This window comes from Dreissena polymorpha, chromosome 5 (assembly GCF_020536995.1).
Source record: "Dreissena polymorpha isolate Duluth1 chromosome 5, UMN_Dpol_1.0, whole genome shotgun sequence".
Lineage (NCBI taxonomy): Eukaryota > Metazoa > Mollusca > Bivalvia > Myida > Dreissenidae > Dreissena > Dreissena polymorpha.
In genome coordinates this window covers 99,316,513-99,388,601 of record NC_068359.1, presented here as the reverse complement: position 1 = coordinate 99,388,601, position 72,089 = coordinate 99,316,513, and the positions used below count along the sequence as shown (strand labels likewise).

The 72,089-nt window shown below is 34.1% G+C and overlaps 3 protein-coding genes and 3 long non-coding RNA genes across 6 annotated transcripts; 5 read left to right on the top strand and 1 right to left on the bottom strand.

Moving 5' to 3' along the window:
• The first annotated feature begins 24,014 nt into the window (after window positions 1-24,014).
• Window positions 24,015-28,363, top strand: LOC127832033 (uncharacterized). The gene is made up of 4 exons (XR_008026636.1): window positions 24,015-24,144; window positions 26,361-26,708; window positions 26,810-26,985; window positions 28,241-28,363. It is a non-coding gene; the product is annotated as an uncharacterized LOC127832033 (long non-coding RNA).
• Window positions 28,364-32,711: 4,348 nt separating this feature from the next.
• Window positions 32,712-33,656, top strand: LOC127880973 (uncharacterized). The gene is made up of 3 exons (XR_008049836.1): window positions 32,712-32,774; window positions 32,860-33,174; window positions 33,331-33,656. It is a non-coding gene; the product is annotated as an uncharacterized LOC127880973 (long non-coding RNA).
• Window positions 33,657-34,123: 467 nt separating this feature from the next.
• On the top strand, window positions 34,124-35,639 carry LOC127880746 (uncharacterized). The gene is made up of 3 exons (XR_008049723.1): window positions 34,124-34,398; window positions 34,570-34,678; window positions 34,837-35,639. It is a non-coding gene; the product is annotated as an uncharacterized LOC127880746 (long non-coding RNA).
• A 13,084-nt stretch (window positions 35,640-48,723) lies between these two features.
• LOC127832130 (uncharacterized) lies at window positions 48,724-52,587 on the top strand. The gene is made up of 4 exons (XM_052357365.1): window positions 48,724-48,856; window positions 50,183-50,623; window positions 50,789-50,897; window positions 51,035-52,587. The coding sequence occupies exons 1-4, from the start codon at window positions 48,805-48,807 to the stop codon at window positions 51,759-51,761; spliced, it is 1,329 nt and encodes a 442-aa protein (XP_052213325.1). The 5' UTR covers window positions 48,724-48,804; the 3' UTR covers window positions 51,762-52,587.
• Window positions 52,588-59,610: 7,023 nt separating this feature from the next.
• Window positions 59,611-63,479, top strand: LOC127831921 (uncharacterized). Its single transcript, XM_052357004.1, has 6 exons — window positions 59,611-59,664; window positions 60,456-60,791; window positions 60,900-61,232; window positions 61,366-61,605; window positions 61,777-61,882; window positions 62,338-63,479. Exons 1-6 carry the CDS (start codon window positions 59,625-59,627, stop codon window positions 63,059-63,061), a joined length of 1,779 nt encoding a protein of 592 aa, XP_052212964.1. The 5' UTR covers window positions 59,611-59,624; the 3' UTR covers window positions 63,062-63,479.
• Window positions 63,480-64,369: 890 nt separating this feature from the next.
• On the bottom strand, window positions 64,370-71,724 carry LOC127831922 (probable inactive peptidyl-prolyl cis-trans isomerase-like 6). Its single transcript, XM_052357005.1, has 8 exons — window positions 71,603-71,724; window positions 71,042-71,137; window positions 70,671-70,859; window positions 68,650-68,712; window positions 68,123-68,273; window positions 67,673-67,729; window positions 65,336-65,471; window positions 64,370-64,813 (listed from the first exon to the last, which is right to left on the bottom strand). The coding sequence occupies exons 1-8, from the start codon at window positions 71,678-71,680 to the stop codon at window positions 64,696-64,698; spliced, it is 888 nt and encodes a 295-aa protein (XP_052212965.1). The 5' UTR covers window positions 71,681-71,724; the 3' UTR covers window positions 64,370-64,695.
• Between the last annotated feature and the right edge of the window lie 365 nt (window positions 71,725-72,089).

Here is a 72,089-nt window from a genome sequence, read left to right as displayed (position 1 = left end):
ACAATACTACAGTTCTATAGTGCGATAATACGATGACGACAGTGCGAAAATACGATGACGACAGTGCGACAATACGATGGCGATAGCCGACAGTGCGATAGTACGATGGTGCCAATGCGATAACGCGATAGTATGATGGCGGCAATTCGAAAATGAGATGGCGACAGTGCGACAATACGATGGCGACAATGCGATAGAACGATGGCGACATTGCGATGATACCACGGCGACAGTACGATATGACTATCGCATTGTCGCCCCCGTACTATCGCACTGCCGCCATTGTATTGTCGCACTGTCGCATTGTCGTCATCGTACTAGCGCGTTTTCGCAATCGTACGAACGCATTGTCGCCATCGTATTGTCGCACTGTCGTCATCGTACTTTCGCGTTCTCGCATTCTCGCCCTCTGGATTTTAATGAGTAACCACGGTGGCCCTAACGGTATTTTGTACAGTAAAGTGCGTAAAATCTGGTTTGGAATAACAATTTTTATGCCGAAAACCCGACTTTGTTTTATAAGTAGTAGTCTAAATATACAATGAGTTTTCCGAGCATTAAATAAACATATTAAAATAAAATTCATGTTCGTATCAGTTGAAGTTCTTGTTAATAGTAGAAGCAAAAAACACAATAAAACGCTGATTGGGCTTACTAATTTGAGGCAAGAAAAAACACATCGCGCTATTATATATAACATATAACGCGCATCCGCAAAGTTCGAGCGCCCGTCTCGGTGCCGTCGTTTCCGGTGAAAGTTTCGCACAGGAGCTACCGAGTTAGGATATGAGACCACGAATCATGGCTTGACTTTATATATCAGTCAGCGTAGTACCTGACCAGACTGCGCGGTTGGACAAGCTAGGATGGACCAACTTCGGCCGCATATGACATAATACCCATTTTCGCATGACGCGGGTCATCTGACCTTTATAATGTGTATATAGCTTTGAATGGAATTTGCACATAGTTTTTGGCATGGACTTATTGTTATGTTAATGTGTTGCACGCTTTCAAAAGCAGAGGGCATATATAAGATCAATTATACTACGGAGTTCATTTTCTGTTGCAAAATGAAATGCAATAAAGATTGTTACTCAGCGGTGTGTACAGTATGACAGCGTTGTCTGTCTGCGATGCATTTATACTGGTTCTAAGCTGGCATACTCACCAATTGGACTCAACCATCTGCTCGAACAAGAAATGATAAGTTCTACTAGCATAAACCTTTAATTGTAACTCATTTTAAAAATATTCATGTTATTTATATTATTCAATTTATTATTCAAAATTATAATTATTATTTCCTTTATTGTTGTTATTCGCATTAAGAAACTTATTCGGCTTACGAAACTGAAAAATCCCATTGGAAAAAAATCCCATGGGAGAAAAAATCCCATGGGATTTAAAAATCCCATGGGATTTAAAAATCCCATGGGATTTTTTGTTTTTTTTTAAACACGACTAAACGCATTAAAATATCGTAGTTGTTCATCATTTCATAAAATATGATGTTTCTGAAAGTTTCATGAATAAATCTCTCAAAATAAGAAAAAAATCCCATGGGATTTTTTTCTCCCATTTTAAAATGGGATTTTTTTATTACTAAATATTTTTATATATAATTGGCATAAAACCAATATACAGTCCTTAAATAACGTTAAAATACTTGCAAACGCAAATAAAACACGTTTTTTTAAATGTTCAAAATCCCATGGGATTTTTCTCCCATTTGCAAATTATTGGAGAAAAAAAATCCCATGGGAGAAAAAATCCCATGGGAAAATCGAAAATCCCATGGGAAAATGCAAAAATCCCATGGGAACCCCAACTTTGCTTATAAATTTCATAGTGAAGAAAACGCGTTTTTTGAGTGAAAATAACCAATTATTAATCAACGATAAGACTTTTATCGCATACTATGTCTCAAAGTAGCAAATCTTTAAGAAAAAGGGTACTTAAGTTTGCGAAATTTCGGTTTCGCAAAGTTTTTCCGGTGGCCGTTTTATCTGATTTCCTGTTTATTATGAAGTTAATAAATCGGCTGTTTTTTGTTGTTCCGTGATAAATGTTTTATACGCCAGTACAAAACCAGCATTTTAACAGATAATAAAAAAGGCTGCTTATAAGATTTTTTTTTTCAAACAATTTTCATAATATGATGACTTATACTTGTGTTTCATAAAGGCATTGGATTGTTTATGATACATTTGTCATTAATTACACAGATGTTCAAAAGGTTACATCAGTTGAAAGAATGTAAATATTCTTTTAAGGTGACGACAGTGATTTACTATTAATTAATGTTGTAATATTCTTTTACGCGCAAATACATGCTGTGAAGTGTTTTTATGCTCGCCATACATTATCATATACGTTTGTATATATGTACTGAATAAACTAAAATCATTTACATTATTCTGCTTGTGGCTAAGCCTAGAAAGACGATGATTGACAGATACATGAGCTGATATGATAACCAATATATTTATTTACGTTTTGTTGTTTACTTTCGGGGAATTAACAAATACAGAAATATGGCTCGTTTTTAGTGTCGACAGAATTTGAAATTAAGCGACAATAGTTTGCCAAAGACAATTAATATCCTTCGAGATACCTGTATTTATAAATAGTTTGGTGTCCGTCTTTATAATTATAAATTGACAATCCTAATAATCCTATCAATCAACATTTATTTGACACATCACATTATTTTATGTTACATCAGTTTATGCTACAATCAACAGCATTAACCAGCTTTAGTTTAATTCAGACATTTTATGAGAATTTCATTGGTATACCAGTACTTGATTATTTAGGATGATCTAATACTTGGTGGATTTTCATCAAATAAAAGTTGTTTTATCATAGATGGACGCTTCTTGCTGGCAACCACAACGATATATGTGTGCATTGTTTGATCTTTATTGCTTTTGCATTGTGTTATTCAATACATGTGTGAATAATCGTTGGATACCTTTACTTTAATTATATATATAAGGACCAACTTTTTTTTCAAGTACCTTTGCATTGAACCGACATACTTAAAGAATGCGTATTATACTAAAACATTGAACATGTATATGTAAATATAAAAAAACATTCACCTATTGCATTGGTTATCTTCTTCTTTTTCAATGGTCTGGATACAATCTCATCTATGAAAAAATTAACATTTGCATCAACATCAGTTTTTTACCTAAACAACTGAGAACATATCAATAGCAAGTGTTTTCCTAGCCATTTTGAGAAAAGGAGTCAGGTTGAATTGGGAATTTTTGGGAAATGACTTCATATTGATGCGACATACTTAAACAATGATTTACAAAATATCATACGTTCATATGTATAAAGAGATGAGTCATATTATCTTGCATTACATGTAAGCAAACAAACGTGAACTGCTCAGTACCTTCATCTTGCACAGTGGAGATATGGTTTCACTGTTTTATTTCATTTTCAGAAGTTTCTGCAAAATAGAAATGATAATGAAAATAACAATTCAAGTTCTTATCACCAACATACAATTCCTCTGCTGTAATGCCCATTCTAACTGCAAAAATGTAAGCTAGAAACTGACATTATTTCAAATTAAAAATAAATTTATTATAATGAAGCAATCAATTTAAACAAAAAAAATATGTACCCATTTGACCAGTTTCGTTTCCTTGTAGTCCATCAATGACAATGTTAGGAACACAAGAGAGTACCTGTTTCAAAATAAAGGCAAAAATATATTTAAAGAATATTATGCAAACAATGGTAACATACAATTGCAAAAAAGCAGATTTAAAATACATGTAGGTTTTAATTATGAAAAAATATTTAATATAAAACTAATTTGATGTAAAATGAAAACTAAATGTATTAGTTTATTAAAGCTTGTCTTTAAGAACATGACATCTATTGCTTTTTGTAACGTTATCACAATAACGAGCAGACATGTATTGTCTTTTTGATGTGATACATTTTAGGTATCTTAAGAATAAGTCAACATCGGTAGTTTAATCTTAATGTTTTAATAAACAAAGATTAATACTTTATTTTGCATTAGTACGCTTGCACGAAAGTATGCTTAAGAACATTTTCGTTTACATTTTATTATTTCCTCCGACCGCATTAATCCTACATGAACAAAAACGAAAAGTAAAGAGGGTTCGTGCAAAACCAGTATATCAATTATCGCGGATGCATATACGAAAAAATCCTTCACATAGATTTTCATTAATTTACCGTACCATTTATTCTTCTAAGCAAACAAACTTATCATACACTGTACTCAAAGCAACCCAAACTGCGCACATCACTTAAACAAATGACAGAAAATAAACATTTCGAACACAGAATCTCCGCAGTGGCCCACTGACAGCATAGGCGCTCGATGGCAATGTTTTATTTATTTATTTATTTATATTTGTTTGTTTAGTTATCCGTTCTTTATAATAATGCATACACACACTCAATCAATAAAAATCTTCCGACAATACGTGTTCTTAAAAAAAAAGTGTACATAGATATTGACAAGGTAAATCACTCGCATTTTTAAAAGCAACGGAAGTGCGTCATTACCAATAATTAAATCGCTGTCAACCGCGATTGACGAAAAAAGAAAAGTTCTAAAAGACCGTATTTTTTTACAATTATTAGTTTATATTGATTACAATATCACGACTGGTATATTACATTACTTGAAATAATAAGAGCGCCCAGTTTGTATGACGTTCGCTGGGAAACTCTAAGTTTCGGAAGCATCGGAGAATCCTTCCGCTGGAAAGAAAAACCCCGTCTCGTATATCCTTTAAATCCGAACACACGCAGTTCTTAATCTTTTCAGCCCACCTTTTAAACAATACAATAGTGAAGTGTAGCCACAACAAAATTGTACATCATTTTGACATTATAATCTTTATGTTATTATAGTTAAGCAATGAATTAACACAATGTATCAAATGAAAGTATAGTTGCAAATCACCCCATCAATTAAAATATTATTTAATGATATCTCGATCGTATTCTTGTCCATAAAAGTTTACTTTTTCATTTATTTTAAATAATAACAATATAATTATTGATTTTACCTGATTTCAGTTCATTTTAATCGAATACTTGATAGTTATACATAAAGATATTAGACTTTGCCCCCAAAGTTGGAGCATTTTTTTCGCTGATTTTCAGTAAAATATGCACAGAAGTGTAATCAATCACATGGTAACAGGTAAATAAAGTCTTTAAGATACACTTTCATTTAATGTTGATTAAGAAGGTGGATAGCAATTTTCCCCATATCAAATGAAAAATGTAATGTATACCATGAGTAAGACCATTTTTGCGGCCATCTTGGACGCCATCTTGGATTTTGAAGCCCTCCAGCACTTTTCGAAAAAATGAAATCTCATGCCATAATCTACAGACCCAGACGAACATTTTTGTATATAAAACTTTTGTTTATGATCAGTGGCCAGTTTAACCCCTAAATAAGCGACTAACGTGCTGTTTTCAGCACTAATATATAGATACATTGAATAGTTTCAAGCGACAGTGGGCGCCGATAGAAAAACCTATATCAAATCATGTAGGATTTACAAATTAAAAATGCAATTCATAATCACAATAAGTAAGTTCTCCATCCTTATTGTCTTTCTGAGTTGTAATAAAAACAACGGTAGTGGATCTAGTGTGGCTTTTATATAAGACAAGTATATGTTGCATAATTAAGCGACCTGTTAAATTGTGTTTCATAAATCTTAAAAAAATACATTGTTGAGTTGTCAAGTGCCAATCAGACAATCCCATGCAAAGTGGGAAACGACTGGCAAAGCATATGCTAATTTTGTACCCATCATTATAAAGTATTAGCGCAGTTTAAATCAACCATGGTCGTTCAGATGATAATCATTGATACACATGTAAATATATTTTACTAGGTATTTAAATGCTTTTTACAGTCTCAATTTCTGGTTGCAAACCCATGTCAGCATTTAATATGTTGAAATCTATCACTTGTATATATATTATACCGTAGTATAGAGTGGATGGAAATCCATATGCATTGCTATCAAATTACGTGAATTGAGATGATCAGAAACATTAGAATTGGATCATTCAAGTGAAGTAATATTTTACTCTTGCAGGGTCTATTAACAGTTAGAGCAAGTGCCTCTCTTATTATGACATATCAGGTCTACATCCAACTCTGTACAAAAATGTTGTTATATAAATTTATCAGTACATCTAAACTCTTACTGTTTATATTACAGACACATTTACATTAACAGAAAGTTCGCTACTTGTATATGTGTCATTTGTAAATACACTCCGCTTGTACCTAGAACAGCGCTTTTTAACATAAGCCCATCAACGCCCACCCATATTTGTGCAAGGGTTACACGAAGGACCCATTATGCGATGCATCTTTAAACATTGAACACCAAAAAACATACTTGATTTACTAGAAGTTGCACGCAATATCTCTTTAGTAATGGGTTCACTGGATATCTTTTAAAATACTAGATAAGGTACAATCCATTGAAGTACCTAATACCGAGAGGTAAAAAACAGGTAATTGCACACTTCCATATCATGCTAAGATTATGTTTGAACTCCACTGACAATCTCGTGATGCTATCCTTAATTGCAATTTTGCATTAGTCTGTTAAGTGATAAGACATACAAAAAAATTAGTCCGTTAATTGATTAGATGAAGAAGGCTAATGGTGTGATGACAGTTTTCGTGCAGAGTATGAAATATTCCACATGAACATCATATCATGTCATGAGCTGTCATTTCATTAATGTGAACAAGACAGTCTGGTTAAATAACCAAATACCGACTCAAACTACTCATGATATGGTTTTGGTTTAACTTATGGTTGAATAAAACGTAAACATTAAATACTTAGCAGAAAGTGCGCATTTTAAAGCATGCACAATATATCATTGTATCCACTGTAACTTTTTCCAATTTTATAATATCAACATTAAACATAAAACATAAATAGGCATACATGTATTGATAAGTTTGCATTAAAAGGCAGTGGATTGTAGGGTTTCCACAATTGAAAATCAGGCAATAATCATTTTGGCATTGGTAAAATACTGTTTCTATTTTCATCGAGTCAATTGTAAATATACCGGCTTTGTACTAGTACACATACATCGGCTATTGAAAACAATCTGTTTAATACAAATTTGATTATTTACCAATAATATTTGTTTTTTAGCTCACCTGAGCACAATGTGCTCATGGTGATCATTTGTGATCGCCTTATGTCCGTCGTCCGTTGTGCGTCGTTTTGCGTCAACGTTTGCCTTGTTAACACTCTAGAGGCCACATATATTGTCCAATCTTCATGACATTTGGTCAGACGATTGGTATCAATGATATATTGGATGAGTTTGGAAATGGTTACATTTGCTTGAAAAACATGGCTACCAATTGGGCGGGGAATTTTTCCCTATATGGCTATATATGGCTATAGAAATACCTTGTTAACACTATAGAGGCCACAATTATTGTCCGATCTTCATGAAACTTAGTCAGACGATTCATCCCAATAATATCTTGGACGAGTTTGAAAATGATGCCAGTTGGTTGAAAAACATGGCCACCAAAGGGCGGGGCATTTTTCCTTATAAGGCTGTAGTTAAACCTTGTTAACACTCTAGAGGCCACATTTATTGCCCGATCATAATGAAACTTGGTCAGAAGATTGGTCTTAATGATATATTGAATAACTTTGAAAATGGTTCTGGTTACTTAAAATAACATGGCCACTAGTGGATGGGGCATTTTTCCTGATAAAGCTATATATGGCTTTAGTAAAACCGTGTTAACACTCTAGATACCACGTTAATTGTCCGATCTTCATGAAACTTGGTCAGAAGATTTGTCCCAATGATATCTTGGACGAGTTTGAAAATAGTTCTGGTTGGTGGAAAAACATGGCCGCCAAGGGGGAGGGGCATTTGTCCTATATATCTATAGTAAAACCTTGTTAACACTATAGAGGCCACATTTATTGTCCGATCATCATGAAACTTGTTCAGAAGATTTGTCCCAATGATATCTTGGACAAGTATTAAAATGGTTCCGGTTGCTTGAAAGACATGGGCACCAGGGGGCGGGGCATTTTTCCTAATATTGATATATATGGCTGTAGTAAAATCTTGTTAACACACTAGAGGCACATTTATTGTCCGATCTTCATGAACCTCGGTCAGAAGATTTATCCTAATGATATCTTGGATGAAGTCCAAAATGGTTCTGGTTGGTTGAGAAACCTTGCCACCAGGGGGCGGGGCATTTTTTCTTATATGGCTATAGTAAAACCTTGTTAACACTCTAGAGGCCACATTTTTTGTTCGATTATCATGAAACTGGATCAGAAAATTTGTCCCAATGATATCTTAGATAAATTGAAAAAAAGTTCCGGTTGGTTGAAAAACATGGGCATCAGGGGGGCGGGTCATTTTTGCTTATATGGCTATATTGCTTTAGTAAAATCTTGTTAACACTCTAGATGCCACATTTATTGTCTGATTTATTGACTGATCTTCTTGAAAGAAGATTTGTCCCAATGTAACCTTGGACGAGTTCAAAAAATGTTCCAGTTGGTTGAAAAACATGGCCACCAGTCGGCGGTGTATTCTTCCTTATATGGCTATTGTAAAAACTTGTTAACACTCTTTTTAAGTCACATTTATTTCCAATCTTTATAAAACTTGGTCAAAAAATTTGGTTAAATGATATCTTGGATGTGTACGAAAATGGTTCTGGTCTGTTGAAAATAATTACCGCCAGGGTGTTCACTATTCATGAAAGTTGGTTAGAACATTTGTTCTAATGACATCTTGTGCTGCACAGAACAGGTCAGTTCCTTTGAATCTCAGGTGAGCGACTTTAGGCCTTTCAGGCCCTTTTGTTTAGCTTAGATTAGCACAAAGTGAGCTTTTATGATCACCCTATGTCGGTCATCGACAGATGTGCTGTGTGAGATGTGTGGCGTCAACTCTAGAGGCAACTTTGTTTATCCAATTTTGATAAAACTTGGTAAGCATTTTTATCTGCACAAGAAATCTGCCAGGTTTGAATCTGGGTACATGCATTGAAAATCGAAGTCACTGTAATATCCTAAACATTGTTACCACTGAAGAAACCATATTACTTACACAATTGACATAAAACTTGGTCAGAATGTTCATTTGAAAAATATTAAGAAGAGTCCAAATCTGGTTCCTTTGCATACAAAACTTAGGTCAACAGATCAAATCAAGTTAAAAAAAATATTTATTTCGTTATTTTTATGACATGATTTTGATGAAACTTTGCATATGTTTCTCTTGGACATATCTAAAACATGGTCGAATCTGAGTCTAGAACGTTCTCAAACTAGATCACCGGGTCAAATAGTTTTTCAATTAAGTGCTTGTAACATGTGAGTCAACTCTTACTGAATATATCATTGAAGCAGTGCCTCCCGTTTGACTGTAATGCTGTTGGCTCAAGTGCAGTTTACTTGTGAGAAGCATGTGTGTTCTATTGTTATTTAAGATTTGATTAATGATGTATCCCCATTGAAAAGGGGACATATAAAAGTTGTAAGCTTTTAAATCTCTAGGTACTTTCAACATGTTCTGTCACAGCCATACTTCATGTCTAAAACCAAAGGCCATTAATGTATTGTGAAATATCTTTGCTAGAATGTGATCATAAGATGACAAGTCGCGTTTAAAACTTGTCTTCATACATACAAGAACAAGGTCACCATAAATATTTCAAAAGTATCAAAATTGACCATTACACAGCTTGTTTAGACTGTGATTGTGTCGATCATCAAGCTATTTTAAAAAATGTTACCCTTAACGACAGGCATGAAGAGACGGAATTCAGGTGTAACCACCGTAACCTCAAAGATCAAGGTCAACTGTCAAATTTAGCCATAAAAATCTTGGAACTGTTCTGTGCCGGCCATACATTTGCTATATATTGATTACGACAGTCGTCTCAGTAGCGCATATGCCAAGTCACTCCTCAAAGATCAGATTTGTTTTTAAAATAAATTTTGGGACTGTAACTTTGTTTGACTAATCATGCTACTTTAAGCTAGCTTACCACTTACGACAAAAATGATGACACCACAAATATCTGTGTAAAACCTATCTCCCCGGAGTTCAAGGGGCCTTTTCACAGATTTTGGCATGTATTGTAGTTTTTTTGTCATTTAATGCTTGATATTGATAAATGTTAACAATGTATCTAAAAAGGTCCAGTTAAAATAAAGGATACAATTACAGAAATAAAAAAAAAAAACTCAAATGGGCTCGAACCATTGACCAAAAGTCTATCACTGACCACACGGCCATCCGTGTTCATACTGTAAGTGTTGTACTAAGTATTTTATACTTAATATATGCAATCCTCGTAGCGTAACACAATTTAACGACAACAAAAATACTCTCCAAATTAATAAATTGTTTCGCGTTACAACGCTTGAAGGCGCTTTATATTTTTCAGTTTTTTAAGTCGTCAAAATATGCATATAATTGATATTTTAGAGCATGGTAAATGTTAAGTATTACTGTTTCCTCACAAATATCATAACTACAACACACATTTGCGATTCTGAAACATTTGTTTTTGTTTTGTCAGTTAACCAAAACGTGAAAAGATCCCTTGAAGGGTCACACATAAAAGTCTATTGTAGACTATACTGGCCATTGGCTATAAAATATCTTGTCCAACTATAAAGTAATTAGCTATAGGTTCATTACCGAAAGAACTCTGAGTGTAATTTATATTTCCTGTTCAAATTTGTGAAGAACGTAATGCAGCACATTTTCAAAGACATGTACACCGGACGACTTCAAATCGTCTTTAACCATATTGGCATGTGTAATATACAACCAAAAGTAAATATCTTATCAACTCATATAAATACAGACCAGATTCTAAACGCTTCTGTCTCTATATTTTTGTCGGTGTTTGGTACCACGCGCCTGCTTCCAGAAAACATACAGAAGAGGGACATTAATAATGCTTCACACAATCGAACATTACAAGAAAGACACACGCTTATTGCATTCTTTTACCGAGGATCATGTTTGGGTGATTGGTCGCCGAAGGTGGTTGATAAATTGGCAGGTAATGAATACATAACGAAATGAAAAAGGAAAATGTTCATGTAACGCTGTTGAATATGAATAAAATTTTAACGATGTAATGTGTTTACAATGTAATATTAGACAAATATGTACTAATATATCATGGCCTTTTAAAATTATGTTCATTAACCTATCGTCATCTAAGGCAACCATAAATGGGAGATATTTATTACACACACAAAAATATTGAAGACATTTTTACGTTATGGATAGCTCTCGAACATATCTACTTAATATATTTTAATGTTTATTTTATTATTTATTATGTTTAATAAGGTATACATTTTTTCCAGTCGGTTTCATCTTAGAGTTAACAAAGCGTTTTATTAGATTTGAGTTTAATGTTTTAATTAGACAAATGTTTAGGAAACTTTGATGGCGTAGCAAACGTTCGTTATTTTTGTTGTGATACTTGTTCAATATATGTGTTGCACTTGCTGCATTAGCTTGTGTTTAATTACATCGCGGTTTTACCAATCGTCTGAGTGCAAACACACGCTTATTAGTTAAATATTAGATCAAGCATGTTTTTTTCTATCACATTGTCCTAAGGAAACAATAATGTGCAAAATAAGAGTGTTCGCATACTTATCAAGTCGTGTCCGAGTATAATAGACGAATGATTTTTGTTCGACCATGTCAAGCATGCTCTCAAACAACAATGTTCGAAATTTAAGTTTGATATCTTGAGTCGTTGTAGAGAAATAAGAATTATAAAGGTGTTGCTTTAGGAATGCTTAAGAGAATAGACGAAACGTTCAGCTGTCGATTTAATTGCTTATTCAAATCCTTAGAATGCTACCTGTTTGAGACTTTCAGAGCATACATAGATTTACTAATGAACAATAAGTCTCTGAATGATGCGTTTGCAGCTCCAAATTCTCACTTGTTAAGCACATATTACTGTTTACCAGTTCCGCCATTGGCAATATGGTGAAATCGTGCTAGCCGAGATCTCGTAGTTGTGTGAACATTGTGTATTTTAGTCAGTATCATTCAGTTTGAAATTGAACAGGTATAAATCAACGATCATTATTCAGGTTTTTCATAATTTGAACATGTCAAATTAAAATCGCCACCCTAAAGATATGATAACTTATATAACTGGTTGGAAATGTTCTTCACACAGGCGAAATCATCGATGCGCCGTTAAAAAAAATCCACAGTATATCAACATAAAATCGTCTATAAGCCTCCAAAGTCGCGGTGATTGTTATTTCTGTACATTTGTACACGAATCCGTCTTTGCTGAATCACAGGACATAACATTAGTTTTGCAATTTGAATAATATTGCAAATACATGTTACAATACAATCGATTGATTCGAGCAATAATGACGAAACATTGTTCAAGGTATAAGACTGTTCTAAACTGTTCAGTTAGAAATTTAATATGCACACAGTTAAAATGCAATTTGTGCATGCATTGTCAGTCAATGTAAGGGTCTAAATTTCAACAGATTTCGCGACCATTAAAAAATGTTCAATTATTAGCCTAAAACAATGAAAGCCTTTATCTGCAACTTACAAGATAATTGCTTGCAACTGAGGAACTATGGGTTAACTGTTAAGTTTTTCAATCAGATTAAAATGTTTGGACACATTAAATATCAAGCCAAATAGCGTTCAGAGCGAGGAATGATCATGTACTCATTATATATGAAGAGTGAAATAATACTTGGCGTTAAAGCCCATGCTTCTTAGCAGTACCAGCGCTGTTTAAAATTGGAACTTACAAGTCCTTAATAAGGTCCTTAATAAGTTAAAATAATGCTCACTTTCAGTAGATTACTATCTATTACAAATTTCGGCAGAAACTGTATATTTCTACCTGTATTCCATCCAACTATTTGCGCTTCATGACGTGTGGTACTGCACTTGTCAACACCATCGTCATCTTTATAGTATCCTTAATAATTATAATCATCCTTATCAGCATCATTCTAGTCATCATCATCATCAGATTATCTACATCATAATCGGCATAGTACACGCATCGCAACTAATAATACAGATGCTCATGTCTTTTTTATATGGTGTAAATAAATGATGTTGATGATAATGACATTGTACCAGTTTCTAAGTTTAGGTTCTTGATTTATTTTTCAGTGTTTTGCATGATGTCCTATAGAAATTCGTACATATCTTTCTTAAATTATCATTCAAACCCACTTGCGTATTAGTCAGGTCAATAAATACAATTTTATTTAAAACAACCTGTTAAGAAAGGTATTTTCACTGATCCCGGTAGGGTAGCACGTTCTTTATAACATATGAAAAGTTTACCAAAATCAGACCTCCGGAAAATTGTTTTTGTTTCAAGATGGCCGCCGAGATGGTCACCAAAACCTATTTATGATCATAACTATGTAACTTTCCACTTAAATGTGATGTTTTTGGTGTCTTTAACCATGTTTCGGGAACCAAAGAACACTTAAATATCATCAGGCATAGTGTAAGTTTATTATGATACAAATAAATCCAACATGTCCTGAAAAAATAGCCACCGCCACAATGAAAACACTTTGAAATGATTGAATAGTTGATATCACTTAGCAGTTGATTTATCATAAAATCCAATTTATGACATTCAGCTGTCCACTATCACCTGATACACTATCTGTATTCTCACCAATTAGCGTTGTGGGGCTATGGACGGGGTCATTCCACTGTTGCTTTAACAATATCAACTTCTGCATCCCCTGGTGACACAAGGACATTACATCACCTTTTATTCAAAGCGGAGCTGATAAGAGCAATCATGCCTGGCTTGTTTTTGTCACGAGACAAAAAACATCGTTTAAACTCGGGTTCACGTATTTGTCCTCGTCTCTTGTGTGTAATATCTTTGATAAAAGGACCGTCTTCGTAACCATCGAACACAACTGTTGCTTGTCCGTGAAATCTGAATAAGACTCGGCTATTGCATTTTTTATTTTACCTTTTTTCATGGTAAACGATGAAGCAAAGAGACACTATCAAGCACGTAACAATCTTATTCAAGAATACAGTTCATCACAACCTCGCTAGGTACGTTTACAGCTTGTCCTGAGGCTTGTCAGCTTTAAGAAATATGTTCTTGGCTTTAAACAGGGCAGGAGAATGGGGACTCAGTTCATACGACAATTTTGTCTTCAAGGCAAAAATCTAAAGATTATGACACCAGCAGGACATGATGAAACAGAAGGACAGGATAGATTTATAAAACAAATGTCGAATTTCCTATGATTTTCTTATAATCTTGTTTCAAACCTCCTGAAATGCATGAACATTCACATCTGATCCAACCGCTATCCAATTGACAATGTTTTTTTCAAAGATGATAAGCTGTGTATGGTGAGCAGATTGCAATTTTTGTCTGCATTTTATCGAAATGCATCATCCAACAACCAGAACGACCCGCCTTGATCAACATCCTTGCATTGCTTACCATAAGCAATTTAACAGGGAACTGTTCCTGACGATCTTTAAAATGAAAGGATTATATATGATCAAATTGAAGGTAATTTAAACAAGAAAAAGTATTTTATACAGTTTTCAGTCTGGTTTCAGGCGCGGGTTTTCAGCAGATACTTGTCTCATCCATCTTTCAGATTTCATAAAATTAAATGGATAAAGGCGATATGGTTTGAATGGTTTTTCTTGATCTGCAGAAGGCTTTCGACGCCGTAAATCACAGTATTTTGAAAATTACATTACAAGCCATTGTTTTCAGTTCAGATGATGTCCTTTGGTTCCAGTCTTACCTCTCTCATCAACATCAATTAGTTGATGTATCAGGTATTCATTCCAACATGACTTCTGTCACATGTGGCGTTCCCCAAGGTTGAATTTTAGGCCCCCTGCTAGTTTTGATCTACATTAACGACATGTCGGCAGCGGTAAAAAACAAACTTGTATTATATGATGATTACTCAGGGATCCTTTTTTATGGTGAAAATATGGCCGTCATTCTTCTTTTATATTGGATTGTTGGATTGTGTAAGTGAATGTCTTATAGATAACAAGCTATCACTTCATCTTGGTAAGACAGAATTCATACCGTTTGGTTCAAAGCCTAAGTTAAGGTCACAAAGTACTTTAAATATTTCATGTAATGGTACAAATATTCAAGCCAAAAGTTCAGTTAAGTATCTTGGTATAGTTGTGGATCAAAATCTTTCATGCAATGATATTGCAAGGTCTGTGGTTACAGAGTCAACTGCCCGGTTAAAGTACTTATATAGAAAGAGTAAATATTTGGCTCTGCACACAAGGAAAACTTTGGTCATGCCCCTGGTACAACGTCATTTGTTCTTTTTGTTATCCTAGTTTGACTCAATATTGGAAAACTAGGCTTAAGACCCAAAATAAATTGATCAGATTTGGCCTTAATATGCATAGCAGGTCTCATGTTTGTTTTAAACAATTTAAGTTATTGAACTGGTAACCTGTTTCTAAGAGAGTAGATCCATTAACTCTATGTCATATTCATAAGACAAAGCCACGCACATGTCCTGAACATCATAAGGAGCATGTTGTACCCCTGAATTTGGCCAATGACCGATGTACCAGATCTAGAGTGTCTGCATTCCTTGTGACCGGTTCACTTGATATAAGTTCTAGTTTTGGTGACACTGGGGGATTTTCTTAAGCAAAAGTTGGAAGTTTTGGTAAGAAATATTGTGCTTGGTATTGTTCTTTGCAATAGTCTCCCACAATCACTAATCTATCGATTTTTCGCACTCGTTTAAGCAAGCCATCATTACCCCCTTAATGTCCAGTTGAGTTTATCACAGTCATTTTATCTTAGCCTGAATTAGTGTACCTGTTTATTCCAATTTTAGTTAAACATTGACTTAGTTTTACTTTACTACATATGGATCTTAAATCATTGTATTTAAAAAAAAATATGTAATGTCTTTAAATTTGTTGGATTAAAGTATGACTGACAAATATATGATGCAACATTGAATGTGATACTCTTAAACATGTGATATATATCTAATGTGATCTCATTAAGCATTCCTAACTGAACTAGTATTTTTGTGATTACACGTTAATTACCATTGATACAAGTAACATGACTTTCTGTGGCAGGCTGTCAATATCAGGGACTACAATGGAAATAAGTGAAATCATTTTCACTTTTTTGTATTATCCCTGGTAATCGTTAGACGTTCATGGTAATATTTATTTATTTGAACTTATATTTGTTATATTATGCCATGTATTACTTGACTAGTCATTCATCAGTATTTGTTATTATGTATTTATTTGTTTGTATCTTACCATGATTTGTGTATCAGTACCAAAATAAAACTGAGGTGATAATTCAGCAATAATTGGCCTGTCTTTGTAGCAAGTTCATGTTTCTTCTTCTCTATAGCCGTCTCGAGTTTGATCTAAATGTTAGAACATGAAACATCTGCGTCGTCTCGACCCTAAGAATGGAGGAGTACAACTCCTCTGAATGATCAAGCAGTATCTGAATCTCGGGATCTTCCTGATATGAACTGGCTGTGTAGGCACTTGTCAATACGAAAATGGCGCCGAAAAGCCGTAGACCTGTACAGCTTTCCCTCTCATAATACGCGCAATGGCATTTTCGCAATAGACAGTCTCAAGTATGTTTAGACCGGTTCCTTCAATGATGAACTCTTTTTAATTCATTTGAAAGCATATATTGTATTCATACATGTCTTTCATTTGCAATCAATGATGAATCCTATGGCCCAGAGCAAGTGAATGAGTGTATAAAAACAACCCAACATTAAAACAATACTTTTCAGGCAACTACTTTGTGGCACATCAATGATGATTTCGGCAGTATTCAAATACTAGGGTTTGTCAAAGGGTGGGAGGGTTGTGCTTCATGGCAAGGTTTCAAACATAGACTAATGTTGACATAATGCACGTCTTATCCCGAGAGTACAAATGATTATAAACAAGATTTTGACTGACGACTGCTCATGTTGCTGGCTTTCCTGATGCAACATATGCATCATTACCTGCCAATATATTGTCGCCTGGCTGAAGCCGAATGAGACTTGCACAATTGGGATTTGTGTCCCCAATAAATTATGTAAATTTACATCCTTGTGATAACAGTGAACAAATAAGACATGTTATTCTATATCCAATAAATTCATCCAATCGGCATTCTTCATATGTACCACGTGACCGTCCAATATATTCCGGTATTGGATCCCAAAAGTCCGTATTTTTTCCATATTGGACAGTTGAGTACAAGTGCACTAAGCAATTGTTTTATAACGATAAAAGCCGTTACCGAGAAAAAGTATCTGAATGTACTATAATCGACTCACATGGGCGCTTGTCTTGAAAATAGCATAGATGCAATTAAAGCATTTTAAAATCAACATGAAAATGATACAAAGAGCTGAAGAAAGGGATATAGAATAAAAAGCTTATTAGACGTTTAATCTGTACAATACGGGATATATTTGGACTCGCACACAGTTTGAAGTCATATTGGACTCGCCTAACGGCTCGTCCAATATGACGTCAAACTGTATGCTCGTCCAAATATATCTCCGTATTGTACAGTAAAACGTCTTATAACCTATAATTATCGTAACACGAAAACATGTTTTATACATAATAGAAGTAAAGTGTATTATATAAGATGGAAATGTAGTGGAAGAATGTTTTGTTCGTGTATTTTTTTCGTTTGGTTTACTTCTCTGTGGTAAGAATGATCTGCAAATATTATCATGAACAATTTTTGGAATACTCTAATGACAGTGAAATAACATTAGTTTGATAACACTTTGAATAAAAGTCTTTGAGATAGAGCATGTGTCTCTTATATACGTTTTGTTTCCTTCACATTTTAGTTCACAGCTCGAATATATACGAAGCCAGCGATGCATGTTTGACCTTTTCATAGAAGGACTCATGTTGGGATTCCAATACTAATATCACATTTGGAGATGGACTTGTAATAATAACACGAATTGTTTTTGGAAAAACAAACACTAACACACGTAAACAATGCGACAATTGCTTGGACACGCGGGAAGATGCCATAATGGATGTATCTGGTGAACAATTCGATAGTGTCATCAACTACATACTTCAGACTTGTTTATTTCGACATTCATGTTCATTACCACTGTTTAAAGGACCTGACAATTAAATAAGCATTAGCTACAGATGTATCCCAGGTAAGCTTATAAGCTCAGAAATCGTTTTGCTTTGTAATAAATCAGCTACATATGCATAATATTAAATAGATATTAAATAAAAATATTAGTAAATACTTACTTATTGCAGAGGACCGTAGATAAGACCCATGTGAAACCAATTCATCTTTCCTGAGCATCAGCGATACACATACTTTCTTTATGCTGCGATCTAATTAATCCGGAGCATGCAGCTGTGTGATCAACGGGTCGACCAAAATGACAATTCAAGACTTCTTCACATTTTTTGACAAAATTAGTATACATAAATCCAAGCGTGTATCGAGTTTGGATGGCAATGTCATTTATATTGTTCATACGAACGTCTCCATTGTCAGCATCATCTTCGACGGGATATTCCGGCGTCTGTGGTTAAGTGTAAACATAAAAGGTAACATTTTGTTTTCAACGTATCAACATAGTTAATAAACATGTGCATCTAAAAAATGTACGATCAACATTATGTGTGTTGTCTCAGTCATTAAATATATATTTCAATTCTGTTCTGAAGCAGAGAACGCAACTCAAATCTGGTGTAGTGGGTCAGCCACTTCACTGCCCCACTCACAAATATAACCAAATCAACAAATGGCGCATTAACGCTTGTACATTCAACAAGCCACAGTATATTCTACTATTACCAATAATGAAACAGTAATAATATTTACATCTGTAGAAAACAAAACCCTCTCTTTGACCGGACACTGCAACTTTGATTAAGTGATACTTTATTTACATAAATGTTTAATATGACAATTTAATTTACTTATGTATTTATGTATTTATTTATCAATTCCTGTGTTTATTTATTTTCGTAATTGTATTTAGAGTGTGTTTGAGTCTCTCTTTCAACCACTTTAATATGAACAAGAAATATATTTAAAAAGATATACGGCGTTGATGTTGTAATGTTTGCGACCAGTGAAAAGAGATGGAATGAAGCGACCATGTATTTTAATGAAGGTAGTGAGTGATAATGAGATTATATATTTTAATGTATTAACAAATAAAAATGAAGAACAAGAAGAGGTGAAATTGTATGTTTTATTGTCAATAAGTATTGTAATGACTAGGTTTTCATAATTGAACGAGTAATACATTAGTTTCAATAGGAAAAGAAAACATATTCGCCACTGAAAAACTATGAACATAATGTTGGAATGAAATGAAAGATAATGTGTTATAATGTGTATAGATGTTAGTAGAATTTGAACATATAATACTCAATATTGCAAGCATCATAGTGATATGAATTTTTTGCAGAAAAACAGAACTTTATATAAAAAATGAACGAAACAAAGCACAAAGAAACATATTTACACTAATAAACGCAAATATGGGTTATCATAAATCAAAACAGATATATTTCCAACACCTATATATTTCCTTAGTATCGCGGGCTACCGCCCCAAACCCCCGCTTTGTCGATAGTGATAAACAACTGCGTACCGGTGCAATCTACCCTGTTTTTGTAGTGTTTAGTGTGGCCGCTACGGCATGTAAACAATAGATTATTTTAATTGTACAGACATGTGATTAATGCTAAACTGCTTCGTAAACTAAGGAGAAACGTTTCGATGTAATGTTTAGAGGATGTGTTGTATCATTACCGTTTTTAATTTATTGTAATTTACATGTAATTTACAATATATTCATATTTCATTTTCAGTTCAAATGATATGCATCCAATGTTTCAGTCTGGGAACCAGACTACCAATGTTTACGGTGATTTGTGTATTATTAGCCAATGAACAATGCGGGTTTATTCATTTCGGATCTATCATGATGAAGGTCATCTAAGGTCAAAAGTGACGTTAAACAGCTACGCCGAAAAATACAATGCCCTTTTTTCAAATTCAGCGAATGCAAGTACATTGGTACTTATGTATGTGGTTTCTTGGTCTGTCGCAGGCGTCATCGTCGTGGTGATTGTGGTCGTAGGTATAGTTTTCCTTAGGAACATAAGTTAAGGTCATAATACCAGCATTTAGAGTCATTGACTGCCAGTTTTTCTTCCTCTAGCATAGGGCTACATTTAACGATGTGTTTAACCTTATAATAATAACATTATTACTAAAATGACTTTTTTACAAAACATATGCATATGAAATTGATTTAATGTAAAATATATTGTTTCTGATCTAATATTTTTTCTGGTATTAATGTGTATGTAATCCTGATGTCATTTTCTGGTCCTACTTAAAGTGGTAATGAACATTATTGTTAAAATAAACAAAGCCAAAGTATGTTGTCGATGAAACCATCGTATAGACAACAAGATGCATTGATTGTGGTATATTCCCATGTGTCAAGCAATTTAGATAAAAAGTTTATAATCTCCCATGATCAGACGTTTGTCGAGAGGAATACTATTCCGTCAAAGGTCAATGTCAACGTTCAGAGTCACATGTCATAAATTTTGGTTTCCGCTCCGTAACTTTTGCATCCGTGTGAGTGGAGGAGGGATTATTATATTACTTCAGATTATAATTCCCCATGACAAGACAATACTTTGCATTCAAATGCCCCTTTGCAAGATTAACATCAATCCAATATCAACCGTAATTATTTTTCATTTCTTCTTCGTGTTTTTACATTCTGAGGAAAAATTTTAATAACCTCGTAGTATTAATCATAAATAACCACACATTGTCGCCGTATAGCTCCATAACAAATAACAACGTTTACTCTTGATAATTCGTATTTGATTTTACATAACAAAACGTTTTAACTTTTTTAATATCTAATGCTGTTAACATGCCAAGACAGGTTTGCGGTACTATTGATCGTTATATATATCAAATTCCTGCTGAATCAGCAAGGTACAAGACCTGTGTTTGTGAAACACGATGCGCCCCACTTCAGATTGAAGCCGCACTGCAGCTATTGTCCAAGGCCCATAACTTCGCCAAAAATAAATAGACCAAAACGAAACTCACACTTCGTCTGTAAGTAATGTAGGTAGAGTAACATACCTAAAATCAGCTAAATATCTGAACGTCTTTCGTTAAAACAAAACTCTGAAAAACGGTTATTATAAAGAAAATTTCTAAGTACTAGGCCCATAGCTTTGCATAAAAAATAAATATAATTGAAGGAAAAACTCACACTTTACCTGTTAGTCATGTAGGTTGACTCACATTTCAAAAAATATTTCAATATCTAAAAGCCTTCCGTAAAAAAAATCCCGAAAGGATCGGATAATCACACACTCTTCTTACTAAACAAATCAGTAGGTAACGTTTTAAATAAACTACTTCGTGTGTGGTTTAATGTTCACAAAACACCGCCCTTAGCAAGAATGAAACATAAAGTGCTATATACATTTTTTCGCATTGGTTGATATCGTTTGGCACTCAAGGAACGACAAAGAAATACGAGAAAGAGATATTAAACTCAATTATGATTTTCTTAATATTGTTCATAAAACAATGGAATTTCACGCGAGTTCAACATATTTGTATTGTTATTGTTTTAATATTTGAACGCGTGTTTATACTAAAAATCATTAATACTTATCTCGGAAATACATTTCTTTATACGTTTTAAGGAAGAACGGTTCAAAGAAATCAACTGCATCACCTGAACATTACGTTAATATGCACTTCATGGCTTATGAGAACCGGGCAATGCAAACGAGTGTGTAACACGAGCATGAACATCAGACTGTGATCTCCTTTTAGAGTGTTGAGAACGCAGTGTCATAACAACCATGAATTAACACAGCCACAGCCACATATTTCTGCTGATGCCACGCATCAAAGAAGTACTTTGTTATCCATTTCTTCGCTCACGCCTTTTCACGGAACTGGGAATCGAAACAAATACCGATGATTCAAGTACGGTGGTTACAATCGGTGCTGCATAGGCTCCCAATATTATCGTTTAACATACAAACCTTTATTGCCTCCACTTTCTGAAGATTTTACCGATTACAAAACTAATAGAATCAGAAAGCAAACAAATAATCATATGTATTTTTATGTATAAGCCTAGTACAATTCAAACATGAAACTTAGAAAAGACCATGCGTGTTAAAATTGATATAATAATGACATGCTGTAAAAATAAAGATGACCAAAGGATCGGTAATATGATTTCACGGACGCCATTGTAAACCATCTGATTTAGATGTCATTAGCATTGCAAACAGTGGATTTGTGATGAGAAAATGAAGAAAAGTAACATAAAAACTGTCTCAAAATATACATCTGTAACAAGACGTGTGAGACTTCCAATTTAACGTACAAGAAGATATTAAACAACGTGTGTAAAACTAAACACATTGAGTCAATGTCTTGAGAAGTTTATCGTACGCTGCCTTTTTTATTTACCCCCGTTCACACATAGCCGCCGCTTCTACTACGATCAAAGCGTGGCCGATAACGTGGCCGATCGCAGGAGAAACGTAGTGGAGCCTTCATAAGCGCAGTATGATCGCGGTAGAGTCTTTATGATCGGAGAGCTATACGCTTTCGCCACGCTTATTTTGAACATGCTCAAAACAAGCGTAGCGGGATGGTGGCCAACAAGAATCGGTGTAAAGTCGTAAAAAGAGCGTTGTAGAAGCATCGTGGAGAGATCTTCATTATCGTAGTAAAAGCGCAGTAAAAGCTCTGCGAAGCGTCGTAGTATGATCTTGAATGTCGCGGCAGTAAACACATTAAAGCGTTTTTACGTAGGGACATCGTAGAACGGTCGAAATGAAGACCATAATTTGCCAGATTAGCCTTTGGCGAGCTTACTAACGAATTTCCTGGACGAGTTTAATAAAATATGGTATGATATGACAACGAGTGTCAGATCTATTTTATCACAAGCTTTTGAATGAGCAAATTAAATAAATATTTACGCAAACATAATGATAAATCCCGAATGTTGTTTACATTTCGTGACGTCATTTCTGCAATATAACAAAATGCGATTGGTCAATAAACAAAAACTAAGCCAATGAAAACGCGTAAAAATGTTGTATTACACATGTGTAATAAAAAAAATATGCAATGGCTGTATTACATGGGAAACAGGGTATAGCATGTGATAAAACTTAATATTGATAAAATATGTGAAGTTGTTTAGGAGTATTTTATTGATTATTGAACTGGCCGGTCGGAACGCCTATTAGTTCACGTTTCGCTGGTTATCCGATTGCTGTCGGTGAATGCCGGAGTCCTTGGAGCTTTCCGTATCTGCGAATCTACTTCTACGGAAACACGTCCGAAGATAAACGCCAATTGTGATCAAAACTTTAAATAAAGGAAGCAAGAACATGCTGGGTTTTGTTTTCCTTCAAAGGTGATTTTTCGTTTTTTAATTTGTCAATCTTGCCACTGGGGATTTATTCCATGCGAATCAGTACAAAAATATTATTTGATATCAGAGATATCACTTAATTACTATTTAAAAATACACATTCATCATCTGTTTTATTTTTATATCGAAAGGTCAAGTGTGATGTGTTGACTCTCTTAACTTGATCAATTGGCATGTCATGTGGATGCATATGTATTTAAAATCTTCTGTTTTGCAGTGGTTATCTACAGATACCAATTTATAATTTGCAAGTTGTTTTTCTTCCTCGAATGATAACACAAGCGCGTATAAATACATACAGATTTCAGCACTTGACAGTTATAATTATGTCTCTTTGTTTCGAAGAGGGAAAAAATCAACTTTCGTGTTAACAGAGATTTAACTACCATGTACGAAAACGCTTTCAACCTTTGATATCGAAAATGCTGTATTTTGTTTGTATGATTGGATTTATTATCAGCGGTTTCATTTGCCACACACTTAAGTATTTGACATTTCGTGTAACTGTAAATTAGTTCTCATTTTTGTTCCTTTTAAGTTATTAAAGTATGAAAATAATGAATCCAAACAGCTTTCCAATAGTGTTGTGGTTAAAATAGATTCTTTTTTTTCTTATTTTTTTATTCAATATAATACATAAAATGTATACATGTATATGATCATACAACGTAGTGATTGTACAAAGCAATAAAGTTCAGACATGTTATACAAGATATGCTTATATATTTTTTTAAAGAGAAAAGAAAAGAACAACAGAAGAATAGTTATGAAAAATGATGAGTTGTGTAAAGTTGGGAAAAAGCATACTGGACTTATGTGTTTTGTTATATATTCACAATGATCTTATAAGATTGAAAAAATATATACAAAAATATTTAAGAAAGATAAAACTAACATTAGAGTGAAATGTATTATTTGGACAAACATTATGGGAATTTAATCCGATTCCATTTTTTTTCAAAGATTTGTATTGTGTCATTACTGAGGGCTATTTCTTTCTCAATCTGGATTTTTAGTTTAAGACTATTGACAAAACAATTAAAATTTGGTACTTGTTTTTTGTACTTCATGTTAAAGATAAAATATTTCATCAATATAAGAATAAAATTTACAATATTATAACAGTCTATTGATTTCAATGAGTAAATTCCGAAACTTACAATTAAGAAAGATAGTTTAACGTTTAGTTGCTGTTGTTCAAGAAAAGATACTAATTGATTCCAAATAGGCTGGCTGTGTTTGCACTCCCAAAAAAGATGTTCTATAGTTTCGATGTTTTCACCGCAGAAGTCGCACAGATTTGAGTTAGATAATTTGCATTTAAAGAGATATTTATTTGTAGCTATAATTCTATGGATGTATTTATATTGAAAAATTTTCAGTGTGCTTTCAATAGTTGCTTTATATGGCATGGTAAATATGTGTTTCCAATTAAGTTCATGTTCTCCGAAAAGGACTTGCCATTTATTTTGGGTTTTGGAGTTTTCTGTAGGGTTTTTAATTTGTAGTGTGTAAAATATTTTATTCGTTTTGTTTTTTCTTCCAAGTATGTTTTCTACTAATGTTGTTTGAGTACATGGTGTATTAATTGTATTGATTTCAGATTTAATATGTATGGGTATGCTTTTGATTAGTGTGTAGTACTTCAGAAAATTATTTGAAGGTATTCCGTATATGTAGCATATATCATCAAAAGAGTAGAAATCCTTAATTCTGTAGTCATATAATTGGTCGACATATTTAATGCTTCGTTCAAACCAATCTTTATAGAAAAACGTCTTATTGTTTGAAGTTATGTCTTTATTGTTCCATAAAATAGTTTTACTGCTGGTTTGGGTTTCTAGGTTATGAGTGACATCACTCCGTGCTGATAGAACATCAGACAGAAATATGTTTTCGTTTGCAATTTCATGTAAGATAGTATTGCTGATGTTATATTCAAAGAGTAAGGAGTCACCATATGTTTTTAGGATTTTCTGGTAGAATGATTTCCATTTACTCGTATTGGTATTATCTAGGTATATTTTAACCCAGCTGTTTAACCTAAAATAGATTCATTAGAACAAACGCAGCACTGCCGTAACATACAGTATATATAATGTCGAGTAACATACAGGCAAATCGAGACGCCGCATGTTTGTATATGTCGGTTTTTTACGAAGGAACTAATTGAGAATGCGTGATTGAGTCTTAACATTGTATTGTGTTAATATATATGATGTAGGTGTTATTCCTTTTCTTCATAAGTTTGCGACTTAACAGTCAGGGTTGGAACTCCTGAGGAAGAATGTGTTATCATTTCAGGCAAAAATCAGTGTAATATTTTTAACATAACATGTGGAGACCGATTCATTATGGTGACACAATTTTTATTCGCAAAAACTAACAATGAAAATGGTAATACATGTCCAAAGTGTTTGGTCCAGCGAAACAAACAACTCCTCAACGTATCAGGTGGTAGCTATGATTTCTACATGAACATTTTACTGGAAAGGATTTCCTTTTGGAATTGGTTTTTGTTGCGGCCATTAATCGAACCGACGGCTCCTTTTATCATCAGCATTAAATATATGTGTGTACCAGGTACGTGTTAAACGAGATTGTCTGGCTTTATAATACACACGTACGTCAATATTTGTCTACATTATTATTTATCAAGTTGACACCGACTTGAGAATAATTACCAACTTTTGTTTTCAGATATAAGCATTCTTTACGCTTGTGGCGGCCAATCATATGCTCTGAATATCGGCCAACAAATACACATTGTCGAAAGAAGTTATATCAAACATAATTATAAAGTATGCAGTTGTATAATTCAAGGATCGACGGAACTGAAAATTCAAGATTATTTCACACGTTTTGCAAAGACAATTGATGGACCGTATACGCTATCTAACAGTCACCTGTGGCTTAGTGACGTAGTCTACGACAAGTCAAATAATTCCAACACCCTTCATAGCGATTATGATCATGCGAATGTCTCATTTCTTATGATTATTTTTGATAACAACTTCCGACGCCTTTGGTTGAGTGTAAACGTAAAAGGTAATAATGTGTACGGTTATATGTATAAAGTAATATATATATTAATTTTTTTTTCTCTTATTTGTTCTGTCTTGATAGTTCATAAGAATGAATGTTCACAGGCAATGATACTAAAATATCGTGCAAAGACTCTGAGTTGTTGACGACCAAACACCCACACTACTGCCAATATATGAAACCGAAATGGGATCATCCACCCTTGCGCTTTCGTCTACCACGGTCACTTACACAGAGACACGGACAAATGCAAGCTCCAAATACAACACTTCAATATTTGGTATGTTTATGTTTTACTTACCAAAGCACAAGTTTTATTCACCGTTAGTTTTTGTATTTGTATTCCGTGATGCCCGTTTGATGGCGTCCGTCGTAATCATTTTCGTTCAAAACTGAAAGCCACATTTTACATGAAATCATCTCTATGATGCTACCCTATTTTAAAATTGTTGGAATTGTTCCGGTCCAGTGAATATATAGATGTTAAGAACTTAAAAATCTTTGAATAGTTAGCATCTTTAATATCGTTCGAGGAAATCAAATGATACGAATATTTGATAGGTGACGGTCTTTGGTGGTACTTTGATAAGAAAATTGATGTTATTATTTTCCTGGGTCACATGCTTAAATACGACTAAACGGTTTAATATCACTTCGGTCAGTGAAACCAACTCACACGTTTCTAGGAAAGCTGGTTTACCAGTACTACATGTACACACTGTTGCCAGAAACTGACAAATGTCAACTTAATCAGAGGTAGGGAGAACGGGTGTAGAAAGATTTCATGACCAATCCCAAACAAGTTGTACGGTCGGCTCGAACCTGCAAACCTCTGATTTTAGGTTCAGATTTCTACCAACTGGGCTGGGCGGCCAAAAATGTTACTCTCTTTTTTCTTCATTTTCTGGTACCGCAGTATAACATAAGAGTACTGTATTTACAATTGAAACGTCAGGGACATTATGAACAAGGTTCTTTTATCAGTCAACAGTACGTGAACAGTTGTAAATCTTGTTTAGTTATTGAAGCCAATTACTAGTATTCCATTTTAGAGGCAGTAGGTGGTGGTTCATCCGTGATTTTATTCGTAACCGGTGGATCGTTTGCCTTCGTCTTCGTGTTTGTAATCACTGGCATAGTAGTCGCTAGACGTAGAAGGTGTGTTTATGATTTCTGCGATAATTGACGATGAATTTTTCGAGGTCGTATTGTATTATTTTAAAATATATTAACCGAAAAGATTATATATATAATTAAATTTTAATAACACAATATCCACATTAATATAATTATGATTGAATCAATGTCAGAAGAAAAGAGGCTGATACATCGCCCATTTCACCTGCAAATAATCCCATGCGTTTGAACTCAATGGACTCCTTAGGTTTACAAAATGTGTCGATGCAAGATGCTATCGACAGCGATTACGGATGTCAGACCGTAGCACACATACCACGCATCGCAAGGGGTAGCGTAGAGTATGCGATGCCAATTCCATCAAGCGTATACAGCTATCCCTTCATATATTTTAACAGGTCTGCCTCGGGGTCGATGTCAGAGCAAACTGGCTCATCGAAATCAAAAGTTAAACTCGCAGATGACGAAGAAGGTATTTAAAATCCGTATTTCATCTTACGTCTATTAAATAAACAGGAAATCGGGGCAACGATGGACAATTCATGTACAGATGATATTGTTCGTGGTGCTGAAGGTCAACATAACCTTGAACAATCAATGCACGTCTACAATCGCATCATGCTCGGACGTGGAGAAAATGCGTGTCATAACGAAAACGGTGTAATATGCTCTGATGAGTACTCGCACATTTCGATTGATGGCATCGATGCATCGGGTGATGGGCGGTATTATAATGTCGTCAACATAAATGCAGGTAGATCTGAAGCGACCGGTGATTATTGTCATATCGGACCAAATAATGCTAACTTTAATGCGCATGTGACTTGCGATGATGACAACCATGTTGTGCTGTAATATAGTGTTCCGTACGCAATTCATGTACATGCACGGTCACCACTGTATTCCTTATTTGAAATCAAAGTTCTGACAGTACTGGTGTGACGATGCTTTTGAACAGGATTGATATAAAAGCATCTATTTAAGTTTATCTACATCACCACAATTGTGTATGTGGTTACGAAAATTTTGGGTAGGAAAAAAATTGGGTACGAAAATTTTGGGTACAACAATCATGCCAAAAATAAATTAAGTACGTAAAAAGATTTGGTTACGAAAAAAATTTGGGTAGGAAAAAAATTGGGTACGAAAAAAAATTTGGTTACGAGCAGCAAAAATTTGGGTACGAAATAAATTGGGTACGAAAAAAATTGAGTACCAAAAATGTAGGGTACGAAAAACAATGGGGGTACGGGGAAGTAGTTCCCGTGGGGAACTTGATCCTTTCAGCGAAACTGGGAGGCGGGTTACATTCTCGATCAAATATAACAAGAAATATCTTTAAAAAGGTATTCGACGTGTATTTTCTGTACCACTTATCTTAAAAAACTGTCTGTTACAGTAAAACGTTTGTGGGTTATAACATTACGTTTCAGCATATACATTCAAAACTTGACATGCTCTTTAATTACACCATGCTCTTACATTTCACATGTATATCATACCAAACTTTATATTTCGTTGTTTCTTTTCCTAAGTTAATGATGTTATGTGAACGGACGTGATTTCACAATCTCGTGTGCTAAACTTTTTCTCTTTTGATTATTGTTCTTTTTCTCTTATTCAATGAGCTTAGGCATGTTTGTTCGTTAAGTACGGCAATACTTTCATGATGATTCCCGATCGAAAGTGGGTATGAGCACATAGTCGTAAGAGCACTTGAATACGTGAGTTCGCCCATGAACACATGGTAAGGTTAACTAAATCTCCGCGATATGATCTAATATGTGTTTAAAACAGCAGACAATATCCAACAATCGAATGAATTGTCCAACATAGTATGTGCACTGATGTGGCTCTGTAATTTATGTTTGAAAAGTTTATAAAATATGCAAAATGAGAAAGCACCCAGAAGAGCGAGTATCACAGATATGATACGGCTATTATGCTGTTTATATACCAAAGTCGCTACAACGTTTACAAATGACAGGTTCGAAATAATTCGTTTTCTTTACACTCATGATCGCGTTGAAAGTTAATTATACACGTTTTAATTCGCAATGTATTTACTGAATCACGACAAAGGTCAAATACAATACAGAAAATGCATAGTTGTTGCATTGATCTATAAACATATAATGGATTGAGTATAACTGATTTAAAATTAACGTTTTCAAACTATTATTAAATCTTTTCCCAGAATATGCTGTCCTATTTATAGCTGAGCGTCCTATACATTTATCAATGATAATCAGCGAGGTATGCCGATTAGAAAAATCGAGCTATCTCAATCGGACTGGCTCGGTCTTTTACATAGGTTGCCATTGTGCAGAATTTTTTCTATGATATGATAACTTAGACGATGCTTCGCAGCATCGTCAAAAAGTGAGATCAACCTCCAGACACAAAACACGATAAGCGAACTATGCGCCTACTTCCGAGTATTTTCAGAATCGAACGTGTATTTGTTACAAAGTCGTATCGTTTACTTTAATTTTATTTATGTAATTAAGAATAATTTAAACTTCTAGCGCTTTACGGATGATATACCAGATAGTAAATGTCATATTTTAAATCAAACAGTAAACACCAAGCATTATGAAAATTATGAATATACTATAAAGTATTTATAAATATCTTGACATCAATCCAAAGGTAATGCCAAATGAATTTTATTCGTGTCTTTGTGTGGGTTTATAACAAAATGCATGAACATTATCAATTTGTAATATTTGTTCTTACATACATTAACTGTTGATGTTATATTACCATATTGTAAAACATCACGATTACATTTACATCTATTTAATTATTGTGATACTAGGGTTACTCTCAATTGAATAAATCCTGCGTTTTAACTTCATATGTCAGAGTTACGACCTATAACACGTGAAAGTGTCCATAAAAATGTACGTATTAGAAACCTCACCACAATGTTATTCCTGAAATAACATTTTAACAACTAGGGGAATATTTATTTGATCAAGTTTATCGTTTTTGTCTTGAAACTAACGGCTAATAATTACCGTGTTTGGTTCTCTATCGTATTGTAAATGAAGGGAAACAAAATAAGTGCTTAATATTTGTTGACATTACCTGGCTAGACGAATCCTGCCCAAGTGCGTAAATGTACAGGATTTATTTTTTCTATGTAAGGCGTACGTAGAATAGTATGTTTAATACAACATTTGCCGATGACGGTTTAAATTGTAATGGACTTAGAAAAAAATTGTATTGTAAAATGTCGTGCTACTATATTTGCCACCATGGTTAACACGTTTAACGTAGAATACACGATCATTCTGTCCCATATAACATTTAAATGTACCTACCCACGTGGGAAAATATACCACATGAGTGAAAGTTTTGACAGGGGTATAAAGCGGAATATAAATAATATATACTTGTTTTCGGTTATAAGCAGCACCTAATTTAATAGTAATACCATGATTAACCCCGTTGAATCAAGTACTATGAGAGTAGTAAACTTTGAATATGAAAATTAAATAACTGTTCATATTTAAATGTTTTCTTTAAAGACGCATGATTAAGCGTCCTAACTGTTATTCAAAAGGAAACATTTAATATTCGACTCATAAACGCCATAATGTTCTTTACAACTTTGGACTTTCAGTTACAGGACGGTTCGCCGTAATTCTGTACGCGTCCCAATAATGCCCATACCACTCATTTGCGCATTTGCTATGTTAAAAAAGCGTCACAACTGCGTCTATATTGCGTTCCTGAACAATCTGTCAAACATGACATGTATATTGATTCTTTTGTATTATAAAAGGAGACAAACCCACAAAATGGCTACGAACTTAAATTGAAACAATAAACATACGACTTAAAGAATATGTTTTTCAACGTTCAATTGTTTTAACTGCTATCAGTTACCTCAAAAGCATTTACACTATACGTCCTCTCCCAACTTGTAACAAGTTTTACCCAATAAACAATCATTCGTTGCGGAATTCCGACACAAAACTTGATATTGTGTCACAAAACTGGAGATTATGAAGCATGAAATTAATAATTATTTATTTGCAAACCCTAATTTTGGTCACAATCATCAGAGGAATGGCTCGGAAAGCATGATGCTTTGATGAGTACTATTATACCGTCTCTGTGATCCAGTTCTTTTCGCTTACAAGCCATGAAGTCGAAGGTTGAGGTGGAGACAAAAAGCTCGTCCTGCCAGCAACTAGTGTGCCGATTGTATTCGTGCCATTTGCCCTGCATTAAATATCTGAATCGGAAGTAAAGGTGCTCATCTGTCACGATTGTCTCATAGGTAAACGCGGTTTGACCATTGATCGCGAGGAGTGACAATCACAACTTAAATAATATTATAAAATAAACTGCAGCTACATATTAATCATCAGAAAAATATTGCTAAATTCGTTATTACACGAGTGTGTGAACATCTTTTTAAACTACCTGTACGAATGATAGCTGATAAAAAAGGTAGTCGCAAACATACATTAAAAATAAAGTGAAAATGTCTGTTGTTCACTTATGCTAAAAAATGCTCTCTTTGATAATTTCGTTTTAAAACGAAATTGCTCCTTTAAAACTGATCGTTTTTTTAAGCTTTGATATTAGATATTACATGTATATCCAAAGCTTCTGTTCAAAGTGTCTTATTATGATGAAATTTAAGTGATTTTTGTACTCACTTTATTTGCTAACATTAAGTTAACGTTCAAATCATCTTCACATGTTTTCCTTCTCAATAAATAAAGCATGTGTAAATATATTGAGGGTGTTCACCTGGAAGATTTAGAGCCCAGGATAAGCGTCACACCTCTTGAAACTGAAAGCATGTCAAATTCATTTTAAAAGATAAACATTTAACATCAGTTGAATTTGAGAATTGTATCGGAATAATGTTGATTTTGGTTTTTGGTTTTGCTGGATTTCTGGTCACCGGTAAGTATGATCTCTTAACAAAACAGATAGCACTGTATATAAAGTTTAGTTCGAAGACTGCTTTTACTATCCATTTATTTTACAGTTCACAGCTCCAATGTCTTCAAATCAACCGATGACTGTGTGACTTTGTCGAAGCATTGTAAGACTTACACTATAAATTGCAAAGTTGGATTCATGATTGTTACACGTATACTGTTTGAAACCACGAGCAATAGCAAAAGCCAATGTACGGACTGTTTGGAAACTTTTCGCAGCCAAACTAATGACATAACCAATGGTATATATGGTGGATACATCAATGATATACTCCAGACATGTTCCTTTCAACAATCGTGTATATTGCGGCATTACGAAATGGATCCACTAAAAATCGGTGTTCGATTCAAGTGCCTTTTAGGTACACATTTTAACTCACAACGCGATCGTTAGCGGTCATTCCGCTGTGCATTGTACCCAAAGCATCTCAATACACGTGATTTTAAATGTATATACACTTTTGTATGATTTATAATTTTGTACTTATATATTCAAATAGCATGTATTAATGTTTCAGGACAAATCATCACAGATCCTTGTGGAGTTAACTTTTATGTACTTAACAGCGATGACCTACATCATATTGTTATGATGCGTTCATCAGAGAACGGAACATGCAGATGTGTGATCAATGGATCGACAGAACTGACTGTTCAAGACTTCTTCACAAACTTTTGTCATGGCAAAATTGCCGCTTGTCATGTTTCAAACAGTGTATTAATGTTGGATAATTTTGTGTTCAATAAACTTAATAGTACAAACATCATTTATAGTGGCAATTCATATGCGGATATTTCGAATATCACCATCCATTTCGACGAGATCTTTCAACGTCTTTGGTTGAGTATTAACGTAACAGGTAATATATTTAATATGGAGTATGCGTTTTAAAAAGTATATGAGCTGTATTTTGGATTTGCTAACTTATCAAATGGCATCGTTAATAATGTTTCGAAAACTAAGGTTTAAAGAAACATAGATACAGGAAAGCTCGAAATCGATTTAGTTGAAAAGTTAATACTTGCGCAAATAAACATATAAAAAGTCGCCATAGTTATACCATCATAAGGGACCCAATGCGTTTATTAATTTTACAATTCGATTCGTCTGTAATAAATTGAAGGTAAGCATTAATGAAAATGAAAATTAATGTCGACTGGAAAGAATCACGCATATTGTTTTTAGCAATCCATGTTTTTTCACCAAGATATCCGTTTGTAACGGTTTCATGCATGATTAGCTCAATATTTGATTTTTATGAACATGCTTTGATATAATTCTAATGCAAATTTTAAAATATGACGCAGAGAATGGAACACGTATGTGGTGTACAGGTTCGGATTCGATCACACATAGTACGACAACTTCATTTGTGACTAGCGCTGCAACATCAACTTCAGCAAATTCTACCACAACGCTTGCTGATCCGGATCTTATCATAAATGCAACCACCATTTATACAAATTCAACCGACGCAAGTGTTCCTCTGTTGCGACTAACACCGAACCGACATCACAGTCATTGCAACACTCGACTTCAAATGGAAAATATCCCGAATCATCCGGTTATCGGAACACTACCCATGGTACGTTTTCGTATTTATTTATCTTTAAATCACGTAACAGATTCTTAAAGGCCTAAATATACAATATATTATTCTGCTCTAATCAAACAAATAAATCCTTGCATTGTGACATCTACTAGAAAAAAAAATTCATAGCGTTTTACAAAATATGTAAATGTAATATGTTCGCAGAGAAAGCAAAGACGAGTTTATCGGTCATCGTGTACGTTGCATCTGCATCATCTTTTGTCGTCGCCGCATTGATTGTTGTTGGTAGTTTATTAGTCATCAGGTATAAACGGTGAGTTCAGATTTAAGCAGGAGCAAGTTCCTTTCTTTAAAACATCGCCGCGATTTGTATAATTTCTTCTTCAGTTCTTTTGAGTATTCGCATATTTACATAATTGCTTTTAACTGCGTGTACTTCAATTACAAGCAAACTCTGGATTTCTATTTTAGAATTAACAGGTCATTAAAATCGACCAAAGTAACTGCAAATAACGCTAACAGAGTAAGAAGGCGTTCGCGTAGTGAAAACATAGCTATGCAAGGCAATGTCGATAACGACTACGATTGTCAGGCATTGTCCAACATACCTCACATCACAAAGGGGAGCGTGAAATATGCAGTTGCTGTACCACCAGGCACGTACAACTACGCGCTCACACAAGACGACAGAGATGCCTCGCAAAAGTTGCGGTCGAAGATTGAGCCGAACGGTTCTTCGAAATCGGTCGCCAAAGTTGCTGTCGGTGAGGAAGATCTTTGTCACCCGTTTTGTCGCATACGTCCATTGAATGAACAAGGAATCGTTGATACGGTCGACGGTCCATGTTCATATGAAAGAGGCATTAGCGGTGCTGACGGTGATACGTTCACGGAACAAAAATGCACGTCTACAATCACATAACGTTCGGAGCAAGTACGGCTGATCACGACAGCGGCTTGATATGCAATGACCAGTACTCGCACATTTCGATTGATGGCGCAAATGCGTTGGGAAAAAATATCACCAACATAAATGCAGTAGATCTGAACAGGCCGATGATTATAGTCCAGTCGGACCAAATAATGCTAACATGCATGTACATGTGCCTCTAGATGATTACAACCATATTGTTTTGTAACGTTTTAACGTTTGCAACTCCCTGCATTCATCGTAAATTTCATTGGAATAGGAATTTGCTGAAAAGTCCTTTTTGAAAAAAATAAGTGACGTCAATCGAGTGATTGTTGTAATTGATTGATCTAGTTATATCTTTTGTATACACATAATGTTTGCATATGCATCTACCAGTAAATATTCCTATATAAATATTGAGACTCAATAAGCTAATTTTACACCAACAGTTTTACAAGAATTTAGTAATTTACTAAGCTTGTGGATTTAAATGAACAGACTGAGTACATATGTAGTATTTTGTATTTGCTCATTTGGTAACATGGTTGTTATGCTATGTTATATATGTTAACTCGTTTTTCATTTCGAGTGATAATATGGGACTTTCCGTTAAAAAAACATAAATTTTAGATCAATTTGTCATATTTATTACTGTCAACACTAGAAGTGTCTGCTTAAAATTTATGGAAGGAAACTCTACCGCAAATTCAAATATATTGTTTCATTAAACAAATAGTTGAACAGCTATGGCAAAAACATTGTTACATTATCAAACATTTGAACAATAATGGTGATTTTTCATAAAAGTCATCCCAACATAGGTTTTAATCCAACTATTTTTAAAATACAGTTTTCTTCGTCAAACTACTCAGGAACATTCTGATTAAGGAAACGAAATCGTTATCAAGTATATGTTGAAAGACTAGAAAGACTTACCCCAAACCCCAAACAAGTGCATTTTTACATTTATAAACAACAAATTATTTCTTTCTAAAGTGCCTAAGTAGTAAATTTTTATCTACAAAACCGTCTACAACTTGCTCATGTTTTTTTAGATATTCTTTGTTATGGGTCAAATAATAAATCAAATATATCACAATAAAAATTGAACGATAAAATAGTTGCTTTAAATAGATAAGAGTAAAAATGTTGACCCATTTGATAGTTCCACAATACGTATTGCAGCTTGACTTTTATACGTCTATCCGTTACGTTAATAATGATTAATTAATAAATACGTATGTAAAAAATTATTACGTTTCACAGCGACACCGTGTCTATTCTGCGTTCTTCGCGAGTCTTTGACGATCCAAGTTTAATGTTGGTTTTTACATTGCGAATGAAAAACGAACATACACATTCTGTGCTGCCTCTATAAAACACTAAAGACGATGTATAATTCAATGTGTATCACAGCATGACGACGAAGACGAGCGGTTTGGGGCAGACGGAAAATTTTAACATGAGTGTATTTTGTTTATTTGCCTCGTCAATATGCGTGATGAATCTATGGCATCCCCTTCCTTAACGTGCAATCCTGTTTGTTATAACGCATACTTAAATGTTTTAATAATCAATCTATATGACAGTACAATATTGACGAGGATTTAAAGAATACCATACACAATACAAAGAACCATATCACCGTTCTGGAAACGATTAAAAAAAACTTTCAATTCTTTACTTGTTTACGAAAATAATTAAAACAGTTCATTCCATTGAATACATTGCATATTGTAATGCAATCACGTGTAACATTTTTCTTCTTTTTGCGTTGGTTAAGTTAGGTTCATTTTTAAATATACATTTTTAAATATACACGTGTAAAAATGCAATGGTTAGCAACTACAGTAACTCCTCCAGGCGATTGTCAGTACAGCGTTCTCTAGTATTTGTTTGCCGTTTATATCATAAATTCGACGATTTACAAGTTGTCGGATAATCAAAACAAGAAAGAATTAAACTGATGGACCAAAGAAATAATACTGTTCATTGTGATTACAATTTTCTTTTTCTTTTTTTCATCTGAAATATGCACTGTTTGGTTGTTATTTTTGGTTTTACCATCACACATAACTCAAGTTTTTATGTTCTTCATAGAAATATGTGGTATGTGTGCAGATCCTTACTGCATAAAGATGAATCAACAAAGAGTTTTTTAACCTTTAAAATTGCTCATAACTACATAAATGAATTCGAAAGCGTTATGTTGAGTTAACTTATTTAATTTCTTTAATTATAAATGATTGCGCTTTATCAGATTAAATTCGCAAACACAAACTGTAAGAGAATATTGACTACATTTTAAAAGTTTTTAACAGGTATTAATTTCATCATAAAATCTTCGTTTCTATGTTGGTGCAGTGTCGCTGCTTCAGCTTTATTTTCGTTCTTGACGCAATCTGCTTAATGGGATACTAATACGGGTAAACTCTACAAGGCAAACAGAATTCGTTAAGTGTACTACAATGTTCCCTCATTATGTCAAAACCTAAATTGCCTCCTGTTTTTAATATTGTATTAAACCGTACTCTCAAGTCTCAAACAAGATAAATGTATGGCATTTATAAAGAGCGCATAATTATCAGGGGTCCACGTCTTGCGTCAATCATGTTTTCCATAATTATTCTACTATTTATTATAATATCGTGTCGAGCAAAGAACTCAGATCTGGTGTAGTCCATTCAGCACACAAACGACATCCTCCGTCGATGGAACCACTTGCACAACATCAACACTGACATGTACTAGAACCCAATCAACCTCTGTCACTATGGCGTCTACCGTTACTGACAATATTTCAGATTCACCAATCAAAATTGAATGACACTGATAAAATAACATCCCAGTCAGTGTCAGAGTCCTCGTCTAGGGTAATAGATATGTCAACAACCTAGTTGACGACAGTTACTTACTTTCGAATAAACAATAATACCTTCAGAGGCTTTCAATTGGACAACAACACTATCAGTGTTAGAGTCGACGTAAAGCGCATAATATGCGCCCGACAGAACGTGTGGTTCAGCTTATTTTCTATATATACATTAATTAAATGTTGTTAAAATTCAAAATTATAATATAATAAACTCCTATCTTTATTTTTGTATGTATTGCCAAGGCTTTATGATGAGATAATTTAGAGAGAAAAAAGCCACGGCGCATTTATGTATATTATAATAAGAATTTTTTTCTTTTCCTCCAGTCACAGCGAATTTAAATGCATTCATCACGTGTAAATCGTCTTTGGATCTTTCGCACTGTTCTTTGTAATCATCGTCACGGGCATAAAAGGTATCGACATATATAAAAGGTGAGCTGGAAAAAAGTCATAGGTTGTCGTCATTTGACTCGTGTTGGGGTTATTTTGTACTGTACCTATAGTTATGCGCTAACGCCAATCGACGAATATGCTATTCCCACGACTAAACCGTCAGCATTAAATACCATTAAATGAAGCAACACCCTGTGGATGAAGAGGAAATCGAAACAACGACTGACAATCATAGTGCAGTTAATTCTCTGTGTGGTGCGCACGACAGCACGAGAGTGGTGACACACACAGAACAATCTCTGCACGTCTACAATCACGCGCATACGTAGGTGAGGGTGATTGCCTATTTCGAAAAGTGTTCTGATGAGTACTAGCTCATTTCGATCGATGATATCAATGCATCAGACAAGACGCATATTTATAACATCGTGAAGGGAAAATAAATTATTGTCAAGTATTTGTTAAAATGATAGTGGACGAAGCACATTCTGCAACTGCTTAAATGATCAACAAATTACTTCCTCTTAAGCGTCGTATCAGGGGGGAACATTCACATGTATGTGCACACACACAATTAGGAATTTAACTTCCTTCTATCAATTTATTTTCTTTAAAACCACTTAATAGTTGAACAAAGCCTTTTTAATTAAGTTTTTGATACAAATGTGCCTTTTATAAATAGTAAAACACTATTAAAATGTCATTACTTGTCCAATATATTTTCGTGTTTTCTTTTTAAGGCGGTTAATGTATATATAATATTTTTATATGTTATTCATTTCTTCGGTAATTGCTTTGAGTATTTAAATTATTCGTCCCATGCGCATGTGCTTTCAAACCTTTTGACAACCTGCTCACTAGCTGTTCTTACTAAAGCAAGTCATGTGTGTCTTCCGCTTCATATTATCTTTAAAATATTGTTCTAAGATTAAGAAATAATTAGATCATATTACATCCTGAGTATTTGTTATACCAGATGACTATTGCTGTTTTGTATTGATCCCTACCCTGATAACCCCCCCACACACACACACACACACACACACACACCAACACACGCACACACACACACACACACACACACACCTACAAGCATTACGCCAGTTCTCAGTCAGGCTTCAAATTTTCCTTTTTAATTTTAAACACTTGATATCGTTAAAAAGAAACTCGGCGAATGAAGATATTTTCATAGTCCAAAAGCAGGTAAATTTAGTTCAAACTTAAATATTTATTCAAATATAAATAATGAATTTGATAAAACGTGCAAAAAATAATTACTACGTTTGTTATAGTTGATTGCGATACTGACAGCTTTAAATCGGAAATGCTAGAATAAATGTGTACTTATCGGGAGATTATTTCGACAATGCCCATCCGATAATGGGATAAAGTTGCAAAGTAGAATTTGGTTCAAAAGAAGGGACATGTTAGATAATTATTTCATAAAAAAATTTTTTGAGCATTCTATTTGTTTGGGTCAGGGTAATATTTGGCATTGGAATACCGAATATCAGTATATGTTTGCGCTAAGAATAGAACCGAAATTCGTTTTACAAATTTTGTTATACAGGACATTTATTGTTTTCCTTAAAAAAAAAGTATTTGTACAAGCACAACCTTTAATACCTGTAGAGGTATTTTAAAATATTCGTGTGGTATTGGTTCTACCCAATCAGAAGCAATCTCAAAATATGTCGTTTTATAACCTCCAACAGAAAGAGTCTCGTAAAAGTTATCTTTATGGGAATTAATCTCTTCAACACACATTTGAACAAATATGGTAAAGTTCAATGTCATTTATTACCGCATGCTTACAAACGATTTTAAATACAATGTTTTTTAATCACAATTGATATGAACATTTGTCTCAGGGAAATCATTATCCATGATTTGACGAAATTACGGTTAAAGACACATGCTGTAAAAGTGCGTTAATAAACTGACATTAGCTTCCTCTTACTTACGCTAATGATGGCGTACATCTAGCAGGGCCTTGTCTAATGGGGTTTGGTTACAGTTTGGCGAAAAGACTTTGCTTCTAAATGTATGAAACAATTAAAATTACGCATATGACTGTGTGAAACGTTCCACTGAAGTTACTTCAATCGACAACAACACAATTATGAAGCCTGTGTAATTGTTTTCATTGATAATTTAGAAAATGCGTGAATTACTAACGTATTGTTTAAACTAAGCTTTGTTTAAAAAAAGAGCCTGAGTGGTCTAGCAACAGAGTGCGTGATTTGGCTCAAAGACATCCCGAGTACGAATCGTCACTTTTTTATTTTGAACTTTTGTTTACTATTATAAGAGAATGCCAATATTATTATTTTCTTAGTATTTTCCACACACTTTAAGAAATTCTTTTAAACCCAACTGACACACGGGACATAGTATCCTTAATGATACGCAAAAGGTCTTTTTAAGAAAAAGATTGACTGTTGAATTAGGAATGCCAACGATATTATGTACACATTTTGGCTATCCGCTACGGAAGGATTGAGGTGAGTGTCCCTACTACGGCCATACCAAACCTTTGGGTGTTTACTACGTTTAAAAAGCTTCTTCTCTTCGTCTTTGGCGAGACATCGTCGACGACCACATTGACATGAGTGCGTTCTGTATGTGACTTCACTGTGAGCATACAGCGTAAAACTGAGAAAACTCTTCAGACGATGCCATTCGTAAATGTGTATTTAAAGTCAGTCACACCGACGAGAGTGGTGTCGTGGGGAATGCACGGCAGATATGGGTTCTACATGTCCGTAACGCGTTCCCCGTACTTCATGGACATTTTCATCCCTGTATTTGCCTGTTTACAAGTTGTCATACTATCGAAACAAGGACGAACTTATGTTTAATATGGCAAAGAGAAAGTCGAGTTTTTCGTTTCTAGAGAAAATTATCTATTACGCGGTTAATGTGAATTATGTTCTGTGTGATTATTGCATTGCTTTGTTTAACCACCACACGTATGTATGTCGTTGTGGATGTTTATCGTAATTTGATTTTCATGTTAAATTTTTCAAGCATTTTACTGTTTCGACAAACATGATTTTTGATAACCTTTAAAGCTGACCATTAAGAGTACTAGTAGATAAATGAAAAACTCGTGATGATTTCCTTCAATGTTGCCAAATCATTGCAATTCTATTGCAGTTCACTATTTTGTCTCAGTTTCAAAAGCGTAAAAGATTATATTGTGCTTATTTGTGCAGTAAATGTTGTCTGTCTTTATGATAAACGGTAGATTGCATGAGTAATTATAGACCTAAAATCACTATCAGACAAAGTGATCGTACTTGACAGTTTGTGTAGGCACTCATTTTATCGACATGCGATTTCAGGATACAACATAATCGATTGTTCCAATAATAAACCTTCAGACATAAATATCGGTGATCAGCGACAGATGTTTTTTTCGAGGTTCAATAAAGGCCAGAAATTGCGGCTGTATAATCAACGACTTAACATACCTGACTTTCCAAGATGGCTTCGTCATCATCGAAAATAAAAGTGGAAGTTGTATACCCTTAAATTGTAAACTACGTTTACCGGTAGATAGCAGACGCAATAATACCAACATCAAAGCAGCGAAATATCTAATACCCTTATCTCGATTCGGTTAATCAGCTACGATGAACTGTTCGCACGTCGTTGGTTGAGCATGAATGTTAAATGAACCGTTGAACATGCTAATAAATGTTCACGAATACTAATTGGTTTGACGATAGTATTATTTTCCCTTTTCACGTATTAGTTATGTTTCAGTACGTATGATATCGTTTGATTTTAAAAAGAGAATGGATCTCAGATCTGGTGTGAAGGCAAGACACCATCATCACATGCAGATCCTACTATTGCAACAACAGCAGGCACCATGGTGTCGACTTATACCGACGAAGTATCAGTAACAAATACAACACACGTACATGATGAAAATGAAACAAAATCTCATGCAGTGTCAGAGTCCACGTCGATGACCACATCTACAGTGAAAATGGCACGGGAACATCAATAACATCTACCGAATATCACAATGAAACAACAACACTTACTTTGTGAGAGACCACGTCGCCGACACAATAATTTTCTGCAACGACGACTGATTTGAGCACTGCTCTTGAATCAACAATACCGTGCATAGAGGCTGGACATAAATCAACAACAATGTCAGTGCCAGAATTCACGTTGAGGACAGCTTATACGACCAAGCCATCATCTGGTACAGTTTAATTTCTATATTTAAATTCACTTAAATTGTTAATCAAATTCAGTGCCATATTTAATTGAAGTTCAATAAATATAAGGTTATCTTTTATGTGCAATGCTTGTTTTATGGAATAATTTGGAGAAACAAATACATTTCTGCCTTAGATATTACTTTTTCTACAGAAACAACGAATTCACATTCATCTATGATTTTGTACTTGGCCTTTGGATCTGTAACAGTTTTCGTCGTTATGATTGTCGTCGGCGTTAAGGTCATCATAAGATATGAAAGGTACATTGAACATGACATCAATATGAAGAAGTGAAACTCCAGCTGCTGGAGTAGTATTGAATTATTATTATAAACAATTAGTAGGTCCTTTATTTAAGGCAAGTGACCGATTGCCAAACGAGTACAAAACAGGACAATACAGCACAATACAAAACAATATAAACACAAATAAGAGTAAAGCTGGGTTCACCGCCAGGAACGGTCAATGCAAAGCATTAGGGGTTTAAACCGGTTTTAAAGCGCTCAACCTCACACTTGGCCCAGCAATATTCATAATACATGTACGTGTAAATAAAATTTAACCTCATAGCATTGTAACTAAAATTAAACAATAATAAAAGAAAATTAAAACGCATTCAATTTAATTACTATTTAATTACTCAATGGTATTTAAGATACCAGAGCAACAGAGTTACAATTTTTTGAGGAACGATGAAATGAAACTATGAACAAGTGTCAACTACATTCCTTCTTTATAGAAAAAGAACATAGCATCATGAAGTTTATATTTCAGATCATCATTGCACAAATACAGGAAGAAGCAGCAATAATGGGTGTAAAAGTTCCATATTACATTGCTTGGTTGTTTATGTACTGCTAAAAATAAATCAAACAAGAAACGCCTGTCACAGAGAAAATAAAAATAAAATTATAAACTCAATGACCTATGCATGTAGATTACAACTCGAAAGGTTGGTCTTATGACGTCACGAAAATCCATGTTCCTTTTCATTACGCTACAGTGCATAATTATTTTATAAGCGTTAAATAAAAAAACAGAGTATATGTTTTGCCTTTGTAATTCTAAAGGAGAATCAACAGGTTGAACAATCTGAAAGTAACTCTAAACGGAAAAGAATGCGTTCATCAATTGAATTATTTGGTCATGAAAACATGGCGATGCATGACATTGTTGACAACGAGTGCCACTGTCAGACGGTTGCCTACATCCCTCGCATCACCAAAAGCAGCGTGCAGTACGCGGTGTCAGTACCTACGGGCAACTACAGCTATGCATTCACGCCATATAACAGATCTTTGGAGTCAAACAATGAAGCGTCAGCCTTAGAAAACAAGTCTAAAGGTTTGTTTAAATCAGGCCTTAAACTTTCTTACGATGAAGAAGATAAGTGGCATCCGTATTTCCGTTTACGCCCTTTTGTAGAACCGGTAATCGGAGCAGCGGCAAATGAGTTTAGAACAGATGATACCCTTTGTGTAGCGAACAGTAAAACGGATGTTGCCCCGAAAAACACTGAACTACCCATACACATCTTCAACCACATAAAGCTCAAACAAGGAACAACAGAATGTGATGGCGACAGTGGCGTATTGTGTTCGGATGAGTACTCGCACATTTCGATTATGGATGATACGACATCGGGGAAGAGCAGATATTATAACATTGTGAACATACAGAGAGCTAGAACTGAATCGGTCGACAATTATTGTCATGTAGGACCTCTATATCTGGATCTGGATGGGTACGTCGAAGAACACAATTCTGGCTTTAACTCGACGGTGGTGGAGTGCGCGATTGTTACACTATTGCTGTTTTAATACACTGTCTTAAAAAATGTCAATTGTTGAAGAGTGCACAATGTCATCACTTGGTTTGTTCCAATCAAGCACAGTTTTAACAAAGAATGAATTTTTAAAGAGGACAGTTTTTGCTGGAATAGATTCAAAGCACTTGGAGCTATTGTTCCAAAGTTACACACTATGTTTTGTTGGGTATAGTCCTCGTATTTTTTAGCCCTTATGGTACGTTTAGGCCTTAGTGGCTTAAGGTAGCGTTCAGTGGAAATGGCCGGTACGTGCCCTTTCACCACTTGTACAATAGCGTCAACCTTTGGGCGCGCCGTATGTCTTGGAGTGATGGGAGTTCCAACTTGTGTAGCATTTCTGTGACACAACCAGGCTGTCTGGAGCGGTCGTCTATGGTGATAACCTTGCGGCTGATCGCTGGACACCCTCTAGGCGGTCAATGTCCGTTTGGTGGAATTGGTCTCATACAACACTGGCATATTCTAGTTTTCAGCGGACTAGTGCTAGGAAGGCATTTTTGCGGCATTCTGAAGGGCAGTGACTGAGGATTCTTCTTAGGAATCCAAGAGTGGAGTTGGCTCGCTTTGTTATGTTGGTGATATTAGTTTTCCATTCCATGTCTTCAGATAAGGTGATCCCAAGGTAGGGATTTTCTTGTACTCTTTTAAGGATTCCTTTGTTAATATTGTAGAAGTAGCTAGATTGTTTGTGTTTTGAACTTAGAAGGTAACATTTCTTTCCGTTAAATTCCATCCCCCATTCGTTTGCCCATTTTTGAAGGTTATCTAGGTCATTTTGCAGAATTTCATATGGTCTTTAAATGTGTTTATAGGTCTGTAAAGGAGACAGTCATCTGCGAAAAGTCGAATCTGGGACTTCACCCTCTCTGGCAGGTCGTTGATATGACACAAAAATAACAACGGTCCTAGCACTGCCCCTTGAGGAATTACGGAACCCACTGGTACTTGGTGTGATTTCTCCCCGTCAACGACCACACACATTGCTCGGCGGACCAAATAATACTAGCATTGAAAAGCACGTGCCTCGAGATGACTATGATCATGTTGCTATGTGACAGTGAGCTGAAGCAACGATTGAGTGCTCACTACTAACAATTGGATATTTGCAACAATGGAACCGCATACTTAAAGGACATATGTGATAATAAATGGTCTTTTTTGTATGTTCAAATACATGTTTATTGTATGTGCTAATGAAGTGCAATGTTTTTTATTCTTTATTTCTTCGTCAACAAATAAAGCAGACGTCTTCTTAATGTTGAAAAATTATTGTACAAGTTAGGTTTGTCGTCTTTATTAAATAAACCAAACGTGTTATTATCAACTCTCATTATTTATGGCTTCAATGAATATTCCATTGTTATTCCTTGAATCAGTATAGTATCTGAAACAAAAACAGGAAAAAACAAAAATGCGACAAAGGTGCCTTGTAAAAGACTGAGCAAACAAGCTCGTCAAAATTCGATGTTAATCTAGGAAACGACACAGAAGATATTTGTAATCCGTCATACCGCTTACGTCAATTAAATGACCATCAAATAGAGGCAACAACCTAGGCTCCTTTTACAAATAAGATTATGGCCCGAAAGTTTTTTTAAACGATACAGAATAAACCAATGCGCGTCCACAATCACATCAATATCGGAAGTGTTAAGAGACTGAGGACAAAAACGACAACGACGTGATATGGTCTGATTAGTAATTACTCTATGTTTTCGGACACTTAAAAATAATTATTTGTTTTCGTGTCCGAAAATTTAGATACGAAATATATTAAACAATTACAGGTGTCCCAAAATTAAGAGACAAATATTAAGGTGTCCGAAAATTGTAATTATATTGAAATAAATGCAATACATCAATGTACAATAATTTTCTTATGATTAACCCTTCTTTTTCTGTTTAAAAATAAAAACAACCTCACAGCTTTTCTAACTCTTGCCAGAAATGATATATAACAAAAACGTAAAATCAGAAAACAGTATGCTTCCTTAATAGGACGACACTGTTTAAAATGCTGTTGGGTAAATCCATTACTTTTACGGTATACATGGTTATTTACCCAATTACGCGAATGTAATGGTCCAATGCCCTCAGAAATTAATCTGCAAGGTTTTATAATTAATCCCGTTGTAAAAATCAATGATCGAAGGGTCACAAGATTAGCGAAAACAGGGCCGAAGTCTGTAGAAAAGCGCGGTAAAATATACTGTCCGAAAATTACGGGACATTAATTATGGACGAAAACCCGTATGTCCGAAAATTTAGAATCACGATAACTAATTATATTTGCTTAAAAGAGGCGGTCCGAAAACTTTGAGTGTCCGAAAACTTAGAGTAATTACGGTACTCGCTTATTTATTTTGATAAATGAATTCAAAACATCGGACAAGGGACTATATTATAACGCAGTCAACATTAAAGATAATTCCTCGTTTTACGAACTGAGCTCAATCTCCAGGAAAAGTAGTGTTGTTTATAACAATATATAGAGGATATTTGTTTGATTCGGTGGATTATCGATATAAATTCTCGAGTGATCATAGAAAATTATATTTTCACGAGTGGCGCAGCCACGAGTGAAAAATATATTTTCTATGATCACGAGTGAATTAAAATCGATATTCCACCGAAACCAACACATTTTCTTTTTATTTTATGCTTTTTGTCACCGTTTATATACATTATTAAAGAGTTTAACTCAAGAATTTCGTTGGGATAATGACGTCTGTTTGAAACAGTGAAATTATCAGTTTTAATTCACTGATATTTTTCTATAAACCACCGGAATGCATAAAATAAATGCTATTTCGTTCTCATTAACAAGCGATTAAAAAATGTTAATCTACATTTGGGAGTTCTTGTTTTACGTAAACACAAAAAGTATAGCTTTAGGAAGATAATGAACGGATTGTGTGCAGCAAGTATTTGTATTGTTTTGGTACTTTGTCCGGTTTGTATATTTCTGAAAATGCTAAGATTTTATATTAAACTTCTTTTGCATTTTAACTTATTTGTATTCGTTTGTTTACAAATCAATTTAGTTTTTTTAATTAAAACGACAAACATCTTAAGAAAACATATTTACATCAACCATCAAAATATTTGTAGTTAACATTTAAGTGTTAAAAATACGTTATATTGAATGGAAGGTTTAAGACCCCTTAAAATGACAATGTCAATGTGTATCTATTTGTATATATAAAATAAATATTAAAACTCCATGTTAATGTAAATTATTCATGTTTGTGGTTTTAGGACTAAAAGATAAACTATGGACATGTCTTGTTTTGCTTAAGACAATTTAGTCTAGAAGTTATAAAAAGTGTACACAAACAAACTATACTACCTGTATAGCTGTTCCAATTTGTCCGTGTGGTGTTAGGTGCATTACTCTATAAATAAATGAAGTCAATCAAGTATTTTCTAAATATGTGATATTTCAATCTCCTTGCAAAGTTGTCGTTCCTTGCTCTCTCGTTAAAATTATATATTTTATCTGAAATACATCTTGGTGGCAAGTTATCTCCTCAACAAACATTTGAACAAATATGGGAAGTTTCAATGTGATTTATTACCGCATTCAAATCAACGATTGTTTAATATATTGCTGTTTATCAACGTGATTACAAATTTAAGGCTCTCGGTTATAAAAGGACGGCGGTGAGCGTCCATGCCACTCTTCTGCTATTAACCATATATTATATATCATATATGAATTTTTTTCCGGGTCCCTATGCTATTAACTGCGCTTCAAAGCCCACCAAAGCTTTTATACTACGTCTTTTGGCGAGAAATGCATTGATCTGAGTGCGTCAGTATGTGACATGCATTGATATGAGTGCGTCAGTATGTGACTACATTGTGAGCACGCACCGTTAAACTGGTTAAACCAGTACAAAAGATGCCATTCGTGAGTGTATTTTAAATGTATCCCCTATATGAGTCACGCCGAAGAGAAGGTAATCATTGGGTAGGCATAGCAACCTGAAAGGTTTCGATACAGATATCGGCTCTACGTGGCCATGTTCGGAAAGCGTTCCCCCGTATTTGATGAACATTTACATCCTTGTTTTTGACGGTTTAAAAGTTGTCATATCATCGAAACACGGACGAATTTAAGTTTATATTGGAAAAGAAAAAGTCGCGTTATTCGTTTAAATTGTAATTTTCCACTCGTGTCATGTGCATTATGTACTGTTTAGTTATTGCATTGCTTGGTATAACCATCACACGTATGTATAATGTGTATGTTATGCGTGAGTGTTTATCATAACCTGATGTTCGTGTAAAATCTCAATTCATTCGAAGGTATTGACAAACAGTACTCTTTGACAACCTTAAGAGCTGACCATAACGAATACTGTAGCAGGAATGATTTTAACATTACAGTCATATACAATTTAGTATTAAATCTAGTCTTTACTATTTAGATTAACATTCCATTATCAGTGTGTTATTGTTATACATTAAAAATAGCATACTGCAATTGTTCCCAGTTATTAAACTAAGGTTGTCTAAAGCTGTATACATATTGAATCACTCGTGCATTTTATTTAATACCCAGATGGGCTGTTTCACAACTAAACTAGAGTTAAACTTTACTACATGTATAAACCCTTTTAGTCTATACTTGATAATTTAAATATCTATTCAATGTATATTTTACTTTTGTATGAGTTCCTTTAACATTAGGCAGTTGCCGCCTTTTTGTGCATAAGATTCTCATGCTTGTCTCTACTAAAGGGTATGTAAGGCTTTGGATTGTTGAAATTTATCGCCGAGTTCAAGAAACACTCAAGGTAACTTTTACCTTAGTCGAAAACGGGGCCTTCCCATCCCCTCTAAAAAGTCATTTGTTGTCAATAGTTAGAAAGTTTAATTCATTTTATTAGGACTTGTCAAATAGGATTAGCTCATTTTATTAATTTAAGTATTTAAAATATTTATAAAACAGTAATTATGTTTAACTTGTGCTTATATGGAACAACGGAGAATCTAAATAAAAATGTGTCATGTATGAATGTGTTTTGTTTGTAATCAGTATTAAGGGAATACGAAGGGAAACCTGTAACAAATACGAGTAGATCCTTAATGTTGCTGAATTAATGCATTTTTATCATACACTTATATCACATTCGTCTCATAAACCTGTGAGAGAAATGTCAACCGTAAGACCTAAATATCGGTGATCATAGGTAGGTGTTTTTTCGAGGTTCAATAAAGGTCGGAAAACGCCGCTGTCGAAACAACGGCTCAATAGTGCTGACTGTACAAGATGTCTTAATAACTTTCCAAAATAACAGTGGAAGTTTTATATCTTTCAATCCTTACAAGGTTAGCAAATTTGACGGCAAACGTCATAATTCAAACATCAACATATCGAAATCTTCCATGCGAATATTCCATGAGTATGAGTGTTTTATATATTTATATTAAACGTACCGTTGTATGTTCTAATAAAAGTTTATGAGTATTTTTGAGTCTGTTGATAGTATTATGCTCGATTTTCTCGTTTGTGATATATTATATTACATATAATTGCGTTGTATTTTGTAAAGTGGATGGAACTAAGGTGTGGTACAAAGGCCAGAAACCTACAATACTGGCACATGCTACTACGTCAAAAACAGCAGGAACCATTGCGTCGACTCATACTAACGAAGAATCAGTAACAACTACAACACATTTAAATGATGACAATACAACATCATCCCAGTCAGTGCCAGAGTCCACGTCGATCACAACATCTACACTGAAAACAACCTTCAATGAAAATGTTATGGAAACATCAATAACATCTACAGAATATCGCAATGAAACAACAACACTTACATTGTTAGAGTCAACGTCGCCGACAGGATCGATTCCTGCAATCATTACCGATACGAACACTGCTCTTGAATCAACAACACCATGTACAGAGGATGGTCATACAGCAACAACAATGCCAATGTCAGTTTTCACGTCGACTGCAGTATATACGACCGACGCATCATTTGGTACAGTAAAATTTGTATATTTTCATTCACATCCTATGCAAATGCATTTCTATTTACTAAATGCAATTCCAATCGATAAATAGTTTTCTTTTATCTTCAATTCTTGTTTTATGGAATAGTTTGGAGAACAAGTTAAAGTGCTTTCTGATGTATATTTTTCTCCAGGAACAGCGAATTCACGTTCAGCTTTCATTTTGTACTTAGCCTATGGATCTGTCGCAGTTGTCGTTGTTGTGATTGTCGTATGCGTTATAATCATCGTCAGATATAAAAGGTACGTTGAACTAAACACCAATTCATATAATTGCGGCTTTTACTCTATCCTTTTCGTTATTCTTTAGTGTACCATTTGTTATTATGCGTTAAATCCTGACTAGAAGATTGTATGTTTTATCATTTGTCATTCTAAAGAAGAATCAATCGGCTGCAATCTTCGATTCAAGGACTAGACGGTAGTTCTAATCGGACAAGAGGGCGTTCATCTACTGAATTATTTGGTTATGAAAACATGGCGATGCATGACATTGTCGACAATGAGTGCGACTGGCAGACAGTGGCCCACATCCCTCGCATCACCAGGGGCAGCGTGGAGTATGCAGTTCCAGTTCCACCAGACAACTACAGTTATGCATTTGAGCCATACGACAGATCTGTGGAGTCTAACAACGACGCATCAGCCTTGGGGACAAAGCCGAAAGGTTTGTTTAAATCAGGCATTAAAGTTTCCAACGATGAAGCAGATACGTGTCATCCTTATTTTCGTCTACACCCATTAACAGAACCGGAAATTCACGCCACGCCCAATGAGTCTAGTACAGATGATACTCTTTGTGTAGCTAACGGTAAAACTAATGTTGCCCCGGAAAACACGGCACTACCAATACACATTTACAATCACATTAAGCTAAAACAAGGCAAAACAGAATGTGATGGCGACAGCGGCGTATTGTGTTCGGATAAGTTCTCGCACATTTCGATTATGGATGACATGGCATCGGGGAAGAGACAATATTATAATATTGTGAACATACAGAGTGCTAGAAACGAATCGGTCGACAATTATTGTCATGTCGGACCAAATAATACTAGCATTGAAAAGCACGTGCCTCGCGATGACTACGATCATGTTGCTATGTGACAGTGAGCTGAAGCAACGCTTGAGTGTCCACTACATGTACTAACTTAAGGATAGTTTTATATTGCCTATTCGAAACAAGGGAACACAATAATTTAAGGACAAATATGATAACAAATTGTCTTTTTTATGTTCAAATGCATGTTTATTGAATGTGTTAATGCAGTGCAGTGTTTCTTTATTCTTCATTTCTTCATATACAAATAAAGCAGAAGCCTTCTTAATGTTGAAAAATCATTGTACCAGTTAAGTTTGTCGTCATTAAATAAACCAAACGTGTTATTCTCAACTCTCAATATTTATGGCTTCAATGAATATTCCATGTTATTCCTGGACCCATACAATATTGCATATGAAACAAAAACACGTCTTAACAAACGTTTTAACACTTGTAGGATGTTTGCAATTATTAGATTAAGCATGCTAGCATAGACAGATCTGGACTTTGCCACCAATAGTTGACACTCCTCCTCCAGCTACTGTAAAAGGAAAATCGTCAGTTATCCAAAATCACAAACAAAACCAAAAACGCTTTGATAATTCGCAAACAAAATGCAAATGCTTTTGTATAGAATACAACGTAGTTTAAAAGTTTAAACCCTTTCATATAAGGTACAGATCTAATTAAATAATTGAATATTAAGTATGTGTTTATATGACGTGAAAGACGTTCAGTCGAATAATAGTTCGAGTTCAGCCCTTTCAAGTGTGTATCTAGACTGTGATTCGATAGATAATGCGATTTCATGATTCGGCTATTAAATCCATTTATTAAAAACTTATAATTGTTCCATGTGTGTTTTGTTTCAACCTTGCTTTATTTGCATACATGTGTATGTATTTTATTCTGATTTCCTGTATGTATGTATTTAACTTAAGCTTTTCTAACGTTTTCGGACAATATATTATTATACATTTATAGTTTAGCATGTTCGAGTGACATAATTGGACTTCCCGTTCAATAAATCGAGTATTTAATATCACCTTGTCATATATTAAATGACCTTCAACACTAGTAGCGCCTCCTTAAAATATGTGAAAGAAAACTCGATTGCAAATTCAAATAAATTGTTTCATTATCAAAATATTTGAACCACTACGGCAAATAAATTGTTTTATTATCAAACATTTCAACAAATTTTGGGATTTTAAATGTTATTTATTACAGCATATTGGCAGTAAACCCACCTATTGTACCAATACATTTTTGTCAACTGTGCAGCAACATTATGATACAGAAAACGAAATATATAAAAGACTAAGAAGCCTAAGGAAGATTTCCTCCCCAACTCCAACAATCCCGATAAGGGTTAAGCTTTTAAGTTCTTTCTATCGAACACCATCAACTATTGCTCATGTATTTTAAACGTTTCTAAGAACTGTTATGGGTCAAATAACATGCTCGCATGTGATATTATTGTTTATGCACCAATGTGTCTTTGGTTGATTGGATCATAGATTCTGTCAATTTTATGATAGGACACAGGATACGTAAACGTGGGTGTCGTATATTTGCTATTTATACGCCAGATCTGGGTTCCATGCACTAGATGTAATACAAATATATTAAAAATATATAAATACAATATTATGAAACAATATTACTTTAAATATACCAACTATGTACATGTTTTTGTCAGGCATGTATGCGAAATACTTACTTTGCAAAATTATCTTTGATAATGACACTCAACCAAAGACGCTTGAACAGTTCATCAGAAACGTTGCCAAGCTCTTCGTCATTCTGGTCCAAACACTTTAATGGAAAGCTATGCCAAGAATGTCTATTTAACCCAAATACGCATGCTATCAAGACAGACTCTGTCTGCAAATAAAATAACTAAATTACAAAATACTATACAATTTTGGCATATAAGAAATTTACCCCCCCCCCCCCCCCCCCCCCCTAGGAAAAATAACTGACATAAAAACAGTATTACTTCCCCTACTAACTCACTTATATATCTCGCTTCCTAGCCCAGGAGAGAAAATATTGAAACAAATTAACACCATGTTCGATAATTTTGTTTGGAATGGCCAAAAATCAAACATAGTATTGCTATTCAATCGTTTGAGGAGGGAGGAGTATCTATGATAGATGTATATGCATTTGAAAAAACTATGTAACTAACATGGTTAAGAAAAGTTGTCTTATGCACTGGAAAATGTGTTCAACTTGTTTATTCAATATTTGATGTTAAAAAATGATGAATGTAGGAAAAGATTATGCTGAGAAAAATTGTAAAGTATTAAAGAATAGTTTTTGGAAAGATGTTCTAACATGCCACATTATGTATATTAGTAAGAACGTTGTTTGCAAGTGTGAAGATATACTCAACATGCCTTTATTTTATAATCACAATTTTAAAATAGGCCTTAGTAGTATATATAATAAATTCATGTATGACAATGGAATTCGATTTGTTAGGGATATTGTAAACACCTCTGGAAAATTTGTACAACAATCTATTTTAGAAAATTATATTGGCACAAAGATCAACTTCTTATTTTATAAAGGATTGATTAGAACTGTCAAAAATTTTCTCAGTCACTCCGACTTCCAAGATATTAAAAAGCCAATTACAGAATGTGCATTTATATCGTCTTACTTGAATAGCATAGTTTTTATGCAACCCCAAACCAAAATGTTTATAAAAGTTTTATTATCAATTCTGATATACCGACTTGCCAAACAAAGTGGAATACTTTTTTCAACAACATTGAATGGAAAAACGTACACAGTCTCGTATTTAATATTTCCAAAAATACTTACACTCAATGGTTTCAAACAAGAATAGTACATAGAATCCTAGGAACTAAATCTCTATTGTATAAAAAGAATATTGTGCAGGATAACTTGTGCACTTTTTGAAAAGAAAATGTGGAAACTATAAAACATCTGTTTTGGGATTGCTGTTTTACACAGAGAATTGTGAATTATGACGTTGAATTTTTATGTGCACATTATGTGCAAAAACACTCAGAAAATGTTGTAAAACAATGATATTGGGAAGTACAAAAAGTAATATGACTGATATAAATATTCTTATGCTAGAATTAAAGAAAAATATATATTCCTATGTCAGAGAAAAGGGATAGTTCCATCCATACAAGGGCTAAAAATGAGCCTGGCTATGTCTTTTAAAATCCAAAACTATGTTAAGTGTCATGAAACAGAACTACAATCTTGGGCAATTGTAAGTTTGATTGCTAAACCAATATCATAATATGAATATAATTTTCATCCTTTTAAAACTACACAATCAACCATTTGAAAGATCCCAGGTACCAGTACTTAATAAAATTGTCACTAGTCCGAAGCCTTTTTATACTTCCACAATGAAATTAGTTTGTGCATATGCTTTACATAACACTACATTTGCTCTTCTTTTTTATAATATACTTTATTTGCTTTTTTAAGATGTTTAAACTTAAAAAGATGATTTAGTGTATACGTATGTATAAGGATATTATATTCTAACACTTGATTACAAAACTGTTTACTCATACTAACATAAAAATATATGTACGGTATGGAGCAGGATGACCTCGACCTGCACATACCTATGGACGAGGTAAACAAAGTATCATTATCGAAAACAAAAGACAGACTCTGGCCATGACGTACTCATTTTACTGAAGCCATTACATTTTGTTTAGGTTGCTTTAAATTTCTCATATCTGGTATCTAATTGGAGTAGAGTGGGTACGGTTCTACAAACTAATTAATTGTTAAATAACAACTACATTTTTGTGACGCATCTAGATGGAAGTACAATTATGAAATACGAATAGTGTACCTTCTGTAGTGCGCATATTTAATACCACACATAGATTCAACATATGTCATATGATAACACGTTTTACAATGAGTTCTGTGAACTATTTTCCGAGTAGGTTTTTTATGTTTTATTTGTAAATTAAACGGACAATTTTTTTCTTCAATAATGTTTTCATTGATTAGTTAACATTTCCTGCATTCTTGTACCAACTAATAAGTATATAATTATCATTCATTTACTTACCATTCACTTTTGTGTTTTGCATATTCATGGGAAAAACATTATGTATTTTAAATAATTAATTAAACGTTTTATTTGCAATACCAGACCTATTTTTTACATTCATTTACTTTTATTTGAAAAAAGAAACATTTATTATGATAAGAACATAACTGAACAAAAATATCTTAAATGGTGTGCCATGGTGATAAAATATTAAGCATTAAAAATATGTTTGTCGCTGGTGTAAGGCAGGTTTAAATATGAAGTTGAATGTCGCTGTATTTGGACTACAATGTCACAATATATGCTGCCTCCATATTTGTTTTTCAAATTAGCCTATGAATATTTAGCAATTTTTAATTCGGTCTTACTGGCGAGAAATTTTCATCGCATTTTATTGGATGTTAATATACTTCAAACCATTGCTTAACGTTACGCAGAATAAAACACATGCTATCACGTTGACATACTAACGCGGATAATACCTCATTATTGCGGACATTGACTACTATACAGACGCATAGATGAGCGTTTAAAAAGAACTTCAATATCCATGAGCGTAAGTATAAATGGTAAATTCCTGGGGCTATATATAGAAACAAAACTTAAACACCGATGTAAACAAATACTAACACAAACTTCAGGACCCGTGTTCACAAAACTTTTTACTGACATCGAAAATCGATTTCAATTTGCTTTGTGAACACGGGGCCAGATGCATCAGCAGTACATAACCCTTTATATCTTACCAAGAGGTCTGTTATTAAGTAAACAGTTGTAAAACGGCCTGAAAGCACTAATTAAAGCACTGGACAATAAACAAAAACACAAAGAAATGAATACAATATGAATATCAATAAAACTGGGGTCACCGCTTTAAAACGCACAATCATATGACATTACATAATAACTGCCATTTTAATATATTTTTACATTAATGCAATGAATATTTATCTTAAAGCCTTATTTAAAAATGCTTTGTTAAAGTTTTAAGGGGTTTAAGGGAAAGAAAAATTAAGGTTGAAGTTTTATTCCTCAAAATTTCTTTGCAAAGACATATCTATGTATGCCACCGACAGGACTCTGAAGAAGAAATGTGTTGACCATTAATGCATTTGCAGAAGGTTCATCTTCTACAAACAACTTTATGATTATCATTTCGCTTCCCTGCAGCCAAATGTTTATATACATTTTGTTAAAGAAAACTGTGTTTTAAAAAGAGTTTGTTTGATAGCTATCATGCTGTAATTAATCACATTTAACAATCCATATCTTTTCAAATGTTTGTTGAGCAAATAAATTGAAATCAAGTTGTCTTTATGATATAATACATAATTTTATGAAACACTGTCTTGTTTATGACATATTAGGGGTTTCACCTGATGCATTCATCTGGGAGTCCCCTTTATATTAATCAAACGTACATATGAAAACGTACATATAAAAATGCATGTAAATGCTTTCTTGTTTTTCATACGATTATTACAATTACAAGAGCGATATTTTACAACCAAACAATACATGTACATAGATACAGTAACTTATTCTTGTATTCTTATAAACTAAATAATACACTATTTTCATTAAATATGAAATTTTGATATTAAATTGTTCCTCTTGATTCCTGCGGATATAATGACGAATAGCTCATAAAGATAAAAATCTACGAATTATATAAGAATCATAGAAACGTGAAATGGTAAAACGAAATTATATAAAAATCAATAACGGTATATTGCAGATGAAAAAATGTAACAAAATATTATCACAACTAATAAAATGATTACTCTTCGCCATTTTTCAATTTTTCCTTGTTTAAATGATTCGATAACTTGCAAATCGTCGAACACCATTATATAAACCAGGCAAGTACTTCGATATGCTGTACTGAAAAACGCCTGGATAATGGACTGCAGTTGCGAAACATTTATTTTTTAAATTAACCAAACTATCCTAACCCAAAAAGCAGCAAAATCCGTCATGTCCTTGCGTTATAATTTACAATATATTATATATAAGATGAATTATCTACTAACATAATTTTCGTTAATAAGTGAAGAATTGGAAAATGTGGCTGCTCTTTTCAATTGTATTGTAAATTTAAAAAAAACAACCTTGTCTCTATTGTTCTGTTTTGGAGATTGATTGTTAAAACGTTTGAGTATGTGTTATAATATACCTGATCGTATGATGAAAAGACTAAAGGCAGTAGTAGAAAATATTATTTTAACATGGTTGTTTTATAAATTCGGACACTGCTGTTATAAGTTAAATACCTTTTGTCTGTCAAAACAAACAGTCTATATTTCGAAAAACAGCATCAATAACAAAACTGGCATTTAACTTAACAATCTCATCACTGGGTGAAAGCAACGTTGGCTTCGATGATAACTGTTTAATGCCGCACTTTGTTTTAGTTTGCTTTAAGAGACTTAGTTTAAATGTGAAATATAGTACAAAATCACGTGTTGCCAATAAGGCAGATATTCACTCAGAATTACATATTTAGTTTGTACAGACATCTTCAGAATACTGTACCTTTCTCATCGGACTGGTTGATTTTAGTCTATTAAATATTTTGCTTTAATAGAGAATATAAACTGTGAACATGTGTTCGAGATAAAAAAGAGTGGGTTTTGTCAGCCTGTGTGGTAACACATTATTCAATTTAAATTTATAATTGGGACTATATCTGTTGTAACTACCTTCACCATAGCTTATTTAGAAATCGCTGTTATGCCACATGTCACATGACAGCAATAGACTAAATCTAACCATTTCTATACTGGCATTCTTCCTTTTCGCGTCGTAACTTATGACGGGTCACTTACTTTTCATTTAATTCAAGTTGAACGTATTACGATTAATGATTTCTGGTATTATTTCATAATGGTCAGTTGTCTTACATACAAATATTCATGAGCATTTCCTTTTAATGGTATAGGTAAGCTATCTTGCGTTTGGTGGTAATCTTGGTTATTATATGCCCAATTATGTGTGTTAAATTGATGTGCGACTGTGTCTTATGTGGTGTTGTGTTGTTGTTGTTTTTTTCATTTTCCGGAGTATTAAGTTAAGAATTAAATACACTTTAATACATCCTATTTGTTGTCAATACCTTTAACATTATTGTTTTTGAAGTTTACACAGACATGTTGCACACGATTGTTATCTTGGCGCTGTTGTGTACAATTAATAGCCATGTTTGTCTTGAATACAAGCATACATATACAACATTCCACTGCCAAGCATTGCTCTCGCACATTCAGTACACAAATTATACAGGTCTCAAAACTTGAATACCAGCAATAATGATCTTATTGTGTTTTGTTATTTTGCTATTGATTAATTATCATAAATGAAGGATATCGCGATTTGTTAAGATGTTTGATAAGCTGACTAGTGCAGCTGCAGATCAATAAAACACTCAAAATATTGCATTTATATTAATACAAGAAAAAAAGACATATCATATGGCATATTTACAAAAGCAGATAAATGTTTTGATGTTCATGTACATAAAACATCCTTTTTGTAGTTCTAGCCCAATCTTTATTGCCCACTGTCATCATCTTCTACCGACCAAAAAAGTGAGTAATGTTACCCGCCATTTTTATACTTAATATTTACACTTAGATTCTAGATATAACACTTAGATTCTACATATCGATAGCGATTTATAAGGATGGATATTTGACAAGTTGTTTTTCATCCGGCTAATACATTTGGTGTCCAGCACTTGAAACTGATAATCCCTCCCGAAACTTATCTGATAAAAATAGGGAAGTATTCAACTTTCTAGTTAATGTTGAGTATTTTCATTAAAGTTCTATGTTAAACGAGTGAAACGGTTGTTTTAAATATGCTGTCTGTGGTTTTTATGGTAGGATTTTTTTTAAGTGGTAAGTTTGATTTGTAAAAAGACTTATTTATTTGACGTTTTGTTACCGGCAGTATGTTTACTCATGTATAAACGAATACACGAATCATGGCAATATAACATTCGAAATTCAAATAAAAAAATTCAGTCTTAAATAACGGACCTTTGAATACTGAATGACTGTATTTAAAGGTGATTAAGGGAAATTAATTTTGCACGATTAAACAAGTATTAATATCCAAGAGACAAGATCGAATGCATTGGCTGTGAGGATTTGGCAGTATATGTAAACACATGTAAAATGCATTAAATTATTTGTACAAAACAGAGTATGGTTGTGCAAGTTTGTGTAGTCGTATTAGTCTATTATTGACATAACTTTGAATGCTTCATGAAAATGGCTGCCCACAGTGTTCTAACGCTGAATACATGTTTACATAATTAACATAAAATCTTTGGTCTTGGGAATCTGAAAGATTGCTTTCGTGATGCATTATATTGTCGGATCGCCTACGTGCGAAAAGGGACGCTGTTGAGATATTGTTGAAACAAATTCGTAGCTACCTGGAATTATTCGAAAGTTTGATTTAACATCTATTCATCTATTCGATGTTTTTGTTTAAACATTATTTGATTACCTGCTGTATGTGGTATTTATGTTGTATTGTTTAATAACCTGTAGTAAGTATATACTATACAATATCCAATAATCATTTCTGTGAAAAGTATGTAACAGAGAACACAGATTTTGATATGTTTAAATTCCAGTGTATTTCCATGCGGATTATAATTTCTCATTTTTTCACTTTACAGCCTACGGCTCCAATGTCGAAACTAAACAATATGCATGTATGACAATTTCCAAGGAGGGAAAACAACAATGTAGCGGCGATTTCGACTTAGCTTGTTCAGTTGATAAGCTCATCAATGTTATAAAAATAACGTTTGTAAAATCCACAGCTCAAATTCCAAATAAATGCACGGAATGTTTTAATCCACAACCCGAGCACATTATCAACGCATCGGATGGTAGATATGACTTTCACGAGGACTTCATACTTAGTAGCTGTTCCTTTCAACACTGGTGTTCACTGTGGTTCTTACAGCAGTATAATATTGTCATCAGCGTTCAATACAAGTGTATATTTGGTAAGCATATGGCCATATTTTAAAACACGTTGTACTCAACAGACATATCTACTAAATAATCATTTGCAGAAAAACTGAAATGCACATGTTTTTTTTATAAAATTACAGTGTACAGCAAACTAGACGTGTGTAATAACCTAACGAAAGTCATGAACAAAGGTGATGTCAGACATTTGGTTCTTCAGCGTCCATTAGTAGCCGGGACATGCAGCTGTAGTATCAACGGGTCAACGGAACTGAGCGTTGAAGACTTTTTCAGAGATTTTTATTCGAATGAGGGTCAAAAGTCAAATATTTCAAATAGTTTATTACGTTTGGATAATAAAGTCTACGAAGAGGAAAATACGCCGAACATTGTTCACAGCCACGTGAATGTCACAAATGTCATTATCAGCTTTGATGAATATTTCCAGCGTCTTTGGTTAAGAGTAGACATAAAAGGTAAGCTTAAGTCATGTATTTAGTATATCAAAATTCATTAATATTAGTATTTTTCACTATTTAATGTAAGGTATTATTATAATGGATGCTACTTATATTAAAATGGCATTTATTATTTGTTTATTCGACGAAGAGAGCGGAACAAAAATAACATGCAGTAACGAGTCTACTAACACGACAACAACCGGTGTGATTCCATCAACTTTTTCTGAATATATGACAACACTAATTAATCACGAGCCCGAGACGAATGCAACACCAATGCAAACAAATCGACGTGATACAACAGTTGCATCCGCATCTGTTGTCATGGGCACATCATATATGTCACTTACGCTGTCAAGTTCTTCTAAGTACATCAATTCAGCATCTGGTATTTCCACATTCACATTTCTAAATATATGTGCATATAATTTCAAACTTATCCTCACATTTTTTATATTGGCTGTAAAGTGTAATCATAGTTGTATACGTTCATTGCACATGTAAAATGACAATTAATTTCGAATCACAGAAGTGGGAAATGTCTCAGTTTTTGTTTCAGCGGCAACTAATTCTAATACGCACCTCATTGTATACGTGGCAACTGGGTGCTCTGCAACCGTCGTTTTGAGTATCGTTATTTTTATTGTCGTGTTCCTATATAGAAGGTGAGTTCAAAATATACATGAGAGAAACAACGGTTGCATGCGTAAATTCTTTTGTCGTATTTATTTATATTCAACCGCCATTTGTTTTTTTGTTTTTTTAAATAAATATGTCATGTTATACATAACAAGACTATTGCCAAGCAATATATGCCCCCTACCGGCTCCACCATTGTCAGAAATTCCAGCATTGTCAGATTATTTTTTTATTTGTTGCCATAGCAACCAGAATTTTTGACGAAGGAACAAAATGAAATGACGTGCATAATGTCCATATTGCCATCTATCCATGTTTCAAGTTTCATGAAAAATATTAAGAACTTTTAAAGTTATCGCAGGATCCAGAAAAGTGTGACAGACTGACGGACACACAGAGCGCAAACCATAAGTCCCCTCCGGTGAAACCGGTAGGGGACAATTAGCAGTGCAATTATATCTATGTATTGCAAATGTTTAAGGAAAAAACGACCAGGGAAATCGACTCATGCAGCTAAAAATAAAACCAACACTGTAAGAAGGCCTTCCGCTATCGACCGATTAGGCTTTGAAAACTTGGCAATGCAAGCTGTTGTCAACAACGAGTGCGACTGTAAGACGATGGCCCACGTCTCTCACATCACCAAAGGCAGCGTGGAGTACGCGGTGTCAGTACCTCCGGGCAACTACAGCTATGCATTCACGCCATACGATAGATATGTGGAGTCCAACAATGAAGCGTTAGCCTTCAAGAACAAGCCTAAAGGTTTGTTAAAATCAGGCATTAAACTTTCTAATGATGAAGCAGATACATGTCATCCTTATTTTCGTCTACAACCTTTGATAGAACAGGTAATCACAGCCACGTCCAATGAGTCTAGAACATATGATTCTATTTGTGTAGCGAACGGTAAAACGGATGTGGCATCGAAAAACACGGAACTACCTATACACATATACAATCATATTAAGCTCAAACAAGGCAAAACAAAATGTGATGGCGACAGCGGCGTATTGTGTTCGGATGAGTACTCGCACATTTCGATTGAGGATGATACGGCATCGGGGAAGAGCAGATATTATAACATTGTGAACATACAGAGAGCTAGAACTGACTCGGTCGACAATTATTGTCATGTCGGACCAAAAAATACTAGCATTGAAAAGCACGTGCCTAGCGATGATTACGATCATCTTGCTATGTGACAGTGAGCTGAAGAAACGCTCGAGTGTCCACAACTAACAATAGGATATTTGAAACAAGGGAACACAATAATTTAAGGACATATATGATAATGAATGGTCTTTTTATGTTCAAATAAATGTTTATTGTATGTGTTAATGACAGACAATGTTTTATATTCTTCATTTCTTTATAAACAAATAAAACAAAAGTCTTCTTAATGTTGAAAAATCATTGTACAAGTTAAGTGTGTCGTCCTTATTAAATAAACCAAACGTCTTATTCTCAACTCTCAATATTTATGGCTTCAATGTATATTCCATTGTTATTCCTAGAATCATTATAGTATCTGAAACAAAAACACGTCTTAACAAACATGTTAACACTTAAAGGATATTTGCAAGTTATTAGATTAAGCATGCTAGCATAGACGGATCCGGACTTGGCCACCAAAAATTGAAACTCCTCTTCCAGCTATTATAAAATAACTAATGCCAGTTTTCCAAAATCACACACAAAACCACGAGCGCTTTGATAATTCCCAAACAAAATGCAAATGCTTTCAAATAGAATACAATAAACGCTAATAAACGCTTAATTAACACGTATGCCCGATTGCGATAATTTGATAATAATGCGCGACACCTTTAAATATAATTGACATTCTGAAATCAGTGTTGTTGTTATTTATTTCATGTCATATAAGGTACAGATCAAATTAAATAATTAAATATTAAGTATGTGTTTATATGACATGAAAGACGTTAAGCAGTCGAACAACAAGTTAAGTTCGAGTTCAGCCCTTTCAAGTGTGTATCTAGACTGTGTTTCGATTGATAATGCGATTTTATGATTCGGTTAATAAATCCTTTTCTAAAAATAGCTTATAATTGTTCCGTGCATTTTGTTTAAACCTTACTTTAATCTACATACATATGTATTTTATTTTGGAACACATTTGCTATACGTGGGCACCACCTGTTGATATTCAAGTTTTATTTACCTAAGTGTTACAAATGCTTGTCTTGATGTTGCCCAAACGCTGTGATTTATAATGCACTTTCCTATTGGAGTTTGCCGTGTTACTTCCTTGTTCATGCAACGATATTTGGTACGATTTACATCTGAATATTCGCCCAATAACTGTGTAACTATGATGACATGATATGGATATTAAACGTTTCTAAATTCCAATTGAGTGAGGAAAGAAAATTTCCACATCCATGTTTGCATTTGGTTGATTAATGTGTATTTGTTTATTTCCGTATTTCTGTAACAAGGCAAATACTAATTGTATCCTTATTAAATGAATTTCTAAGGAACAACACCTAGCTTTTTATATCATTCTATTATTTTGACAAAATACAAATACATAGACGACTATTACAGTCACTAAAGAACAAGAACGGTAACATTAGTGTGTACGAAGCATACTCATGCGATCAATTTTATGTATTTGTTTAATTAAAAAAAACATATCAGTTTCGATCATTTACAAATAACACCATGTAAGTAGCTTCAAATAAAATTGCGTGCAACACTGTCGAACGATGCACCCAGGGAAGCTTAAACAGTTTCTGAAGGCTTCAAATGAAATTTCCCCTAAGACAGTTGGTAAAAAGAGTTGCGATGGCAGCAAACAGTGAGAACTGCGCGCCTAGAACTCGTAGGTGCAGACACCGCAGTCGGTGACCTTAATCTCGGTGTTTGGACGCTCGTTCATCGTCTCGACAGCCTCCATCTTCTGAAGCGTCTCTGTGCCCTCGATCACCTGCCTGCAAAAGGTTACGGTAACCAAAATATGTAAGCCAAAAACCGGGCTACATGAATGTGCTTTAAGTGTCGCCCCGGATAAGACTGCGCTGTTCCGCTTTCATGGATTTTTCGTTTAAATGGTGTCTCTTCTAAACGCATATCCTGTCTAGTCGGAAAGAACATGTGTTAAGCCCTGTTTTCCCAGAGCGAGGCTCATATTTATTTAAACGCATGTCCTCGATCACCTAATTGAGATCGGTTACTCGAAAGTCGTGAAATGCAAAGTGACATGCTAACTTGCGTTTGTTATATATCCCAATTCTTTTTCATCAATCAAAATATATTTACTCATTTTGTCATCATTTGAGCATTTTTGTGGATGTGGGTTAGACGCGTGTATACACCCCTCGGGATATCACGTTATATATGTATAGCATCAAATGTTAGATCTGCTTTCAAACAAAATATTACACGAGAAAGTATAGGAATAAATCCCGTCCTTATGTACTGTAATATGTCGTATGTGTTTCTTCAAAACCTACCCGAATGCGACATATTTTGTGTCCATCCATCGTGCGGGAGTGAAGGTGATGTAGAACTGGGAGCCGTTCGTGTGGCGGCCCTTGTTGGCCATGCCGATCACGCCCCGTCTCGAGTGCGGCACCGCGAAGTTCTCGTCTGTAACGAGAAATTATATATGTGAGCGGGATTTAACATAAGAAGATCTACTGTTCGACTGGTTATTCAAATTACATACATAATGATGAACTTTTTGGAAACAGTAGTATTTTAGAATATATTTCCTATACTAGTACATTCGATTATGCCAATCTTCGGATAAACATTCAGCTAGTATAATCTTAAGAGCAGAAGTTGGATACAAGCTGTTGCAATCACATTACGACGGGCATACGTCGATCTTGCGAGGAGGTTGTTGTCAAATACGTGTGTCGATCGTACGCAGGACATGCGCATTTTCCTTGATTTCAAGGTCACCGAAGCAACTGACAAGTAAGCTCAAGAGCATTTGTTAATACGTCGGCGGCCTTGCGTCTATAATCCACCGTGCGGGCAGCGTTCAATCAACTTACGGGTATCCTACGTTTTCCCTTTGCAAATGCTAGTCGATGCGCTTACGAACTTCATTCTTATACCTTGTGTTGTTTTCTTTCAGGGTAAACGACACGGCGGCGTTACTAAAACTGACATTTCAAGTTCTCTGCAAGTTGTGTATGTGATCCAATGGCTATATGAAATTCGAATGAAAAAAATGATTATCTGCATGCTTTCTTTATTTTGTAGACGTTTTTCGGTCCATTTCTTCATTCTTATTGTAGAATTATGCAAGTAGACGATTTATATTTCAATTGAAAAATTAAACTGAAAGTATCTTACTGACGTACATTTTATATTAAAAGTAAGTTGCATCTACTTGTACCCACTTAGACTCTTCTTAAACAATTCATAATGTTTGTTGTTTTGTCAAAAATTCGTTTCTGTCTCGCAGGGTCCGTAAGAATAACTTGCTCTGATCTCGCGATATTTATGCGTTGAATGAGTCTCTACATTAAACTTACGATTTGCAGATCTTGCTGATATAAAAACGCTTTGCAGACGCGGAACCAACACTCATTGTCTCTATGAAAGATGCACAATATACGTAAGTATTCTAAAAGCGCATTAAAACACATGCGTTCGTATTTCGTTCTCAAACTCTGGGGTTTGGTCTTCGGTCTGAATTTGACACAATGGTTTGCGACCGAGGCTTCAGTGTGATCAAGACCAGACAACGTATGCATTTATTTAAAAAAAGGATGCGTATGTCAAAACACTGACCGAAATAAGAACGCTGTAAATTGTTAAGATCGGACTGTCAGCTGGAGCCAAGACTCACAGTCAAGTCATTATGTACAGGTTCGTATAATATTAAATAACCGAATATTTCAACAATATTGCTACAAATCTTTGGTACAAAAGAAGGAGAATCCACAACGATATCGGGACAACTAAAACATCGAATTGCATCCCCTTACAGAAACAATTTTCGGAACTATAAGGATAGTTCATTCGATGTGGAAACTTAGTTATTATAGTGACCAGACTTTTAATCCTTAAAGCGGCTGAATAAAATTCAATAAAGCAAATGGGTACTTCGTCTAAAAGACACATGGGCTGGTATGAACAATGCTCTTGAAGTAAATCTTAACTTAAGTCTTATTAAAGTTACAACTTCAGATACGACTTTATATTCCAAATCTAAAATTTTCTGCTTACAAATTGATACACTACCAATTATTTAAGCAGTATTTACTTGTTTCAATCATGTAGGATCCATCCACGAAATAGCAAGAGACATGGCTTTTTACAAATAAAAAGAATTTCCTTAAAATTCCCTTAAGAAGCTTCTTAAATATATGGGTCCTGGCTAACTTGCCATACTTGATGCTCTTATACTCCTGAAATCCCTAGCCTTGCTGGGTGTTCAACAAGTTCAACAAGCTGTACATATCAAATAGGCAATGGGCAAAGTTCAATTCATTTTATCAATATAATAGCTGATTTGGAAGAATCACCGCATATATGAATCCAAGATAGCCTTATTTGAAGATTCTGACACATACATTGAAATACAATTCCAAGTTACTATGTGTCATACACACATCTGAAAGCAACCCAAATTTTAGTTCACACATTTTAACCAAAAGTTATGAATAGCATTAGAATCGTTATAAATATCAACGCAGACTCGAACACAAATCAATCATAAATGTAAAATCACATAATGTATAAAACAAACAGTACATTCTTTGTAACAAATTATGTAGGCTAAAATCATTACTCTTCAAATTGTTATATCTTCACACAAGAAACAAACAAACCTTCAAATACTGGACCAAATATTGATTCCCCTCCATTCCCTCTACCATGGTATATATCTGCAATCGAAACATAGCTGATCACAAAGGCTGTTCTGGCTGTACATGTAGTTACATAAAATACGTGTTAAAATAAATTTCCTGACTTAAATAGCAATACTCTCTGTGAGTGGAGAGAATGCTTATGATACCATTGCTATAAATAAAATAGCAATACAACTCCAGGAATGTAATTTGTCTTATTTTCTGGGGGTGTAGTGTATTCTAAGGCAGTCATGATAAAGTGATCTAGCTTTTTTTAATACGATACATGTGTCTTGAATTTTTGCAACTGGTTATATGGATTTACTTAACCTTTCATTATACAAGTAACCCAAGATATTTTGACACATTCACATATTGATGATACAGCACTGCTAGACATATTAGAACGTGGAGAAAACATGTCCTCACCTCCACCCTGTATCCAGCCATTGCGAACAATCCTGTGGAACAGCGAGTTCTTGTACTGCAGGTTGTAGTCTGTGGTTGGAGACTTGCCCTTCTCACTAGTGATCAAAGCTTTAAAGTTCTCACAAGTCTTTGGCACTATGTCGCTAAACAACTGCAAACAAGAAATAATCATTTACCAGAGCTTTCAGAGTCAAAGTTTTTCTCCATAACAATGAGATTTCAATTTAGGGAAAATAGAAACAATACACAAGTATAAGATTATCATATAAAAATCTCATTTGTGGACACAAATTATTTTGAGAAAAAATGCATATTGGCTAGAGTACATTTTACTTAATGAAGTAACTATTTCTTTTTACTGTCAATTATACTTCAATTCTTGTGTTTTTAGGTCAGCTAATTTATCATAACACAATAATAATGCTCAGTATTAAACATGTAACTATTAAATGCCTCCCTATTCCATTGATGATAAAATGACTTAAATAAACATAAATCCCCTATGTTTGTATGTTTGAGGTTGTTACCTCTAAAACCAGTCTCCCGGCAGGCTCGTTTCCTATCGCAATGTCCATGTAGACAAATTCATGCTTAAAGAAGAATCAGTGGATAAAAAATAAACAATGTTGACGAAAAACAGGCATATACTTCTCTTTTGTTCAAATATTCATAAAAAATATATAATTGCACACTGAAATGAAATTCCAAAATATCCTATAACTTCTAATAAGTACTTATATTATTATGATTATTACTATTATAAGTAGTATTACTTTTATTATTTGTATCATCATCATCATGGTCATTAATATGATTAGTATAATAATACTTAATATTATAATTTAAATTTAGTTGCACACAAATACCATTCAAAAAAATGATATTATTATTTTTATTATTATTGAATGACTAAACATGCTTACAACTTACTGAGTTTTTTCTCTAGAAATAAAAACAGTAAACTTTTATTGATATTCTGAATAAGAACAATAGTAACATGAAATATCTTTTAAAAAAGATACTGGGGGTATATCCTGACTTTCATAGATAACATCATAAAATTATGTGTCTTTTCATGGTTTATTATGAATTTATTTCTTCGTCATAGAAACATATTTTATATTTTATGAAGACGCAGTTTTCTTTCCACACATTCACACTGTTCCATCTGTGTCATGCGAAAATTTGTCTTATGCAATATGCGATCAGCTTAGCTCAAGCCCAGCCCAGGCAAGGTTTCGTGATATCTCCAGAGTAGCCAATTCAGTATGCATATCCTGACATGACTGCATGGATGTGGAGGCTGGGCTGAGGCTAGGCTGGCAGAATGATGCATAAGACCCATTTTCGCATGATGTGGGTCTTAAAAAATATCATGGAATTTTGTAAATGGAACATCAAACCACGGTACTTGCCAATAGAAAATTGAAGTAACACTGTTACATTTATAGCAAACTGGCAACAAATGCCAGTAGCCTATTCTGGCTTGCATGTCAGTAATTTGTGGCTAGATAATTAAACCCTTTCCTTTTTTTATGCACATTTTACTATTTGTGAAGTTTTGTATATATCTGCATTTATATATATATCCTATTCTGGCTTGCATAGGTCATTAATGTGTTGCTAGATTATTAAACCCTTTCCTTTCTATCATGGACACTTAACTATATGGGTAGTTTTTTCTCACAATACAAGACAAATGGCATTCAACAAAAGGGTTTTATTCATTTCTTTCCCTAAAGTTTGTGTAATTTGATACATTGAAGACATACATGCACTGTGTTATCAACATAAGCGTTTTATTGATATTACATTCCATCTTCCCCTGACAATTTACTGACCCAGAACTGACCCTGAAAGTCTCGGCGATGGAATTAACCGGCAATATGTGATTGTAGCTGGGCAAAAATGTGTGTCTAAGTTTCGTATGAAAATGCAGAGTAGTGTGCATCTCCTCACACTGAACAGTGTACATTATATACTACAAAGACGCATTTATGTTGCCAATGTTCTGGGGGATAATGTTCAAATAAACCAATGGAATAAAAGAGGTGTATTAATTTGGGTCCTCCGGCCTTATGTAAAAGGTCATTTAACCCTTTCCCACTCAGAAGCAAAGTGAAAATGTGCAAACAGCATAGAACCAGAACAGCCTGCAAGTAACTCGCAGTCAGTTCAAGTTTGATGCTGTTTGCTGCTCATCAGTATCAGAGGGTTTGAAATGAAGCCTTCAACACTTGAATCTAGTAAGAAAAGTCTTTAATTAAATTTAACTTTCTAAGGGACTACAAATGCGTCAAAATACGTATCTAAGTGGTAAAGGGTTAAGAAAAAAAAATTGGGTTAAACAGTTAAGCCCAAAAAAATAATAGCAACTTTTTTAGGTCATATTGCACACAGGCACCAAATATGAAATATGAAAGAAGATAATACAAATAATTAAAAAAGCTTTGGATTTTTTACAACCACAAACAATATTTCTAAGCATGAAAAAAAACTTTAAAAAGTTGAATGTTGAAATAAATTACATTATGATTTATTAACATACGTTTTTATCATTCAAACATGTTTTGTAAGCTTCCTCTGTAAGTGTTTGGAGAAGTGCTTTGGGTCTGTATTCCTCATAGCTGTAATTCTCCACTGCCCATTTAATAAAGTCTTCAGGTCCACCAATAAGCTTCCCATTTTGGAATGCAATTGCCTTCTCTTGAAATGTCCATGTTTCTCCTCGCAACTCCTGGAAAGCAGCACTAGCCATAATAAAATACTCAAATTACCTTTAACTAATGGTTGTTGATTTTGCAATATGTTAATGTTTATAGAAGCCACGTGGTCATTATACAACTGTTGTGTTCATCAATCTTTATATTTATAAATTATGGACAATGCCTTTTCAGCACCAATTTTTATTTCACAAACCTTCCTTTTTGCTTCAATGTACAAGTCCCATTCAAACTCAACCATTCCTTCTGCAACAGCATTTGGGAACACATCCGGATTCTTGTTCTGTAAATCCTACATAATAAGAAAGAACATAAGATACTAACAGTAGGCAGATCTTCCAACTGTGTTGAATTGAGAGATATTGCAGGCTTTTAAATGTATTAAAATATTTTCTTTCTTAAAAAAAATCAGTTCAATGTCTGCATTTTTATCACATAACACATGAACTAAATAAACAACTGTGAACTAACAGTTACGCATGTTCAAGGGAAATGAACTTGAATCACTTCACAAATATTAAAAAATGCAAGCGACTCACCAAATAAAAAATACTTTTTAGTATTCACTTAAATATGATTTAAATTACTTTCTAAATCTTAATGCATCGGTAATACCCTCCAACTTGGTATTTATTCATAATCCTGAATTCATGAGCATGTGATCTTGATGAAAATGTATCACTACTCAGACACATGAAAGCAATTAAACTTAAAACCATAGCAAATTGCATGATTTAACAAAAAACGTATACATTACCTGAGCACAGAATCTAGCACGCTGGAAGTTAATGTCATTAACCAGACCATAAATTTCTAACTGAATTTCGGGCGCCATTCTTGTTTACCTTGGTGATAATGATCAGGGTAACAAAACGCTTGTTTAGGCGACATTACATTTTAGAGGTTACATGACACTATTATCGTTTTATTACATTAGTTCCAGATATCAGGATCACAATAAAACCGTTGAATCACAGAGACGTCTGTACAATGACGGAGAAAATGATGTGTACGAGGAAGAAATTCATAATCATTTGTTTGTTCTTATCATACTGATGAAATAATATGATTTTAATAAAATAGATACCAACATTGTCTTCTTGAGAGAAGTGAGGACATATCTATATATATTATTCCAGCTTAACTCAAGCTGATATTAGCGGTTCCTAATTATATTAATAATACATATATATATATATATATATATATATATATATATATATATATATATATATATATATATG

What these genes read in the sequence shown, in the direction of transcription:
- LOC127832130 (XM_052357365.1), top strand. Translation starts at nt 48,805, where the DNA reads ATGTGCATTATGTACTGTTTAGTTATTGCATTGCTTGGTATAACCATC. An exon ending in TACGACCGACGCATCATTTG is followed by an intron (nt 50,624 to 50,788) that starts GTACAGTAAAAT and finishes ATTTTTCTCCAG; the next exon opens with GAACAGCGAATTCACGTTCA. An exon ending in ATCATCGTCAGATATAAAAG is followed by an intron (nt 50,898 to 51,034) that starts GTACGTTGAACT and finishes GTCATTCTAAAG; the next exon opens with AAGAATCAATCGGCTGCAAT.
- LOC127831921 (XM_052357004.1), top strand. Translation starts at nt 59,625, where the DNA reads ATGCTGTCTGTGGTTTTTATGGTAGGATTTTTTTTAAGTG. An exon ending in TCAATACAAGTGTATATTTG is followed by an intron (nt 60,792 to 60,899) that starts GTAAGCATATGG and finishes ATAAAATTACAG; the next exon opens with TGTACAGCAAACTAGACGTG. An exon ending in GTACATCAATTCAGCATCTG is followed by an intron (nt 61,606 to 61,776) that starts GTATTTCCACAT and finishes TTTTTGTTTCAG; the next exon opens with CGGCAACTAATTCTAATACG.
- LOC127831922 (XM_052357005.1), bottom strand. Translation starts at nt 71,680, where the DNA reads ATGGCGCCCGAAATTCAGTTAGAAATTTATGGTCTGGTTAATGACATT. An exon ending in GTGCTAGATTCTGTGCTCAG is followed by an intron (nt 71,138 to 71,602) that starts GTAATGTATACG and finishes CTTATTATGTAG; the next exon opens with GATTTACAGAACAAGAATCC. An exon ending in CCGGGAGACTGGTTTTAGAG is followed by an intron (nt 68,274 to 68,649) that starts GTAACAACCTCA and finishes TCTTGTTTGCAG; the next exon opens with TTGTTTAGCGACATAGTGCC.